The sequence below is a fragment of the Arachis ipaensis genome, chromosome B6, assembly GCF_059453495.1.
Source record: "Arachis ipaensis isolate K30076 ecotype BB chromosome B6, ASM5945349v1, whole genome shotgun sequence".
Classification (NCBI taxonomy): domain Eukaryota; kingdom Viridiplantae; phylum Streptophyta; class Magnoliopsida; order Fabales; family Fabaceae; genus Arachis; species Arachis ipaensis.
This window is the reverse complement of record NC_142441.1, coordinates 69345734-69416011: the sequence shown is the minus strand read 5'-3', so window position 1 is coordinate 69416011 and position 70278 is coordinate 69345734. Positions and strand designations below refer to the sequence as shown.

Sequence of the window (70278 nt, the reverse complement as noted above, 5' to 3'; positions counted from 1 at the left end):
CAGTGATCAATTATGTATGTTAAGAAAATTATATTTTGATTTCACAATAGTTGCAATATTTACTCTGGTGTCTCTAAGTTTCAATATTGTCCAAAGTTAGTAAGAGTCTTACTTGTTCGGACGATTGGCCCATGAGAAAGGAGTCGAGCCCACTATTCTCCAGTCACCCATCTTAAGAAGATATATAGTCTCATTATGTTCGGTATAGGAAATTACGTTACATTACCTGCAGTAGTGGTATTTTCCAACATATACTTGTACTATTTAATAATGAATCGGATGTAAAGTAGTTAAGAAATTATTGAAATTTAACAATAATTGTTATTTCATTATAAAAACAAATTAAAAATACGTATTCCAGGCTAAATATAGCAAAATATATTTTATTCTTGAACCATATTATTTAATATGCAGTCTGATACTCTTAAGATATTATGGAGAAAATGAATTTCGAAGTTAACTTCTAAATCGGTTATTATTTTTGTTTTGTAGTTTTGTAAGAAGTAGTATAAGCTAATCGTTTTAAAAACCGAACCGGACTGGGTTGGTTCAACCCGGTTAAAGGAGAACTGGTGAGCCAAGCGATCCGAGTAAGCGTAAAGAAAGCAATTGGCAAAGAACCGGTTATTGTACCGGCCAAACTGAAGTTAACCGGTAAATAGGTAAAATAAGTAGGTTTTTTTTATGGTTTTTAAAGGTGTAAAAAAGAAAAACAAACCCCCGGTAAGACAGCCCAACTGTCCCCTTTCTGTCAGAAGAAAATCATAAAACCCCTTTGTATCTCCATCCGAGTTTCACGCCGCAACCACCCCGTTCACTTCCTGCGCCGCTACCAACAACAGTAGTGTCACGTTCTTGGCTTCATAGTAACCCTCAAAGCACAATTTGAGCGTTACTATCTGCCGCCGTAGAATGTCCGCCGTAAAACGCCGGCGCCATAAAAAATATGGTGCTGCTTCATTTGTTTTTCGTGTTTTTTGGGTTAATGTTGGAGTATTTATGTTAATGGATGCTGGTACGGTGTTAAATTTTTTATAATTATTATGTTGATTTTAAGAGATTACACAAAAAAAATGATGCCGATAAGTACTACACGAAATTTATTTTATTTGACAATATGTAGCTGATAAGATTTTTTAAAGGATTTAAATTTAAATTTTTGATGACCGAAGTTATAATTTTTAAGATGTAATTTTTAGATAGTTTATTTAGTTGAAAATTTATTGAATGTACAAAATTAAAAAGGACTTCTTCATTTTTTATAATTGTATGTCATATGTTAATAAACTTTTTGAATCCCAGTTAAAGTATGAATAGACTAATAAACCGTTGAGTTGGTCACTCTATGGATTCATTTGGTGGTTCGATTTTTGCAACCTTTTATAAAATACATATTAAAATATGCTCATACATTGCGAATAAACTGAACGATAAAGTGTGTGTTTGGGTTAGAGTTGGTTAAACTGAAAATTGAAAGAAATTAATTCTGTAAAATTAATTTCGAAGATAAGTGAGTTTGTACCCACATAATTTATGTTTGGCAATTCTATATTAAAATTAATTTGATAAAATGAAATTGTTTGGATAATGTTGGTTAAAATCACTTTTAGATCGATAGTTAGTAAATTACTGAAAAATTATAATATTATTTTTAAGTATATTTAATCTTTTTTTATAGTTCTTTTAGTATTTTTTTTATATGATATTTTTTATAAAGATATGCTTTAGTTTGTTATAATTTTTTGAATAAAAGTTAATACTTATTTATTAACTTAAAAATAACATATAAAGTAATATATTTTTGCAGTTTGTATGAATACTATGAATAATCCTAATTTGTGCACTGTTTTGGATTCTAGTTTTTTACTAATTGTGTTTTTATTATTATTTAGGATAAATTTTTTACTTAATTTATCAATTTCAGTAGAAACAATAATACATATTATAACAAGTTAGAATAATAAACAATGAACAAGAAATATAATAATAGATTTTACAATGTGAAGAAAAAAAGAAATAGTATAATTTTTGGAGTAGTCTCAGTATTCTTTTATTTAAATGTATTTAGGACCGTCAAATTTTATTACTTGTGATTCTATTTTTTATGTAAAATTAATTTCTTATTTACGTTATCATTTTTAATAAGATCACTAATTCATATTATAATAGAATTACAATAACAAGAATTAATTGAGAATCAAAATATATAAAAATACTACAAATTGAAGCAAAAAATAATTATTTTATATAACTTAATACCAATATGAAAATTCTTTTGAAAAAAACCAATAATGATCACGAAAGGTGACCTCATGTTGAAGTGAACGCATATTTTTTGCTTCCAATACACGCACTTTTAAGCTACAAAATGAAATCTGCGTTTAGAAGAAAGGGTGTGTTTGGGAAACTCGTTGGAAGAGAAGAAGCACGTTTCGACTTCTTGAAAGCGTCAACTTTTGGTTTGGCAAATTTTTTTTTCATGAAAGCAGAAGTGATTTTGATACCGAAACAAACGTTTACAAGAAGCAACTATTTTTAGCTTCCGTGTTTTCCTAACGAGCTTTTAGCCATGGATACTTACCGTTTATTTATCTTTTACCAACTTTATCCTTCATGTATGTTATTATATTATTTATAAAATTCTTGTTATTTCTATTTATATTAGCTATATTTTTCTATTATTTATTGTTTTTATTTTTTTTTAACTTTTTGTTTGATATTATACACTTTTATCATTGTGATTCTTGTTTATTATGTTTGTTATTATCTTTTTATAATATGATTTATTGATTCTATTAGATAAAGTAAATTAAACAAAAAACTAACTATAGATAATAATAATAGTAAAAAATTATAGCATATTAAAAAAAAATACCAAGAATACTAAAAATATAATAAATAAATAGATCATAAAAAATTTTCAGATTTGTTTCAATAACTATAAAGTAAAAATTTAATTTTTTAATTATCTTTAGTATTCTCTGATATAATTGTAATTCTCATATACTATGTTTTAGTGTAATTTTTTACAATATAGATTATGATTCTATCAAAAAAAATAAATTAAATAAAAAATTAATCATAGATAATAATAAAATTATAAACGTTGGATTCCAAAGTAATACTAGGAATAAGATTTTTGAAGGTACTAGAATAAGAATACGACGTAAAAAATACTACAGTAACATTCTTAGTTAATACGTAAAAAAAATATAAAATATTTGATTAAATATTCTTTTTTATATATATATATATATATATATCTAAAATTTATATTGATTTATTTTGATTTAAAAATATATTTTATATATTTTTATATGTTATTTTTATTTTAGTAAGTAAATATTCTTTAAAAACCTTGATGTAAACAAAATTCTTTGTTCATAACAATAAGATCCTAATATTGGAAAAAATCTACGGTTAAAGAAGGAAATTAGTAAATTGCGTCCGATTTTATCTTAACCGAAAAAATTAATTATGTATAGAGGTTTTCGTGTGGGTGACGAGAATGGGGTTGGTTTACTGACACACGCAACTTTACTCGGTGTTCAGTTCAGGTCGTATCAGCGTCCATCATATGCCTGCAGCAATACTGTCACCGAGGTGAGAGAGAGACACCAGATAAGTGGAAGCAGCTCACCTCGGGAAATACATTTTCGCTTTTTTAAATAATTTGTTTTATCGTTGTGTTTCTCTGTAGAATTAAATATTTTTTACATGAAACCAAAGGATATTACTTCTGCTAAGACGTATAGTAACTAGTAATTAATACACATAGATAATGAGTAAAAAAATTAACTTACATAGTTAAGTTATTAATAAAATATTATTTTTTTTATTTGAAGTAGATAATAGTAAAATATACAAACTTTTGTTAACAAATATTTTTGGGCAAAATTATAATATAAAAATTGGATGATTTCTGAAGGATATTACACGAAAATCTAATTTTAGTATTAGCTTGTTTAAAAATTATTAATTAGGCAACAAAAGAGTGACTCATGAAATAATTATGTTAAGTCCAATATGGTAAACGATGAGGTCCAGTTTCGAAAATAGTTATTTAAAGGAACTTCGAAAATGATTTCATTAATTAACTTAGATCTTGCAGCCAAATTTTCGTTCCATAATAACATCATTGGAATTAACTTGCTAATTAAATATTTCAAAATGGAACGACAGTACGGTAAGTTAAATAAGAAACCGGCTCTGGTGTTATACTTTCCACCGGTTACCATCAAATATTGTTTTTCACGGGGCCTGGGTATATATCCATCGTGTGCGTCAGGGATACAGAATGAGCAATCCTCTTTCAGTGTGAGTGAAACCCACCCGTAAAATTTTCCACAGTCATTACCCATGAACACCGGCAAGTACAGGCTCTATGCTGTGCGCAAGGGACGTATTCCTGGAATCTACACAAATTGGGAGGACTGTAAAAAACAAGTTAATGGCTTTCCAGATGCAGAGTTTAAAGGTTTCCGCCTGCTGAGAGACGCCGAACATTGGTTGGGAGTTGTTGATCCAGCATTGACACTACCCACACCTCCGGAGGTAGATTCTGTAGTTCATCCTCACACGGGACCGTTTGAGCAACCGGTCTCTTTATCCAAACACTTCTACAACATGCATGTGGGCTCAGGAGTGGGTGAGTCATCGCAGAAAGCAGTTGTTCCGTGTTCTCAGATTCCAGAAGGTTTTGGTGCGACTGTTGGTACGATTACGCCAGTGGTTTCTCTTTTCTTATTATTTTTTCCCGTGTATCCTGGCATTGAGTAACTTTTGCTGTTTGTAATTGTCACCCGTGTTCAGGACCGAACATTGTTCCGGAGAATTGTATTACTCAGTTTGCAGTGTTTGAGGACTTGGAGGTCTATCTCATTCGTCTCTGCTGCCAGCTGAGGCTTGATTATCCGGTGTTTAACCGGCGTGAATTTTTCTCCGACAATGGTGAGTTACTTCATGGCTACTGGGTGACACTGCGATCACAACAACGAGATGTTAGCTGGATCGTGGAGGGTGGTTTCTCATCGGACGAGCAGACCGCAAGACAGGACGCCTCATTCAAAATGTTGGGTAAGGTGCTGTCTTTAGTGGGGAAGGAAATTCACGACTACAACTATAGGATCGTTGCCGCCTTGAGAGTGCGGGTTGAGGAACTGGAAAGGCAACTACGAGTATGTGTTCAACAGCGAATCCGGGATCTGGAACACGAGAACCGAAAGCTTAGGTCTGATCTTCAGAAGTATAACGACTTATTCGAGACTTGAATAGAGGGCTCACCTTGTTTGCAATTATCTACGCTTACAGTTTAGCAGCTTATTGTTAAGTCCTTCTCCGTAACTGATGTTTATATTTAGTAGTCATTCCAGTTTACGTTTCCGTTCTGTTAACTGCAACGGTGACTCTTGTAAGTTGGAGATAGGTAATGTTGTTGTTGGGGTTTAGGGTTGGTTTCCAATCATTTTCAACGAGGGTTAATGAACTACTTATGCAATTGTTCAGTTTAATCAGATATTGTCGTCGGGTTTGTCACTTAATATTACGCAAAGTTATTTTATTTAACTTTACGCTGCTAAACGTTGGCATGCTGTACTAACAAATATGGACCCAAGTATTAGACCTCTAATAATGAATTTAATTTACTAACCCAGGAACTCCACAGTGGAAGCAACTACTACAACACCACAAAATTTTGAGTACTAGCAGACCTTGATATGGTTTCTTGTTTAAATTAATATAATTTCTTTTCGTCCCATACAGTCGGGTATAGTCTGCTACGACTGCCATAGGATATCACTAAGACATCTGATCATTCTGATGGGAAGGAAGGTGATGTTTCTCCTGTGTAGTCACACAGACGTGAATAGGCCTGCGGATCCAGTGGACAAAGGTTGAAGTCTGGTTGGGTAAAGGGAGGGAGACTCCATACATTGAATTTGAAGTTAGGGTCAGCTATGAGTGAATTTTTGCTTGTGCTGTATTGTTCCAGAAGAGGGCCACAGATATGACGTCCTTCGGCCCATTACGCTCCATTGTTCCCAAAAAAACCCACGAATAAGATACCCAAACATGGGGTTGGCTATGCGGTATGAGTAGAATTGGGCCCTTCTTGATGACGTTAGGTAAATACAATTAGCATTGCCTTCATTTTTTATTAGTCACACGTGTCTCCTGTTTACAAACTGCGATGTTATTGGGATTCTTCTTAAGCACACTTCTTACCTTACCCACTGTACTCTCACTCTATTGTGCAGTTGCTTGTACTGTTCCTGATGGAGTTACAGAAAGAGAAGAGCGTTGAGGAGGCGGTGAAGCGTCGAAAGAGAGGAACCAAGGATGAATCTCTGGAGCCTGTAACCACCGTGGACGATGCAGTCAGTGGTGTAGCTGATCATACACAGGTATGACAATGTTGTTCTTTTTCTGCAATGCTAAGGTTTCTTTTTACTTTTCGCTTCTTATCACCCGTCTAAGCATCACTTACACATGGGTAAAGTGACGTGCTTCCCTTCTGTCAACGTTGTGCAGAAAGCATCAACTGGAGATAACATGATTTTGGGGATCCTGACGACGCAGGCGAACCAAATACAAGCCTTAACGGCAGTTGTGGCACAGCACGGTCGAGTGCTGGAACTTCTAGCATCTTTGAATGTACCGGCTTCTTGTGACAAGAAACCTAAGATGGATCTGAATCTAAACTTGCATCCCTCAGGCGTGGATATTTACGGTAAAAATGGAACACTTCAGGAGCCGGTGAAAGTGGTGGCGAATGCCGGAACTCTCTCAGGTGAAGCTCCGACACGCCAACAGTGTCCTCCACCAGAACAAGTGGACGTTGCCCGGGGTTTATCGGGCCAAACGCCTACAAGGATGTCGAGGGTCAACAAGGGAAAAGCCGGCACACGCCAACCAGCATCAGAACTCAACTTACAGGTTTTTATTTCTCAAAATGATTTTCGATTCGTGTTATTTTAACCTTTTTTTAAAAGAAATTTTTCGTCGTATTAGAATACATATGTATATGTAATTTCGTTCATCGCAGAGAAAGCTTTCATTTAAAGATGAAGGGAATTCCTCAGAAGACCTCATAAGAAACATAAGGTCAACAGGTCCTGGCTCTCCATGGACATTTTACACACACCGGAGCGCGGACATTAAGTCGGAGGAGACTCCAAAGGTACATGAAACACTGCATGGAAACCCTGGATGAACATTGATTTGATTCTTTATGTTCTTCTTGTTTAGTTTTCATCATTGATGTCGAAATGAAGAAATATTTTGGGTCTGGGATAATTTTTTTTTTGTCTACTTCCTTTGGCCAAGTTTTTGGCCTCTTTAACCTTTTTCTTGGGCCAGCATATATGCCAAATTTGGAATTTGAAATTTTTTGGTTAAGTTTTTTGCACAACATTTGCAAGTCCAGTATGGTTACCATTGCGGTTTCAGGGGCCACTAATAGATCTTGGGCCCTAGGTGGATTCAGTTAGGCCCAATAGCCTTGTCATAATCTGATTGGAATGCATTTGTTATTAATCACTATTGTATGGATCCCTTTATTTTTTTTTCCGCTTGGGTTGTTTACCGCGGAAACCGTCAACTGTTTATGTATTCCTATGCAAATGAAATATTCTTTCGTAGCATGTTTGGGTTTCTTAATGGTATATTCTTGTTGGGCCACAATACTAACATACTTATGAAAATTTATTTCCTAAAATCCAACACCGTGATCGCGAGGCAGTGCCTGGACCTCTCATTCTGGCCCCCGCCAGGGATGCAGTTTGTCGGCCACGAACTCGCTGTTGCAGCCTACATCTTCGGCAACGGGCTATCACCGAGGTAAGCCGTTACATAATTAGGGTTGTCTTCTTTAGAAGTGCACAATTTTTTTTAGCATCAGAAACTAGTTTCCCTACTGACCACGGTTTTCTCCTCGTTATGTCGACCTGTCAGCGAAATCCTGGTGGAAAATGAACATTGCATCGGGAATAGGGAAGCCCTCTTGACATTACGCCCTGGAGAGGAGGTCGTTGACGACGTAAGCAACTCCAACTCATTAATTTCATCGCAACATAATTTCGTTGTTTCAGATTACATTCGCTAATTGTTTGCGGCTAAATTGACCCACACGTAGGTTATCAACCTTGTCGTAGCAATGGTTTCCTCAAATAAGGCTGAGAAACGACGGTGGTGGCTACCAACCACCTTTGCGGTGATTTTCTTAACCGGTTACATTTTGTTTTTGCAAAATGATCTGTGGTTTTTTTTGGCAGTAAAACTCATTCATGAGCTTCCGTCCCCCAAATGATAATTGTTGCAGCAAATTGCTAGTAACCCAGGCCACCACTGCAAGGCAACTCTTGATTACATCGTAGCAAAGTACACGGGGTTCGCCGACAATTTATTGAAGGTGATACTTGTTAGACCTAAGAAATTTATTAGCCGTTTAGGAAGAAGTAATAGTTGCAATCTGACTGCCTCTGGTCCCTCTTGGTGCAGATTTATGTTCCGCTCCACATGCGAGGCCATTGGTATTTGATGATTGTTGACATGTGGGATGAAAATTTGATTTATCTAGATTCATTAAAGTCTAGTGTGGACCGACAGGCTCGAATAGATAAAATGCTGGAAGTCGTGAGTTACTCTGACATATTATTCTAGTCTAATTTCCTTCTCCTTTTCCAATTTTTTTTATATCAACTTAGTTATAGACTTTGTTCTATTGATACAAGGACATGACTGCCCCTTCAACAATAAGCAAAATTGGTTCCCCTTTTCTTCATAATTTTTAAGACTCATACCACCCATGCTTATAACAATATATATGTCACAAATCACTGTAGGCTCGGTTACTTGAGCTGTTGTTGTCGGAGACGTCTTCATACTTCGGCAAGACGACTGTGCCGAAGTCTATCTCCAAGTTTAGGATCCAGGAGCCACAGATTTCTCAACAGGCAGCCGACTCGTATGCTGTGAACTCTATATCACTTTCGTATCTGCCGTGGTTAATTTACTCTTTATAACCATAATTTCTGCGTTCGCAGCAACGACTGCGGAGTTTGGGTTGCAGAGTGGATGATCCAGTACGATTTATGGGCATCTTATGACCTTCAGGTTGGATAATTAAAGACTTTACCAAATTGCTTTCTTTGATGTAAAAGATGTGGGTTTTAGTACATGTGGTTGTAATGAATGTATGTGTTACCATTATGTGTATGCCTTACAGGTGATCAATGAACACACCAGAATGACCATTGCTGTTGATCTAGTTATGGGTGAGCACAACCCAATCTCCGAAGAAGTTCAACAAAAAGCGGTTCAATTCTGGGACACGAATATGATATGCTCTTACTTGAAAGGAGCTAGACCAAGAAAGAGGACCCGTAGTCCTGTGGGGCCACTAAGTCCCTAGGTTATATGTGGCTGAAAGTATAAACTTTTTTGGGTTGTTGAATGCAGTATGGAATGCTTTAATGGATCTTTGGTAATAGGAATTGGTCTTGGTTAGACACTTTTGTAGGTAGTGAATTTTTTTACTTAGAGTGACAGAACCACAATCTGGGTACAACCAACCTTGTCGTGTGACCGCACCTATTGGGGTAACATTAGTTGGAGTTAAATGCGTCAACAGAGATCTGCTTTGCTTTAATTTTTTTTTTGTGCCCATACATGCGCCTGATGAAATTTTTTGGATTGTAATTGTTGGTCACTATTGTACTCAGAAGTCAAAGTAATCGTATAGGATGATGTGAATGTTCCTCTGTAGATACAAATTGTATATGAAATGCTACTCCATATTCAGTAAGTACACTTGTTCCTGCCGATGGAAAGTAGTCCAAGTGATTGAACCAACCTCCCGAGGAATAACTAGTTTTAATATTACATTTGTTAACAACCCATGCACATGGAAAACATGAGCGAGTGAAATATTTAGTCTATGGTACCATAGACTCAATTCTAACCACTTATAAAGACTGTAATCAGAAGTCGCGATTGAATGTTCACTAGCTAGTTTCCTTGATTAAAGCCTTTAAAAATTTTAACTTACCACCGCTAGCACGAAAACTCAAATAGAACATGCCTGCATTTTTTTGCTCTTCAATAGAACAAGGCTGGTTAAAAACAGTTGAAAGTAATTTATGATAACGCTATACTGTCAAGTAACAACAATGGCATACTAAATGGAGGTGGATCTGCCAGCAAATGGAAGACTATCAAAAGTTATGTTACGCGTTACTGTTACTAGTCATACTATTGGATTCAGTAATCTCATGTTAATCCTCAATGATATATCAAAGAGTCTTAATTAATTTACGCCTACCCATTACTAATTCGTGTATTCACTTCGTTACTCTCATGTTAATCTTTCAATGGTCTCCTCAGATGCTAGTTGCACTTCATGCTACCATCAAAACAAGGCTATTAGACACACTTCATGTAACGAACGTACACAAATAGCAAATACTTCCCTGCAAGAATTTTCCACCCTAAACATATAACAAGTGATCCACATCTCATTAATCAGTGCTTGAATTTACATTTCATTGGCACTTAAGTAGCCATTCTTTTTACCCAGCAAATAATAAACTCAAGCATATATAAGAACTAACACTTAAAATAACAAAGACCATAAACCACTTCTATTATCACACGAAACAGAATTCTCTAAGGAACACCGAATTGGACAACTATTTATGCTGCGGAGCTCGAACCCAATCTTGAACTGAGATAAGTTATTTCAGTCATCAGCTGCATAGGTAAAAGTAAACATAATTACTCAATTCTGGTTTGAACATCTATTTTAACGTGCCATTAGAACATGAGTGCAGAAGTCAGTTATTTGAGTACGACTAGGAAACAAAAACCACATACCTGTGCTATTACTTCGTCGGTGTTACTTATCGTGTTCGGCTCCCATTCCATAGTCTCCTTATGTCCAGCTGCAGCAGAAATTTCATGTTGTGAGGTAATCTTCGAACCTGATGCCTCCAGCCAAATCGGTGCACACAAATTATTGGGACCGGTAACACCTTTCTTCCCTTGTTCGAATCGGATCTGCACGCCAAACAGCTGAATGAGGCCATCGTAAGGAAACAAAAACACCTAATTTTTTAAAAGGAAAACTATGCTTGCTACAATCAACATGGGTATGCGGTGTTCTCACCCATTCCGTCGGTGAAGACTCCTCCGACCCTAAAGTTGTAGCCTGAAAATCTTTGCTCTCTTCAGATTTGGAAACAAAGGACCGGTCGGCGTTGCAGTGTCGTTTTGTGTGACCCGTTTTGCGGCAACGGGTGCAGCGCCTCTTCCGTCCGCCCTGCCTCCTCACACGAGGGGCACCCTTAGTCTTCGCAACAACAGGGTCGTGTAAGTCAACCATATCAAGAGCTTTCTTCTGACCCCCATTTTCAGGGCCTCTATCCAGTTCTTGACACAGCGCATGGAGACCTTTAAGCGCCTGTGTGAAAGACAAAGGGCTCCTGGCTCCAACATAAAGCATCCACTGTGCGGCTGCATGAAGTGCACCATGGCGCAACAAGAAACCAATTTCACTACCAACTTCCGTGATCTCAGCATACTTATCCAACGACTTTGCATCCTTTCGCCACCTCTTCAGAACCAGGCTATCAGGAATTCGAGTCAAGTGCTCATGCTTCATTACAAAAAACATATGCCTACAAGGTATTCCCTTTTGCTTCCAAAAATTGCATGCGCACTCCATTTTCCTTGAAACCCTATCGTACAGGACAATCACCTCTCTACCTGGGTCACCGTATTCCTCCAACGTGTACACCATTGTAGTTGAACGTCTTATCTTAGCTACAAAATTAACTGCACCGACACCCACTATTTCCTTCTTCGCATCAACGAATATCTCCCGTGTGTATGCATCTGCAGCATACCTTTCAAGAGGATCCAAACAAGTTGTCATTACTGGCATCCCATGGAGTGATCTAAATTGTGCAACTAATTCGTTATTTCGGTACTCTCGCACGACCAACTCCAAATTTTTAACCATATCAAGGAGACTGTGCCTAGACTTAAGAAAATTCTTCACGTATGCGTTAATGCCTTCGCACCGGGATGTTGTCCGAAACCCTGCACAGAACTTGTCCTGTAAATACGCATTAGCCCACATCATCCTCTTCTGAAAAGTTTCTTTGGCCCAAAAACTGTTCTGCAACCCATACTCTTCAATGGCATCATCCCACTCAGCCTCAAATTCATCTATTTCCATTTCTGAATACAGCCACCGGGTGAAACATTGTCGTAGTCCCTCTTCCTTCACATTAGCGGTTACATTCTTCTCCATATGCCAAGCACACAATCGATGCGTTGCCTCCGGAAAAACAGACTTGATTGCAGCTTTCATTGAATCACAGCCATCCGTGACGACAACCGACGGCTTCTTGTTACACATGACTTCCAACAAATTTTCCAGCAACCACTTATAAGACCCAACGCTTTCATCTAACACCACGCCAAACCCAAATATTGTCGTCTGCTTATGGTTATTCACACCAGAAAATATCACCAGCGGCCTCTGATATTTATTTTTCTTGTAGGTCGAATCAAAGGCTAGAACATCCCCAAAGTATTGGTAATCAACTCTACTGCCACCATCCGCCCAAAACATATTGGCTAGCATATTATCCTTAGTAAGATTATACCTAGCCATCGACATCGGATCAGCCCCCGCTTTCCCCTCCAAGTATACAACAGCGGCGTTAGCGTCCCCATCAATAATCTTTGCACGCTTAGCCTTGTTAATATAATTGTAAGCATCCTTCTTAGTGAAGCCCATTAGAGAATAGCCACCAGACTGTCCAGCCATATACCCCAAAATCTTAGACGTCGGAACACCATGAGCCTGCATACCAGATATTTGTGCCTTAGCGGAACAATTTATTTCTCTAAAATTCGTCATCATATGAACCATATATGTCGGAGTTAAATCGTGGTTATGATCCAATACTATTTTTCTCACCCTCCATATACCACTGACCACATCAAGGTAGATTGACAACTTTGCCTCACAATTTGTCCGCGTTTCCGGTTTATGACTTCTCTGCCTATCTAGCCTATCATAGTGACGACGTTCTCTCAGGCCCGCTCTATTACAAAAAAATCTACGACGAATAACCCTTCCACTGTCATCTTTTCCCGAGTCACCCTTTCGAATACCAAAACCAAAACATTTGCCTAACATCCTGTAAAATTCATATGCTGCTTCATCGCTACGGAATGCCTTGTTCATTATATCTTCCTTACTCAACTGCAATACATCTCGATACTCATCGGCTTCTTCATCCGACAATTCATATCCACTCTCAGCCATTCAAAATTCTCAGTAAATTTTGGAGTTCACTAAATTCAACAACGAATACCCTGGAAGATTATTTCCATCAAGATAAATAATAAAAGTAACTGCTCAGTAACACAGCAACAACAAATCTCGTCACCATTGTGATTCATTAATTACGAAAATACAATACTGCAGTGGCATAATAGGATATTTCATAAACAATTACTCATCAACATGCAGCAAAAATATCTGACATCACAAACTACTCATCAACTTAGTCTAAACAATTTTACAATCAACCATTCAGCAACAATAACAACTTCTTTTTATTTCTAAAAATTATTCTCAACCATCATTACTTCAGAAAAATAATTTACATCACAAATTATATGAATTAGCAACAAATTCCCCATAAAACTTACAAATAAAGAAAACTTGGTATCAACTGCATATACTTATTTTTCATCACATCCTCAAAAATAAGTAGAAGATGAAAACTTACAATTTCGATGGCCAAAAAGAGGACTCTGATTCTTGAATTTCGTCTTCTCTTTTCTGTCTTCCTCTATTCAGATCTTATTGTTGGGATTGGATGAACTGGTGAAAGTTGAAACCTGAAAGAAGGGTTTAAGGAAGCGCTGTCTTGAGGCAACGGGGTTTCAACGGTAACAAGCATTATCTTCAATGTACAAAATTAAACTGTTCTGTTAGAAAAACTTACCGGAGTAAATGGTTTGGACATAAATCAGCGCCGCTCTTGCTCGTATCCCTTTGTACCCTTCCATTTTTTCGCCCTATCACTGTCTATGCCCGTCACCCTTCCCCTTCCTGAAATCGTTACAGCGTGGGTTACCCTAGTTCTTCCAAGGTTCCAACACTTATTATTATTATTATTATTATTATTATTATTATTATTATTATTATTATTATTATTGTTGAGAGTAAGCCCAGAGAGCATCCCAATCTATTTTTCTTCAACGCATAACATAGCTTCAAAAAAAATTTTTGGGCTTCAAATCAAATTGGCCCAAACACTTAACCACCTTAATTAACATAATCTACTACCTAACTTATTAATCACTTTGACAAGTTAAAGCCTGTTGTTTCTCTGCTTCCGTCAGATTTGTTTTGTCTTGGGAAACATCTTTACACGCGTCTAATATCCATGCACTCCACCTAGTTTCAGCATGAAAAGAAAATTCTTCATTTCATCACCGTAGCACTGCCCTTATATTAGGACCACCCATGCAAGCAATTAGATTCGAAAATTTCTAAATATTGCAAATACTACAAATATTGATTATTCTGTTTGCCCCTTCGTAATTGAACTTTTTATGAAGAAAACAATACAATTAGTTTGCATTCTTATAATATACATGTAATTTCTTTGCATGTCTTCTTCAATAAATTCTACACCATACTATAATCTTTATTTAATACACCCTAACTAGTAAAACACATAAAAGAAAGAAAAATAATTATCTCTTTTATTTTTTAATTTATTAAAAAATTAATATATTTAAACAATGAAATTACTTAAATACATTAAGTTTTTAATAGATTTATACAATGAAAATTAGTTGTCAAGCTTAATTACCTAACCCATTATGTGGCAGGCCATTTTTGGTGGAGTCATTTTCATTCAAAATTTTATAGTAAATTGCAAACATTCCAGATTCCACCATATATAATAGTTTAAAAATAAATAAATAATTAAATATTCCACTAGGATTATGTGGATGATGATGGTGAGTGGTCACTGTTGTTCTAACAATTCCAAGAAGTCAAGGTTGTCTAAATCGTGGGACCCACTCCATTGTTTGTCCCAAAAGCATCAACAATCTCGTGAGTCTTTTCTATGATCATTATGCTCTCTATAATATAATCTCACGATATATATATATATATATATTTGTCTTTTTATTTAATTTTTAATTTAACATATTAAGAATTAATTTGTTGTAATACTGAGTTTTATTTAAAAATTTATTATTAACTAATAAATTACCGTATATATAAAATAGAATTCAAACTTTTAATACTTACTTAAATAGATTAATAAAATAATTATTAGACCAACCTAACTTAATTATAATCTAGCATTATATTATACTAAACTAAACTAACCTTATTTCATTCCCAAAATAATGTAGTAGTAATAATAATCTATCCCTTGTAGATTGCAATTTCATTTGTGTGTCTTTTTCACCATGAGGCCCACTATAAGACACCATAGTCTAAGATTATTGATGAATCATTTGGGATCAACCATCATAATCATATCATAATCCATAAACATTAAAGTCTCCATACACTTAAATATACCATTTAATCATCATCTCAAAACCACACTTTTCTTAAGATTATCATACATTTTTTATTTTTTCTTAAATTATAAACACACCCAAAATTAGAAAAAAAAATCATAAGGTACATGAGAACAAAAAAAAAACCTTTAGAACTTTTTTTTTTTTATTGTCCACGGTATCCCCCAACTCGATAGATCAAAAACTAATCCGTCGCGAATCTAAGCTCCATTTAAGGGTCTACATGCATAAGGCGAAATTCGAACCCCCGACACTTGTTTAATCGAATGAGTGAGCTGACCACTCGATCGACTAATAAACACACAGTTATTGTCATAAAGAATTATCCATTTTTTATTAGCTCCACAATCACACATAATTATCTTAGTATTATTAACATTCATAATTAATTTTTACATATTATTTAGTAATTTTTAATGGTATGTGGCATGTCTTTCTCGGTTGGTTAAGCACTTTACTTGGTTTATCAGAAAAAACGAATTAAGAAAGACAACAAATCTAGGGCATGGATCTCCACTGCAGAGCATTCCCAATACAAAATCCATACTACACATGTTGTCCCAATGTCTGGTCCCTTTCTTCTATGTGTCTCTCTCTGTCACAAAATACAAAATGGAAATAAAAAAATAAAAATAATACAGAATCTAACTGGTAAGGTGTAAACACATGCATGCCTTTTCTGGATTATTTTATCATTTGCATGGATATATGTAAGATATCAACTCTGCAATCAAATTTTTTGGTAGTTTAAAAAAAAATGATTTTGTATTTTAATTTTTTTTTTACCAAAGATAGAAGACTCGAATTCGCAACCTCTTAATTGAGTATGGAAAAACTATGTCATTTGAACTATTGGCGGTATTTTAATTTCTTGACAACCGAAGGATTTAGTATTTTAATTTCTACACACTTTAAGCATTAAAAAAAAATGCTACAAAATATAGTTTTATATTATTGCATTAATAAACACAATTATTTAACTTCTTAAAAATATAAAGTTACCAATTATTTTGGCTCTCTTGCTATCTGTTTTTTCATATAAATTTAATTTTAATATACTATTAATATAAAATAATTATATATATATATATATATTTAATTATGTAAATATTTATTTAAAAAATAAATATAATTGAATAATTACATAAAATATTTTATGCTATATGTGTATTAAAATTAACTTTTTTTTTACATTACGTCAAGAGATCCAAGAGATTAATAGTTGAATAACTATAGAATATATAGTATGTGTTTGGATTAATATTTATTAATATGTTTTTGTAGAATAAATTTTGATTGAAATTGGATTGAGGTTAATGTAATTTTTGTTTGAATATTTTTTGTCAAATATAATTTTTAAAAATAGATATTATTTGAATAATATTAGCTAAAATTACGTTAGAATATAAAATTATTAAAACGACTTATTTAAATGGTAAAAATTCAGGTGCAGTCAATTTTATATAAAATTGATAGTTGAGCGGTTAAATGATTTGACTGATTTAAATAAATTTTTAGGTGGAAACTCAAGTGCAGTCGACTTCACTCATAGCTGAGAGTCGTTAGATGAAAATTTAGTCAAATCAGTCAAATTATCTAATCGCTCTTAACTATCAACTTCACGTAAAAGTCGACTGCACCTGAATTTCCACCAAATTTTATCTAATAATTTTTAATTATCAACCTCATGTCGCTTTTTAATTTGATTATGGAGGCAAAGCTGGTGCTGGACTTGGATATGGGGAGGAGTGGTGCTTAGCATTGGTGTGGTGTCATGCACAATTCGGACCCAACGATTTCTTGAACTTAATTCAAAAAGCAAATTAACAGAGAAAACGGACCATCCGATTTCATGTAAATCGTCAAAAAAAATTTTGATCATGGAGAAATCGCAGGGTCCGATTTACTTTATGTGAATTTCAGATCCTCTCTCCATGCAAAACGGACCCTCCGATTTGCTTCCAAAAACTTAAAAACAAAGAACTCGGAGGGTCCGATTTCTTAACACCAAATCTGAGCAAAATGCTATCCCACAAATTGGTGTAGCACCTCCATCATCCATAACCCGACACAACACTTTTACCTCTTCTATAACAAAAAAAATCAACTACTTCATGTGAAGTTGACTGCAATTGAATTTTTACCGAATATGAATTAGATTTTAAAAATTTAGACTAGATGAAAATTTAAAGTTAATAAGAAGAGAAAAGCATAGTAACAAGAAAGAAGGGTTAATAAGAAGAAGCTTGTGCTGAAAGCACAACATCCCTTTCTGTGTGTCTCACATTCTCTCTCTTTCTGAGTAGATTCCTGAACACAAAAGCTAAGAAGCAAAGCATCTTCTCTTCCCGTACCTATACATAACATAACATAACAAATTCCCTTCCTTTGCTTTCCCTTGCAAGTTTCAAACTTTTTTTTCCTTGCTTAACAAGAACAACACTTCAAACAAACATTGCCACCTTTGTTTTGTTTTCACATTTTTTAATAATCAAGTCTTATAACTGTCGGTGTTTCTTTTATGTGCATAAATCAACCCCAAAGTTTGGAATATCTACGTAATCCAAATAATTATGCTTAATGCAGTCAAAAAATGTGTCAAGAGTTTCAACTTTTTAGTCATTGAATGGCCCCCAAGTTTCAACTAGATAACTCTTCCTTCTGTTTGTGAAAATGCATGAGAAACTCATGAGAAACTCTCTCTCTCTTTCTCTCTCTCTCTCTCCCCATTCTGTTGCTTCATCATTTCTTCATGATGTTTATGGTGCAGAGTCCTCTGCTTTCCGTTTTGGGTTCTCTCTCCTTTCCTTAAATTTTAGCATGAGGGGCTAAAAAATTGAACTTGAACCATAAGTCCATAACCCACTTCACAAGTTTCAAACTTTTTCACATTTTTGTGTTCTTTGGTTTATGAGAGTAATCAATTTTTTTGGTGTTACTTCAGTTTGTTCATTCATTCTTTGAAGTTCAGCCCTTTTTTTGTGTTTTGTAAACACTGTTTAACATATTGGAGGTGGAAAAACAGTGAGAAATCTGAGAGTCACAATAAGAAGAAGAAAGTAAAGTGACTCAAAATGAGTTTTCTGACAGGAACTTCCAAAGGGTCATGGCAGCCAATAATGACTGCAAAGACAAACACTCAGAGTTACTGGCTAAACTGGAGGGTCTTTCTTTGTACCATATGGATCCTTGTTACCTTAATCTTCTCATCATTTCTTATTTGGAAGTATGAGCATGTGAGGAAAAAACCAGCAAGGAACAATGGTAATGGTGGCAATGGTGAAAACCTTGAAGAAGAAGCAGAAGAAGAAGAAGAAGAAGAAAGAACTTCAGCAACTTTGTATGAGGATGAGACATGGAGGCCTTGCCTTAAAGGGGTTCACCCTGCATGGCTTCTGGCTTTTAGAGTTCTTGCATTCATTATTCTTTTGGTGCTTCTGATTGTCAATGCTGCTGTGGATGGAGGACGCATTTTCTACTATTACACTCAGTAAGTTCTCATTCCTTATTGATGAGTTTTGTCTTAGAAATTTTTGGTACTTTTTAGAGTTTTTGCATTTATTGTGCTTTTGGTACAATACATGATACTAAACACAAGTTTAGGAAGCATATTTAATCTTAAAAAACCTCAATCCATAGTGAACCTAGCTAGCAATCTCTGTTCTTTGAATTTGGCATGTCATTTTCCCATTTAGTGCTCTTGAAGTTAAGCCTTTATAATTTTGTGATCAATCATAGGAATATTTAAAGATTCTCAGAAGAAACAAAGTCATTGTCTTACCTAATTTATGATAACATCTTAAGCAACCAACATTTATGGCAAGGTGGTTTGTTCTTAGCACTTTCTGTATTAATTAATTATCTTACAAGCTTCTGCATTCCATTTTTTGGTGGATTCTTAAACAGGTGGACTTTTACATCAATCACCATTTATTTTGGGGTAAGTATGAAAGGCCTAATGTCACTCTTATCTATCTATCTATCATCATATTTGTACATGATTTCTTATGTATATTTGTCCTTTGTGTGCTTGAATTTGCAGCTTGGATCTTTGCTTTCCATTCATGGATGTTACCAGCATCATAAGAAAGCAACAGGTGATAAGGTTGATAATGTGGATGGAGATGCAGAGCAAGGATTCAATGGTGACCCTGCACTTCCACAAAGTTCTAATGCATTCGACCAAGATAAAATCTTAGCAGCCCCGAAGGAACATCTCGTTCGCCAACATGCGGGAACTTGGGGTTATATCTTTCAAATAATATTCCAGGTATACTTCAATATTCACTCATTCAACTACAAGAATGATTGTATGATACCCTTTTCTGAATAATTGGAAAAATGAAGAATTATAGCTCAGTTCTTAGTACATTTGCATTGATCTTGTTATTTTGTTTCTTCACTTGTGAACAGATGAATGCAGGTGCTGTATTGCTCACTGATTGTGTATTTTGGTTCCTAATTGTTCCATTTCTAACAATCAAAGATTACAACATAAATTTTGTAAGTATCACCTAGGAATTTTCTATGATATCTTCAATCACATTAGAGAACTTTAAAGCTAAACCATATACAAACTCTTCTGTGGCAGTTGATAATCAATATGCACACAATCAATGCTGTTTTCCTCATAGGTGATACTGCTTTGAATTCCCTGGTGAGTTTCTGCATTTGATTCCATTGAAATTGTTCACTCTCTTTGCATCTTACCCTTCTTCTAATTACCTTCACCTCTTCAGCCGTTCCCTTGGTTTCGAATTGGATACTTTTGCCTGTGGACAGTAACATATGTGATTTTCCAGTGGATGGTTCATGCTTGCATCTATCTCTGGTATGAGTCTTCATTGTTATTTTGGCCTCCACTTTTGTGAAAACATCTTATGCATCATAGTTTAACCTCTAACATGACTATTTTTCTCTTAAAAAAAACAGGTGGCCATATACATTCCTTGACTTGTCATCTCCATATGCTCCATTATGGTATGAATTTTATGCCAAGGAATATATTCTCTGCTAGATATGCACATTTTTGTAATGGGAAATTCCTCTTATTTTTCCCATTCCCACTGTTAAAACTATCATTTCATTGTCAAATAATCAAACTCGTGAATATTTGGTAAATTTGATTCATTAAACTCAACTGTTGAGTTTACTAGTAACGCCATAAACTCGATTTCGGACCTAAACTTACAAGAGTTTACGAATTAACTCGAGAGACAACTTTTTGTTTATAAAACTGTTGAATGTTGATAGAGCCAAGAGTTAACCAATTTTGCTGACCCATTTTTTTCTATGACTTGTGATTGATTGATAGGTACTTTGCTGTGGCATTGCTGCATATTCCTTGCTATGGTGTATTTGCTTTGATAATGAAGCTGAAACATTATGTGCTGTCAACGCGGTACCCTGATAAATATCTATGTTCTAGATAGCTAGAAAGATAAAGATAGATTACATGACTTTGGCATTAGGATTAAGCAAGCTTTGATTTTCTGAAGAATATTACTTTTTTCTTTTTTTCCATAGGAATAAGGAAGAGAAGGAATGTACAACCAAAAATAGTCACAATGTAGTGTATGAACTCATATTCATATAGTTAAATATATCAGTCTTTCTTTTGTGTAATTTTCTTTTTTTTTCTTTGGGATATAACTATATTTGTGAAGTAATAACTTTACAATTAAGAATGGTGATGCAAAAATGACCACCGAAAGTGAACATGTTATCACCATGTAGCACACAAAAAGTTTGTTTTATTATATATTAGCTTAACACACTTACCTATGGCAAAGTTGGATATGATGTGCAAGCAAAGAATTAAGACTTCAAGAAATAGTTTTTCTTTGTAATAAAAATTTTATTAATAAATTGACTTCATATGTACATATATATATTATATGCAAGATCATGCTAACAAGTTCCTTGATACCACAAACAAATTTTTTTTTAATAGAAACATTTTTCTTTCAAGTTTTTAACATTAGAAGAATAAAAATTTTCTATTTAACCAATGTTTTTAAGGTACTTTTTAGCTATTTCCTTTTTTTTTAATTCATACCATTTACTCTCACCAAATTTAATATTCAATATAAAATCTTAAGAACTTCTAGTGCTAAACTTTTGGTCATTTTATTTAAATACATTTTCCAAGAAATTATGGCCGCTCCAAACCAACCCTTGCAGCCCTACCTAAAAGTGAGGAATCACTTTCCAGTTTCCACCACTAAAATAAGATATGTAGGGTAAACTATCATGTGCTTATTCTTACTTTTCATAGTACTATGCTTGATCATCTTTTATCCAGATACCATTATGAATATTTTTAAAGAATCTACCGACAAGAGTAAAGAATTACTATCAGTGATTATAAATTTCATTTACATTATTAATGAATTTGAGGGGCAAAAAGTTTACTTATGACATTCACCAAAATTATCACTAAATGTTCATAATCATTTATACATTGACTTACCGCTGAATATCCACATCAATAATGTCTAAGATAACTTTTAACCAAATAATTGTCTGGTTCTAAGAATCTTTTCCAGCAGTGGGACTGGGAAGTTCATCATGAAAGAAGGTACATAACTAATTAAGCAATCATATCAATGAGAACAAATGCACGTACAAAATCTGATAAAGCTATATAATGAATAGAACAAATAAATGAATACAAGAACAGAACAGAACAGAACAGCGTAGACCTTTTTTCTTTTTCTCCAAAGAAAATAGCCTAAACACTACAAAAATTTTTGTTACAAAAGGAAATGATGACCCAAAATTGACTACACAGACAACTGTGATTATTGAACAAACATCGTTAAGAATAAGATGCAACAAAAATGTATAGTACAACTAATCAACAAGAGATATAGACATAGGGCATAAATTTTCATTATAAAGAATTGCTTGGCAATGAACCCATTAATATTATATTTTCGTCTTTATGCTCTCTGGTCTTCTCTGGCTTCTCCCTGGAAAATAACCCAGAGAGTAGTTTAGGTGATAACCCAGCAGAACTAAGTCCCCTCCCTAACAAGTCCAAGGTTCCACTTGAGTCACTAATTCCCTTCTGGCTTGGAATCTTAGTTAAGCTCTTTGTCTCGTTTGATCCGAGCTGTGTGCCGCAAGGACAGTTCGCATGCTTTCTGAAGCAACGCTTATGGAAAACAGATTGACAAGCTTTACACCTTTCGATATCATCTTCCTGCTCATAATTAAGCTCAGGTTAAGAGTGTTGTTTTGAGTAGATCAGAAGAATTCCATAAGAAAAATGTGATTCTATGAGAAGTGTCATATTCCTTTATCCTAATAATAATAGAAATAAAAATAAAATTTGGGCTCAAAAATATCTTATATCAAATGGAAGAATACCACTCGCTACTTGAAACCTAACAATTGTATAAGGAATCCCAATGGAAGTGCTGATAAAAATAATATAGAAGGAAATTTTAGAATAAATTAACTTCCAGATCCCTATGGTACCCACAACAAATTCTGTGACAATCTTAGGCTACATGCAGACAAACCTGAAATGGGAAAATGAGAGAAGATGGGTCACTACAATCTTGTCGGCCACTACAAGGGACTCCCACATCACAGCATATGAGACACTGGTCAGTAATGTGTTCCATGATTTTACTTGACACAGTTTCCACCATAACCGGAAGTGCTGCACAACAGTTGTTATACATCAGGAACATTTTATATAGGAAATGCAGCACACAAACTTCACAGTATACCATTGGTTTGATTTAAAATATATAATCAATAGGATAGTTCTATTATCTCATCATCTCATGTGACCAAAAGAGAGAAATGAAAATTCAGTGAAAAGTATAAAGCAATGTGCATTAATTTACAGCATAGGTGATTTAATTAATCTTAAATCCGGATGCTCTGACCAGATGGATCTCTCTTCATGCATGCATCAAAGCATGTGTAGGTGAAAAACTAGGGTTTAGATATAAATATATTGTAGTGAAACCACATTTATTCATCCGAAGAGATGAAACACAAATGGAAATGAAATAAAAATGAACTTCCCATTCCATTTAACGTACAAATAAGCAATGAACAAGAAATAGAAGCTTACCAGCAAAGACTCCTTTGGAAAGATCAATCAAATCCCTGAGAGAAAAGAAGTCATTGCTTTCAAGGAGATACCTCCGGCTTCCAAGTGCTCTGTTGATAGACCTCCGGAATGGGCAGCGAACAAATGGAAGCATGATTCCTATCTTTTTCCTGACACTCATAACACGACGCAAGGCTGGGACCTTCAACAAAAGGAAGGGATTCACGGCAGTGACACAAAGCATAGGCTGCAGAGAAATTTGTCAGTGAAAATTTAAGTGAATGGGAAGACTTATTTAAAAATATAGAGAGTTAAAATGGCTGGCATTCTGGCAAGGAAAAGAAAATCATATGAATCTATGAATCATATGTATCTAGGAATTGATTGTTACAGAATTAGGTAACAGTAACTCCTTGCTGAACAACACAAATATTACTTCGAATCCTCAATTTTTTTAATAAAAAATACTTCCAATCCCCTGGTTAGGGCATTTTTTTTTTTTTTACTACTTTGAACTTCCTAGGGATCCCATAAAGAGGTTTTTTTTTTTTTTGTTTGGGGGGGGGGGGGGGTTATAAAACCCCATAGAAAGAATTTCAACTTTACAAGTCAACAGCAGCCAATCACAGAGAAAGGATATGGACAATTAAGCTATGAAACACCATGAAATTTAATATGCACATGTACTAAGCCAATTAAATCTAATTCTGTACAGACATTAACAGCCATTAATCAAATTGGTTTTGCATTACTTTACAAGATTTGCACCAAATGCATATGATAATTCAAACTGATGGCCATTCAATATTCAATATATCAGTGTTTACTGTATACTTGGACAGGAATTAGGATAGGAAATTCTTGTTTTTTACACTGAAAATAGAGAAGAGAAACATTATACATATATTTGGACATTAACAAACATACAAACAAACAATATTTAAAAGGCAAGCTTTAGTTTTAGAGTTACCTGCTCATGTATAGAATCCAGATATGACTTTGCTAACTGAGAAACAGGATGATGCGAGAAATCCCAATGATGCAAAACCCTTGCAGGCAAGACTGCAGTCTCATTTGTGTGGCAAGAAGTGCAGAACAACTGACCAGTGTATTCACAAAGTCGGGGCCTCCCCCAGCCAAATGTCTGTACAAGATCCTGAATCAAGGTTTTCTCATTATCAAGATGCTTATGGCATCCAGCACAAGTGTAATGCTGTGCTTCTAACAACTGTCTCACAGATTTGTTTGGTGGAATTTCAACTATAAGTGATATGGTTTTCCCCAAAGTAGAAGAGTTCCCAATGATTCCTCCTGTGAAAGAAGACCGAGACACTAGTGCATTTGACACATGTGAAAGAGGATCTGAATCTTGAGGGGATAAAAACAAAGCCAATGCTCTTGGAAGACTTGAATAGAACCGGGTACGGAGAATAGATTGTAAACACTCTTGAATGAGAACACTTCTTTTAGCAATAATATCAGGAGATGCGCTTCTAAACATCTTAGACTCCTTTTCAATAGAAGACCAAGGCGAAGGTAAATTCCAGCCTTGCTCGCTGAATAAGGTTTTTAAGCTACGATAGAGGCCAAGGAAATCACGATATCGCCTTTCGACCTCCCACTGATCCCTACCACTCCACACTTTTATTTTATATACAGTGTATTCCTTAACCCCAACCAATCTTTCACTGAAAGAAACATCTCCTTTCTTCTGCCTTGCACCAACAACTTCAATTCTATCTATTCTTGCCGGGCGCTGACCTAGCATGTAAGCATTATCTATACTAGAAGTAGAAGCAGTCAGCCCACCATCTCTTGAAGGCATCGACAATTGTGATTCAATCATTCTATTATGCATGGAATGCCTACCCCCAGGAGAATCCATAGAGTCCAATAAAATTTCTTCCATTTCCTGAACAACCTCATCATAGAATTCATTCAACTCAAAGTCCTCTGTCTGCAATAGTTAGTAGAACATATTAAACCCAATAGAGAATCCATCCGAGCAGAATATTTAATGATTATTGACAAAATGCGCAAGTACACAACTCAAATGTGCAGCAGAAGTGAGGTGCTTCAAACCATTTGTCTGTGACAACATTTCAAACAACCTTTTCTGATAGAGATTAGAGATGGGGGGATGGGGGTAAAACATCCTTTCTCAAACAGTAAAATAGCAACTTTGTTGCAAAATAGGAATGACAATGCCATTTTCATCTAACATATACACTTATTCAAATAATCTAACACAATCAATAATTCCTGAATGTTATGCATGGTTAGTATATATCAGGTAAGGGATACAGCATAAAATGACAGTTTGAAACACATGGGTACTAGTTGCTCACCTTAGATTTTGCAGGAGTTTTTTCTAAATGCTCTGTTAATGTTGAAATACTCTCTAATGTTTGCCTCATTCCAACATTTGAATGATGTAAGATTCGTTCATGACTATCAAATGTGTTTCCATTCATATTCCCTATATGGTTGGATGGATTGGAAGAACTTTGATCAACTCTGCTATCAGGAAAGTGATCAAATCTGACCATAGAACTACCCAAGTCTGTGTTTTTGACATGTTGAGCAAGATTAGCCTCAGTTGTAATTTGACTAATTTCACTCTTGGTGTGTTTATTCCCCTTCTCCAGATTTCCACTATCAGTAGCATTTAGACCCTTGTGCTGAAGACCTCCTTCTGTGATAGGATCCAAATATACATCATATGACATGGTGATTGAAGATGTTTTCGGACAATTAACCAATGCATCAACACCTTGGACCTGTGGATTGACTGTGTTTGGAAAATCAGTTAAGGTATGCGTAGAACTATCCATTTCGTTATTCAATTTATTGGCACCTTGAACCTGCCACATTGCAGGAGTAATATCTATAACCTCTTTCACTGCTTCAGGCTCATCTTTGATTTCTTCAACTTTTTCACTCACAGCAACCATGTTCATTTCATCTTTACCCCTTTCCAAACCCACTGAGCTCGCAGAGTCAAAGTTCACTGCATCATTTCTAACTTCATTGTTCTTTTTTTGCTTCTCGCGGAAAAAAACAGACATCTCAGGACTTTGATCAAACCTATCATTATCTAGCAGAAAATCATCCAAGTCATTTGAGCCAAAGGCCACAGAGGAGTTTATAAGCAATGGATTCTCGTTCCGTGCTTCCAATTCCTCGCGATATTGCACACTCTTCGCCACAAAAGACTCATTCCTATTGCCATCACTGCTGTCGCTTCCATAGTTATACATTGAATCCTCACCCTCTGAATGCTCAAAATCGGACAACCCTCCCTCCTCAACCCTCTCATTCTCTCTTTCCTCCTTGTCTTCCAACCTCAATTGCACACCAAAATTATCGAATTGATCCAATCCCTCACCCTCACCACACAATCCACCCTCCAATTTTACCTCACTATTACTTACCATGCGCATTGAATCTTCTCCCTCCAAATCCGATAACCCATCATCCTGTGCTCTCTCCACATCATCCAATTGATCCATTCCACTTTCCGATCTCGCATCGCCATCACCAACCCCGCACTTCTCACTATCCTCAACCCTAGCGCTACCATTATTATCACAATTCCCAATCCTATCATTACTAAACCCTAACAACTCCGATGAATCAAGCACAGTCATAGCGAGCTCATCACTGCAATCTCCGTACAATTCCAATCCGCTAGAACCGTACCGGAGGCTCCGCCCGCAATCATCGTCGTGATTCGTCTCCGCCCTACCTCCTCCGCCGAGAGTGAAATTATCTAAACCGTTAGCGAAATCAGCGTCGGAGAAATCATTGAAGAGTGTAACGGCGCTGCCGCAGACGCTAGGAGTTCCCATGAGGGAAGCGGCACTGCAGTAACGGTCGAACTCCGATTCGCCACCGCAAGACGAGTACCGCGACAGAGGCGAGACGGAAGCGGCGGCAGCGGCATCGTCACCATCGGATTGAGTGATCCGCAGCAGCAGTGGTTGAAACAGATCCGACGATTCCGGCGTCCTCTCGCCCATCGATCATTTAGAAATGAATTTCCAAACGAAACGAAATCGTAGATACAGAAAAAAATATAACAAAATAAAAAAAATGAAGGAAATGGAAATAAGAGAGGGGAAGCTGAGAATAGTTACAGTAAGGAGAGTGAGATTCTCGAAGAAACCGTTGCGGATGATTCGATCGAGAACGAGAAGAGAGCACAGTGATACATTGAAGAGAACCGTACAGAAGAAGAAGAATGATGACAATGCACACAAAAACTCAAACTGTGAGAATCAGCTTTTTGTTTCTTAGTTTAAACCATTTTTTATTTCTTTTTAAATAAATATTATGTTTACGGGAAAAACTCAGGTGAAGTCGACTTCACGTGAAGTTTATCGACTTCACGTGAAGATCAACTTCATCTGAAGTTGATACTTGAGAGCTATTAGATAAAAATTTAGTCAAATTAATCAAATTATTTAACGGTTCTCAAATATAATTTCACGTGAAATCGACTGTACGTGAGTATCCAGCTATGTTTACTTTTTTTTTTTTCATCTTTTTATTTATGAACATCCTAATATCCTTATCAATTATGACTAACTAATTATTTTATCATAAAATTCTTTAAAGATGAATCAACTATTTCCATTTCTATGGAAATGAATGAATCATTTATTGAATTAAATAATTATCTTATATAGGCATTAATCTTTAAAAAATATGTATTTGTTATTTTTATTGTAAATCATTATTTTATTACGATAAATTTAAGGTTTGATTCTTATTTTGTATTTGATAAATCGATAAGACTATTTGTTTGTATTTGTAATTTTATCAAATAAATTAGACAATTTTTTATTTTAAATATTATAAATTTACTTACAGCACATCAATACAAACAATTTTAAGAGTTTTATCTATTATTTAATCTAATTAAATTTTAAATTTAAATATATTTATTATAAAATATATATGATGACTACTAAATTAAGACTTTGCATTCAAGACATAATATTATTTAAGTTGGAGAAATGTAATGAGGATGTAGAAAAGTAGTTTGGTTTCAGAACTACCAGTCCAACTGTCGAAGTATATAAAATAAAACAAAATGGGACATATATCAAGATGAGAGTATGTATGTTGTTTATTTATTTATTTTACCTGCTACCTACCAATCAAAATATGTTGGGAGTTGTCTGAAAATTTAACAAGGCACAAGCACATTGCCCAACTAAGATATATGATAAATCATGATTAATACTTTATCCCTTTCTTTGGCTTATTTACTTTTGACCAATATCATGCTTTCCTTTTATTTTTGTTTCTATTAAATTCTTAAGTTATGCCATCCCCATCTCAATACTATGGGACTTGTTTGGCTTTTACATATAATTTTTGTGTAGTTTTCTCTGAAATAGTCCCTTAATATATAAAGATCGAAATGATAGTGCAAAAATAATATTCATCTACATAACACATTCAAATATGATACTTATAAATAAAATCAAATCAAATAGAGTGACAATAGATAAAATGGTTAATTCAAATCTTAACAAGAAATAATTTAAAATTAACAATAAAATAGATGTGACATTAATCATAAAAGGCGTGACAGCAGATTTTTTTTTTTATTTTATATATATATATATATATATATATATATATATATATATATATATATATATATATATATGCATGTCCCAATAAAACAAAACATAAGAATAAATGATTTGAATTTCTTAAAAAATTTTAATTTTTATTTTTTCTTTATTTGTAAATCAGACAAAAAAGAGTCTGATTTTTAAATCAACTTTCACACTCTTTAAATTTAAATTTTATTTCATTAATATATTATAGTTATTTCAAATCATGAAATTGAATTTTAAATAAAAATAAATTCTTTTTTTAAAGGTTTGAATTATTTACTTTAGTCAAACAAACTTGTTAAGTTGACTTGACAAAAATATAAATGTTTTTAGTATGACTTCTATAAACTTCAATGTTAAGATTAAAATTAGTAATAATAATTAAAAAATAAAAAACCAATTGCATAAAAAAATTTCTCAGCAGAAATTCAAAAGCTACAAAAACTAATCATTTCTGTACCCAACAAAAAGTAAAAGAAACCCATAAAAAAAATTGAACAAGATTCCCCAACATTACATGTGAGTAAAGCTAAATTTATTATTTATATCATTCGCATAAACCCTAAACTTGACACTACTCCCATCACTCTCTCCTCACAAATAATCACACTCATTCTTAGACACAATTCTTGTCCTGTTTCAGTTTCACAACCATGCTAACAACATTAACACATCATGTTCTATGTCTCATTTTTATTATTACTACTCTTTTTCCATTAATAAGTTCAACCTACATGAATTCATGCAGATCATTTTGTGGCAACATAACCATAGATTACCCTTTTGCCCTCCGATACGGTTGCGGCCACCCCGGCTTCAAGGACCTCCTCCATTGTATCAACAATGTCCTCATGTTCCACATAAGCTCCGGATCCTATAGGGTCCTAGACATAGACTATGCATACCAAGCACTAACACTTCAAGAGCCTAACATGTCGACGTGCGATACCCTAGTGCTCGGCGGCCAGGGCAACGGCTTCACGGTCGAGCCGTGGCGTGCACCGTACATGAATCCGGCACCGGAGAACGTGTTTATGCTCATAGGTTGCTCGGCTATGTCACCATTGTTCCAAGGTTTTCCCGGGAAGCACTTGCCATGCAAAAATGTTTCAGGAATGGGCTGTGAGGAGTACTATGGGTGCCGGGCCTGGGATGGGCTGGGCCACAATAGATTGGGCTCAGGGTATTTTGGGTCAGGCCCACCAGCATGTTGTGCTGTACCATATGAGGCTATTAAGTCCATTAACCTTACAAAGCTTGAGTGTGAAGGGTATAGTAGTGCTTATAGTTTGGCACCAATAAGGCTTAATGGGCCTAGTAATTGGGCCTATGGGATCCGTGTGAAGTTTTGGGTGAAAGAAAGTGAAGAGTTCTGTGGCGCGTGTGAGGCAACCGGTGGCGCGTGTGGGTATGGCCTTGATGGAATTAAGCAAATTTGCATGTGTGGGAACTCCAATTCAACCTCCAATTGTGATTCAGGTTTGTTAGTTTAATTAAGGTGAAGACTCACATGCAGTTGTCTTTATGTGAAGTTGATAGTTAAGAATCGTTAAATAATAATTTAATCAAACATGTCAAATTATTTAACGATTCTAAATCAACAATTTCACATAAACAAAACTGCATGTGAGTTTTTGCCTTTAATTAATCCTTCCATTTTAAATTCCCATTTTGTTTTATTAATCAATGTCTTCAAACGATATACTAAAATATGATAATGGAACCACTTAGATAAAGATGTTAAAAATGTCTTTTTTTAAAAATGTTTTTTAAAAATTAAAATTTAACACATAATCAATTAAATTATATTATTTTTTATTAAAAAATAGATTGGACAAATCAGTTTAACAAAAAAATAATACAATTTAAGTGATTATATGTATTAAATTTTAATTATTAAAAAATATCTTTAAAAAAAGACATTTTATGCATCTTTATTTTTATGGAGCATCTCCATATGATAATGGTAGATATTACCACGAATAAATGGAGTGATTAGCAATTTGCACTTTGTTTTGTTGTAAATTAACAAGTGACGGTTTATGAAAATTTGCAGTTAGTTTGTCTTCTAAAACAAGGCCCATGATGGTAGAAATAATAGCAGGTACTTATTGTCATTTTTAGTTTGACTCATATTAGATTTTTTTTTTTAATTATAGAATCTCCGATATTATATCATAAAATTGCTTATCCTATAAATTTAAATTCGAAAAAAAAATTATATAAATAATTATATTTTTAAGGTAAATATTTCTATAAAAATGTCATCACATAAAAATGACATTGTAAATAGTTAGATGGTTTAGCATGTTTGATTGAGTCATTTAATATAGTTTGCAATATCATCATATAAAAATGTCTTCACGTAAATTTTCACCTATTTCTAATACTTACAAGTTACAACTAAATTTAGTTGCTTCATTGATCGAGTTGAGTTAGGACTAAGCAACAATCATCTCTTAAAAAATAACAATTAATGATGAAGGAAAAGTGGAAAACATTTTTTTGTACGACAAATCTACATAGGAACATTGCTATTTCTAGCATTCACCTATGGGACCTTAATAATTTAATGAAATTTTGTATGAACAACCTCACTACTCCAATTTAATGAGTTTGCTATGTGTAACTCCTATTGCAGGGTTATTGACCTACATGCTGGCACGGACCACGACTAATAAATACTAAGATTATATCATTTATATATTGCATGTGAGAATGTGATGTTTGATGTTTAATTTGTACCACATATTATATTCCACGTTGTAAGTAAATGTCATTTTTGCCAAAGAAAGTACATATATACCAACACGAGAAACATGTGGGATTTAATTTTCATTCACAATCATTCATTTTGCATAGTACTTCAATACCTTGTTCAGATGTTCTAACTTATAATATTTTATTGACCATGCAAACCACACTCATATATTATATTGGAAACATTTCAAGTGCACCGGAGAGTACCGGTGCACCAGTTGTTTTAACCGTTGATTTCAATTAATATATATTATATATATTTTTTATAATTCAAATCAACGGTTAAAACAATTGGAACACCAATACTCTCGGTGCACTTGAAAATGTTTCCTATTATATTTACCATATGTACTAAAACAAAAATAATTTATATTTGTGGAGGATATCAATTATGATCCTCTAATTTAAGGCCTTGTCAAATTTATTCAAATATCTCATATTAATACAAAAAATGAGTTAACTTAGAATTATCTATTATTTGTAGAAACTAGAGAGCAATGTAATATGGCTTTTTCACTTGATCTTATTCTTGAAAATCTGACATAATTTGTATAAAAACAGCAGAACATTTGTTTTTCCAGTGCTGCCTCCTTTTGTTCTTGTAAAAATAAAACAATAAAAAGATAAAATGGAAAACTTCAAATCCCCCTATACATTCCTAAAACCCTTTTTCTTTTTTGGCAATAGTACTGAAGGATACATAATTTTACATCCGAGATTACATTAAATTATTAATGTACATCAAAGCCAGTCCATGCATCAAAATGATTCGAGCTTTTATTCAGTGACAGCATCCTCTTTTATTTTCTGCAATAGTTGAACACAGGAAGCAAAAGAAGATCAACCAAATGTGTGTGTGTGTGTGTGAGAGAGATACTCAAAACTCAAAAAGTAGTATATACAAGATCCAATTTTAAGTCTAACTCACATTTGAGATGTCCTTCCACAAATCAAGAGTCTTTAGAGCCTTTCCTGATTGTTGTGAGTCGCGCGCTACAGACACCCCTTCTGCTAGGTTCCTTACGCGGCCGCTGACTAGCAGAGCGGCTGCTGCATTGAGAATCTATAGCCATTTTTTTAATTACAAAGTTCAAAATATCTTGTAAGAGACAAGTGCAATCATAGTTCATAGAATTCGACACAAATTTCAAAATATTAGGCATGGTAGCAATATGAATTCTAGTCCAACAAAAAATGTTCTGTGCTTGAGTGTTTACAATTCAGAGGAAGGGGAATATAATGAAATAATCTGGCTCAAAATTGAAGGTCAATGGGTCAAAATTAAGATGGATGATGGGAACAAACACCATATGAACTTGATTTCATAAATTCCTGTATCAAGGCCAGGGGCCAGCACTTTCCTATCACTAGAATAGAGGTATTATCTGAAAAACAAAAGGTACTCACAATAGCATCAGCAATAGGCCCTGGCTCTCCGCCTAAAACGCGCCTCAGAACCTCTGCATTGTATTCGGGGCCACCACCTTTTAAGCCTTCAAGAGTGCACCGAGGAATGCCAAACTCCACTGGCCCCACAAAAAAAAAATATAGCTGATGTAACGAGTGCATTGAGGTAAACATATGCAAAAGATCCTTTATACAACTCAATTAGTAGCACATGAGCTATATCAATTTACTTCATTCCAGAAACAAATCTGGAAAACAATAGAAGTATCATAATCTTACAGGGATCAAATGAGAACTTATCAATTCTCTCTGGTGTAACATCAAGAACTATACCAGGGCCTGCATGAAATTCATACAAGATGAAAGTACTGCTCAATTCAGATTCAAATAAATAAATCTTCTGATGAAAAAAACTCCTGATTCAAAGCATGCAGGAGATCTTACCAAGAGGACTCATCTCATCCAAACCTTCAGAGTGAACCACTAAAGCTCTTTTCATGCCAAATCTATGAAGTGCTTTAGCCATTTTGTAGACCTATTTAATAAAAATGAAGTTGTAGACCTATTTAATAAAAATGAGGATGACTCTAAGCAATTAAAGAAGTGTAATTTGAACAGAAGAAAAACAATATGGATGCATTATACAAATAATTGAGTACAGAGAACCAACTCATACATATGCAATAACATGTAATTCGATTCAATTCATTTGAAGGATACTAATACAGAGATTGTTTAAAAAACGTATCAAAGCCTCAAAGGTTAGAGCTCCGCTGCCACACACTTTTATGGTATTAAAAAGACAAAATGACCTAAATGGGCTAATACTACAGGACGGGGTTGTAATTATTTACAAAGTTCCAATGTAGACCATAAAGAACCAAGTTGCTTTCACAACTATCAATGATTCATATGCTAATATTATGAGCAAACAGAATCTTTCTTGATTATGCATTCTCCCCTTACTATAAATTTATCTGTTGGAGAACTTGCAAAGATTACACTGCAGATGGAATAGAAAGTCATTTTTTCAGTGAAATAACACCAATGAATTCTACGCAAATAAACTTACCAAATCTTCTGTGTATACCCCAACAACTGCAAAAGGTGCTTGCGCTGGATTTAACAGGGGCCCCAATATGTTGAATACAGTTTTTACCTTCAGCTTTTTTCTAATAGGCCTGACAATCTGCATTGCTGGGTGATATTTTGGAGACATCATAAACCCAATTCCTGCTTCATTCACACATTTTCTTATCCCCTAATTTGCAAGGATAGGAAAATGAATCACTGAATGCATTCATCAATAATAATTTCTATAAGATAAATCCTATTATTTAAACAAAAATACACAGATAGAGCCTAGAAGACTAGAATAGTCACTTTCTTATGAAGATGTCAAGACTCGCGATATACATCAATGCATTCCAATAGTTTTACATTATGGCTTAGCTTAAGTAGCTTCCTTTTCCTATGAACGCGAAATAAGCAGCAAATTTTTCACTATTATGTTCTACAGTTAACCAGTGATATACTGCAATCTTTTAGAAAAACCATATTTCATTAATTATGCAAAGTTAACAAAGTAAGTATGCCTTCAGATAACAAACAAGGCTAATATGAACCATAAGTAACAGTATAACACATTCACAACTCAAGAAAACTAACTGAGATGTTCGTTTTTTTCACTAACCTCAGGACCTAGGTCAATGACAACCCCCAATGCTTCCAATACATCAGCACTTCCACATTCAGAAGAGCTCGATCGGCTTCCTTGCTGCAACAAGTCACACAATATCCAAAACAAGCATCAATACAGAAACAATTTCAATTCAAATATTCAATCACATCAACATATATTCACCCTAAAACACCTTTGCAACTTTGGCACCGCAGGCTGCAGCAAGTATCGAAGCCGCAGTCGAAATGTTAACAGTGTTGGCACCATCCCCTCCAGTTCCAACAATATCAACCACATCAAGCAAACCTTCCACCTTGGTAGCATGATTGATCATAGCCCTTGCTAACCCCACAATCTATCCACAAAATAATCGAAACAATGATCAAACAAAAGGAAACAACTCAGCATTTGCTCAAAAGCTCATAATTCCAATGTCAATGAACAAATTAAAAGCAGATCCCTTTATATGCAGAATCTGAAAACAAGAGCAACAAAAAAGAAGTTACTTCTTCAAAAGTCTCGCCTTTAGCTCTCAAGAGAACAAGAACAGCGCTAATCAAAGCCTCATCAGCTTCATTCAAGAGGAAGTGAAGAGAAGCTTCAGCTTCAGTTTCCGATAAATCAACTCCATTAATCAACGATTCAATTAGCTGCGCAAAACACACAAGAATTAGAATCAACTTAGAAATGAAGGAATTGAATCAATTAGGAAGTAAGTAGAATGAAAAATGGTTGATAACCTGGGTAATGGAGGAAATGGAGGAAGGTGAACGTGCATTGTTGTTAGAAACGGCGACGTATGCATTTGAAGAAGAAGCGGTGCAGGCGATGGAAAAGGTGGTTGCTTTCGGGTTGTTAAGGGAAAACGAGGTTGGAAGGCGGTGATGAATTGAAGGTGTGGTGAGGGAAGAAGAAGAGAGAGCATGCGGCTGCGTGAGTGTGAGTGTGTGCGCCATTGATGTGTGTGCTTCTTGGGTCAAACTTTGTTTAAAGAATGAAGAATGGGTTTTGAGACTTTTTAGATTGAAATCCAAAGTCTTAGAGTGTGTTAGAAAATGAGATCCAATCTAAATTAACCAACTTGGATTTGTTCGAGTGGTTAGCTCACTTGTCCGCTTAAATAAGTGTTGGGGTTCGAATCCTGCCTTGTGTATACAGCAATTCATTAGCCAGCGACAAACCCTTAAATAGAGCTCTGATCTGTGACGGATTAATTTTTATCCTGTCAGACTGGGAGAAGACAACCCAAAAAAAAATCCAATCTTAATTCAAATTGGTATAGTTTTGGGTTTTTACTTCTTTTGTTTTTTTTTTTCCATTTTGATTTGAATAATTGAATTGTTTTTAAACATTTTTTGTTTTTTTTTTTTCAAAGTGTCCTCAAACAAGACTGAGAAAAGATTAATCTGTCGCGAATTTGAGTTCTATTCAAGAGTTTGTTATTAGCTAATAGATCACTGTATGCAAGCGAGATTTGAATATCTTATACTTACTTAACTGGAGAATGAGTTGGCCACTCGACCATCCCAAATTGGTTAAATATTTTTTATGTTTAAAACATTTCTTTCAATGTCTTAAAAATTCGATGTATTTAGACATATAAATTTAATAATTTATACATAAACATGCTATATTAAATAAGAGTGTTGTATTTTTATTAATTAAATATTTTAGTATTTTCATTTGTTATATTTTATATTAATAATTTAAATTTAAAAGGATAATTTGCTAATTAAGTTAACTATTCTTTTAGTAAAATTATAAAAAAAATTCAAAACTTGTTAATTTATTTGTTGCTTCTAATAGTTGGTCAATTTTTGAGAAAATATGTGCTTACTACTTTCTTTGAAATGTATTAAGATTTATCCAATACATAACTTTCTTTCCTTCTAATTAAATTAGTGATCATTCTTTACTTCCTTTGGCATATTAGAATATCAATGTATTTAAACATATCTTTTTTATTATATTACATTACAAATTAATGTATTTTGGACAAATTATCCTATTTCCTTCCAAATTAACAAATTAATTATATTTTTTCCTTTTGAGTATATTAGAAAAAGAAATGTTAAGAGATTAACATTTTTATCAATATTAGTTGATATTTGACTAACACTTTATTTTTATACTATTAGAATTTAAAATGTTGACTAAATATTGATAAAAAAAATTCTGTTGATAATATAGCATTAAAAATCCTATGCATTTTGGCATGTATATTGTTAACTTTTCTGGATATAGAAAAGAATCCTATGTATTTAAACATATATATCTTTACTTTTATATTTAAAAATCAATGCATTTAAATATATATTTAAATCTATGTTATACATCTTCATAGCTGTGATTGGATCAAATAAATTTTGAAAATCAAAACCAATTCGATAGAAATGGAAATAAATCTCATTCAAATTACAACAATTCTGATTAAAACACTGCTACTAGTTACCCACCTTCTAATTTAATTTTATTATGGAGAAGGTAATGGTGTAGGACAGCAATATGGAGAAGTAGCATGTTTTACAGGCGTGTGGTATCAGGGAACTACAAATCGGACGATGCGAGTGCTCCCAGAGAAATCAGACGGTTTGATTTTCGTTTCATTAAAAAAAAAAAACTTTTCATACAACACGGACGGTCCGATTTGTTTCTTCCAAAATTCAAAATTTCTCCCTTGCAAATCGGACCATCCAATTTGACCATGATATTTTCTTTCCAAAACAACTCTCCCCCTTGCAAATCGGACCATCCAATTTGACCATAATATTTTCTTTCCAAAACAACTCACATGGTCCGACTTGTTTATATCACAAGTCAAAAAAGGCTACTCCCACATTTTAGTCTAGTACCACTATACCCCCATAACACAGCACATCACATACATGCCTCCAATAACAAAAAAAAAAAAAAAATGAGCCCTAGTTACCCCATCCTTTACCTAGTCATTGCAAAATATAATAAGCTATAGCCATTCCCATTATTGAAAGATTACAAATTTTGAAAATTTTATGTTACATAAAAAATAATAAAAATTTGAATATAAGAACTCTTGTATATTACCACAATTAAATATGCATTAATCCATCTACAACAATGCAAAACATATCCCATGTACACAAAAAAATCAATAATTAAATTAATTACTCATATAAAATACATATTAAAATATAAAATATATAATAAAAATATATAAAACAATATTAGTGACCGATTTTTAGGTACCCATCAAACTTTTATCTATCATTCTGCATTCACTCATATGACTAGACAAGTTCTGAAACCACCATCCCATATTTAATGCTAAGATTGCATTACAAACCTCTTGGTTGCACACTTGCACTTTATGTTCATACAAAGACAAAAACACTTTCTCTCCTTCCTTATTCTATTCCATACTATGCAACAAAACATTGTGTACTATTTGTGTGAGTATTGAATTCAGAGCTGAGCAGAGTTATTGGCTATGGCTCCAGCATCATTGAGGAGGGGAACAAGTTGGTTTGCTCGGTGTTTCTCCAAAACAGCTGCAAAGAACAGGAGTCATAAATGTTTTTTGACAAATATAAGGTAAATTTGAACAGTGATTTGGTTGAGCAAAAACAGAAGGAAAAAAGGACATACAATCACAACCACCAATGTGTTTCCCTCCAATGAACACATTAGGCACAGTATTCTGTCCTGTCCACTCAGCTAGAGCTGCTTGAATGTGACCACCATCTCCTTCAAATAGGTAAACAAAATTCTCTCAGCAAAATTATAATAACCCTTTGGACAGAATTGGATACATTAGGCTGCGTTTGTTTATTGTCTTTTAAATACATGGACACAAACACAAATACACAAAGAGACATATACACAAAGATACACAAATTTTTTATTGTGTTTGGTAATACTAAACAAGACACACAATATAAACTAAATATCAATTTTACCCTTGTATCATCATCAATGGAATAAGGACAAGAATAAATTACTAAGGATAAAAGAGTAAATATTTGTGTCTCATCAATATGTCTCCGTGTCTTATCTTTTTTGAAGGACACAAAATACATGTATTTTATGTATGTTTGTGTGTCACCGTATCCTTCAAAAATCCGTGTCTCAGCAAACAAACGATGGACGTGTACCACCGTGTCTATGTATTAGTGTCTGTGTCTCATCAAACAAACGCAGCATTAGAGAACAATATTCAAGACACTGATATTGAGTTCCATTTTCATTTTTCAATATTTTTTATTTTTAATGTTTTCAAAACTGAAAAGTGAAAGCAACAAAATATGTTCTTACTATTTTGAATTTTAAATATATTATGTATATCCGCTACCAAATCAACTATCATATATTTGTGTATAAATACACGTATTATTTCACAAACTTTGGTTATTTTTTTTGTACACATTGTATTATTGTTTTAATTTTTTCCTTCACAAAATTATAAAAAGCTGAAATCAATCATGCCTAAAAAATTGCTTAAATTTTCTGTTTCCATTATTGAAACATGGAAATGAAAATTAGATAATGCCACAATGATAAGGCAAATATCACAATTAAGAGAAGAAGCAAATCAAAGCTACCTTCCTCATCCAATTCAATGACTTTGAAAGATGCTGATAGCTGTGTGAGAAGATCTTTGACCCTCTTGCAGTATCCACAATAAGTCTTACTGCCATTACACAAATTAACAATGGAACCTTGTTCATATACACATAATTGCCTTGCCAATCAATAATGCCAACTATATAATGCTACAACTCATATTCTAATGAATTTTAAAAGATACTACTTCATGAACATCAAAATAGTAACCAAATCAATCACCACGTATTTGTAACATTTTTCTAGTTGTAAAAACTCAAATGCAGTTTAACTTCAGCTAATGTTGATATCAAAAAGAATACGGATGCTTTTTTTACCACCAAGTAGAGATGAATACTATATGGTAGCTACAGGAAATTCTTTAGCACTGAATCGAAGTATTCGGGAGGAACAGATTGTCCCAGCGCGATATCGTCAAAAATTTCTGACTATTGCATGGGAAGAGGTTCATCTCCGAAGTATTTTCCCCTTTTAATATTTTTCTATTGGAGCTTCGCTCATTCCTTTTATCGAGCATAATGATGCGAATCGAGCATTAATGAGTTCAAATATGCAACGTCAAGCAGTTCCACTTTTTCGGTCCGAAAAGTGCATTGTAGGAACGGGATTGGAACGAAAAGTGCTAAATGACAATTTAATCAAACTTGTCAAATTATTTAACGACTTTCAACTATCAATTTCATGTAAACCCTAAAATTAACTATACCTAAGTTTTCACCTTTCATGTAAACCCTAAACCCTAAAATTAACTATAGCTGAGTTTTCACCTTTTCTGGTATATTTTCCATAATCCGCTATTAAAAAAATTAATTTTTTAAAGTAGCATAATTAAATTTTGTGTTCATGTATCAACCAAAACAAGTATCATGGTATTTCAATTTTAGTTTTAAAGCTCTACTCTACAGTCTACACTATTCATGATTACAAGTCACAACCTGCATAACAATCAAGGTTTGAAAAGTGTGATCATATGATTGGGTCGTTGACTCGATTAAAAAAAGTCAAAATCCAAAATTGAGAACGAGAGATACCTGAAAACAACAACAGGAGCTGAAGATGCAATCTGCTTAGCCTTATTCAACGCCATTTCAAGTTCCTCTTTGCTTATTTTCTGTGAACTCAAGAAAGACCCCATTTTTTTACCCTTTTATCACAGAACAGAGGACAAAACCACAGGTGGAAAAGGTTGCAGCTTTCGGGAAAGGAAAGGGACACGTGTTACAAGCTCCCAAGAAGGGAATTAATGGTGGCAATGTCTGAGAAGCGCACGTGTTGGGGATTCTGCAGTTGATTGCCACCCCAACAATTGAAGGGTTGGTGCGATTTTCGGAAGAAATAAAAGGAAAATTGAAGTTAGAATTGAATGGAATTGGAGTAGCAGAAGAAATTAGGGTTTGATTTTGATTTTGCGTTTAGTAATGATCGGTGAGGGTTGTCGTCTTTGTCTTTTGGCTCTTTGATGAAACGACAATGTCGTCTATTTAAGGAAAAGGGATAAAGCTTAAAAGTCAAACATCAAATTTGGAAATTACTTTTTTTGAAAGGTCGATTTTATTTTATGAGAAAAGAACAAATAGATCCTTAACCTTTTGTCCTGCGGATATTTTTGTCTTGCGGACATTTTTGTCCCGTGGATGTTTTTGTCCCTAACCATTGAAAAATACTTTTAAGTTCCTGACCTTCACAAAACTTGGACGGATCAGACCCTGACGGAGGCATTTGGACGGAGGGACTGATCCGTCCAAGTTTTGTGAACGTCAGAGACTTAAAAGTATTTTTCAATGGTTAAGGACAAAAATGTCCGTAAGACAAAAGATTAGGGACCTATTTGTCATTTTCTCATATTTTATTTTTATTGAAAAAATAGTTCTATTGAGTCTTTAAAATTTAAATAAATTTGTTATGATACTGTTTTATATGAAGTATTGATATTTTTAAAATAATAAATTGTTTAAGCTTTTTTTTAAGTTTTCTAAATTTTAAAAATTATTAAAAGATACTCTATCACTCTAATTAATTATGTATTATCTCATATTTTACTAAATTTATTTTATCTCAAAAAAAATCATTTTATTCTACTATTTCTAGATATGCATTTTTTTTCCATTGCACAAATAAAGTTAATATATCAAATGAACCCATAAAAATATGTTTGATATACCACCATTTTAGAGACATAAAGAAAGAAATAAAAGGGAGAGAAAGTAAGTGATAAGATAAATAAAAAGATATGTTGGAAACTACTATAATTTAGAGATACTCTATAGTTATAAAAAGGTGAAAACTCAGGTACAGTCGACTTTACGTGAAGTTGATAGCTGAGAACCATTAGATGAAAATTTAGTCAAATCAGTCAAATCATTTAATAGCTTTTAGTTATCAACTTCACGTGAAGTCGACTGCACCTGAGTTTTCACCTTATAAAAATTCAGAATTTAATAATAAGTATAATTAAATAACATTTTTTAAATAAAAAATATAATAGATTTTACTATTTTTGTATCTTGTATGTTTGTATGACCTAAACTTTGTTACACATAAATAAGACTTGTCTTTAAATTAGACACAAATTTTTGTCTCAAGTTGAATTCACTTGGATGCAAAAATGGCTTCCAAATCTTGGTACAATGAACTAGGTTTTGACTTGAAATCAGATGAACTACCACTCTTTTTGGTTCCCCAAAAACCACTCCACCTACTAGTACCACTAGTGGAAGGATCATTCATTGCTCCACTTCTTTCTCTACCAAAACTAGATTTTGCAAATTCCCTCAACTGTTTAAGCCATGGTCTATCAGGTGTACCTGAACTCATGCTATCAGAGCTTCTATATCTGTCTCCCTCTCCGAAAACGTTGCCGCCGGTTCCTCGATTTTCGTGTCCATTTTGTGGCAACTCCTTCTCCAAAATCTTGATGCCCTTTTGAGGCATGAAGTACAAAAGAAAACCAATTGAAGCAATCTTCAATCCTTTGAAGAATGACTTTTCTTGAGGGTCAAGAAACCTTGTTTGTCTATATAATGCACACCATTCATTTGCAAGTTGAGCACAATACTCCACTAGGAACAACATAATCATGAAGATCCCAAGCTTTTTCTCAATTCCCAATGAGATATCCATCTTCAAGAGCACAAAGCAAGTAACAAAGAATGCAAACTCACATGAGAGTGAGATTATCTCAACTAGCTGAACCTTTTTCTTTATGAATGGCTTCTTTAGCAGCATAAAGAATAGCTGAAATGATGTCATTGAAAGAATAACAATAATTGGTGTCTTGGAACTTCCATTTAGCACAAATGCACCTGCCATTATTCCAAGGGTGACCCTCCTTATGGTTTCAAGAAACACATAGTAAATCCTGAGAATCCCAAAGAGCTTTTGGATGAAAGGCGCCTCGGCGTCTTCTGTTTCGTCGTCCGAGGCAATGATCCGGTCGCCTAGGCTTGGAAAGCGTCCGCCGGTTATTTGGGAAAGCATGTACTTTGGAGGGCCTCTTAGGTCCTCAAAGAGTGGTCCAAAGATGATTAGATTAAGAGATTTTGGTTGGTCCTTCCAACTCCATTGGCCTCTTTTACCTGGACCAAGAGTTACCCTAATAAGCTCTTGATACCAATGAAATTCCTCACCTTCTTGATGAACTTCCTTGTATTGAAGTAGTTTCCCAAATGTGATACCAATTGAGAGGAATAGGAACAAAAATAGAAGCACAATAGACACACAAACCAATAGTAGAATGCCAACTGCCATAGCTGAAGGACCTCCCCCTATAAAATCCACACATTCAAATGACAAAAATTACACCTGGTCATGACAGTTAGAATCTCGATTTAACTTCTTAAAGATATTACAACTTTAAATAAATCAACCGATTTTACAAAACTTTTACTAAGTCAAATGATTTTACCATTTAAATCTTGTTATAATTCTGTTATTTAGTTTACTTTTTCGATTTCACATGAAATCTCGATTTTCTCTACCTTGTTAACTGATACCTCTCTTGTTTTTTGTTCAAACTTCAAACTATGCAATTTGCTAAACAATACCCTAAGAACACAAGTTAAGGTTTCTAAATGACAAATAAATAACATTAAGATTACCACTAATAAGATCAGAAGAGGCCTTGCAAATAGCAGGTAGTGCAAGAACTACAAGGAATATCTCAAATCTTGGAAATATAAGTGCTCCATATGCCCTTGGCTTATCAGAGTTTCTCTTCCCATATTTCAGGATCATGAGGAGAAGAGCATGCAGAACCAGCAAACCACCACAGATCACAGCTAACCAAAACATGCTTCTATAAAAATCTATCCATCTATAAACAAAATAAAAGGGAAAGGAAAAAAAGAAAAACCAATTTGAAAGTTGATTATTGCATATATATGTAACATAATGTATAGACTATTAACATCCATAAAACTCACCCACTGTAATCCTCTGAATCCAAAATATATTCGGCTTCCGGCCTCACGTTTTCGCTCTACAGGTATGCATTTTCGTCTTTCATTAAAGGATACTAACCAATTTTCATTAATAAATTTCAGTAGCTTGATGAATAAGTTAACTTGGTCTTACCTCAAAAAATTGCTGGTACTCTAAAGAAGTAAGTGGTGATCCATACACTGATGAAGCTGCAATGCTCAAATTAAAGCTTTGGTGAATTGGTTTTGAAGCTTTGGTGAATGATGAATCAGAGCTTCCATAAGGACCAGAGGCTATAGTGAATAGGTTCAGTTGTCCAGGTTCCCATGGCACTGTAAAATAAGGTACAGTCCATCGGATATGCCTCGCGAATTCATAGAACTCGACCGGTAACTTGGCTGTTAACCATCTTGATAGTGCAAAGACTTGAATATGACACAAAATTCTCTGCATGATTTACAAAATTTGAGAATATATTGAAAGATATTGAAGTTAACTAAACAATTTCTAATAGTAAGTAAGGTTTTCAAGTTAGTTAAGTATCCTACAAAGAGATTCCTCGCCGGATCAACGATCAAGAAAGATGACTTGGTAAATGTACCAACAGATTGAAGGCTTGCTGTTGAGATAGTAAGCAGCCCTGCCACAAGTGCAGTCGCGATGAAAGAAGCAGTTGTAAATGCAGAAACCACTGATGAAATCACAGGCATAGTGTCTGCATCATTCATGAGTTGTATCAATGTCTAACAAAAATTATAGATAGCATCAATTTTTAAAAGAAAAGATTAGTAGTAATCATTAATCAATCATCTTACAGTGCCTAATTTGTAGAACATTGGAAGGTAGATTTTGATTTCCTGCTACATCACGAGTCGCATTCTCAGGAACACTGACATATACTAAATCATTATCTGCTTGTAACTCAACAATGTATGTGCTCCTTCTAAATTCATGGAAGCTAGAGAGACATGAAAAAAAGTTTGATTAATTAGGATCCATCATCAACTTTGCAATATAGAGAACAGAAAATGCATACCTTTTTACAAGGCCTCCAGAAACTGATATACAAGAAGTGTTGAAACCAAACACAGGCTTTGCAAATTCAACTAATATTTGGAGATTATGTTCTTTGGTCCTCATGCTATATGTACTCAACATCACAGCAGGCCTCTTAGAATCTGAATTCAATCACATGAAAGAAATATTAGCACTTGAATCTAGATTTCTAGATAGTGTTTTTTTTCTTGGTGGATAATATCTACCATAAAGGAAAGTAACTGGTGAAGTTGGAGAAAATTGAGTCATTTCTCTGCTTATTATAGACTCCGAATTGAAATCGACCGAGATAATTGCAGTATGGGAGATATTACCAACCTGAAATCATAGTATGTCAAAGAAAAAAAAACAGAATATAATGTATAATTATGAAGAGATGAAACTAGATTAAGCAAAAGCTATATTCGACCAACCGAGTATCCGAATCTTCTGTTTCCAAGACTCTCTTCATTGATTGGAAGAAGTGAACCCTGACTAATGCTGAGAGATTTCATGATTTCTGAAGATGAATTAAGAACTGGTGCTGAGAAGTACAAATATACTTTTAGTTTGTCATTGTCATTAGTTGCTTGAACTGTTCTTGTTTCACTGTTAAGTTGAAGTAGCTTCTCTGGTATATGAGTCCTGAGGTTCACATAAACCTTTCTTCTATCTGTAGATCATGTTAAAAAATTTGCAGGATTCACTATAGTTCTTGTCATTTCAAAATTAGAATTTTTGTTTAATAAACTATATATATATATAAATACTCACCAAAATGTACAAAGACACTTGAATTTTGCTTTCTTATAAAGCTGTTACCAGCCATGTCTTTGCAGAAATCTCTGTCCATTACAAGGATTGCGCGGCCGAATTGCGCAGTCGAGTTCAAACTAACAAGAAGAGAGTACATGAGGTTTGGTTTCAAAGTTGTAAGGGAAGATGGTATAACCTGGCCAGCACCATAGACAAGAAGCTGCAAAACAATTATAACAGAACTTTGTTAAAGATTCATTATTCAACATAGAATCTATGTCACTTATTCATTATTTTTTGTTCCTGTTTTGGTTAGAACAATTGGAATTAGTTAACCATGAAATGAAATCACCAACTAACTTACATTGCAAGCATTCACAGACTTGCATCCAAAACCTCCTCCACCCATACAAGGTTCACTGAAAGATATATTCACTGTTACATTTAAAGAACTTGTGAAATTTGTTGAAGTTGTAATATATGCAGTTGGAGGAACTGTATCTGAAAAAAGAAAATAAAAAATTAAATTAGTGATAAGTAAAATTAAATTCAGAACAAATTAAAAGCATAAAGATAGAGAATGGTTCTTCACCAATAGCCCAATTATAAGTAGCACATCCAAGTCCTTGATTCCCATTATTATTGTTGCACACTTCAAATGTATGATTTCCATCCTTCAAGCTTGAGTATGTAACTCTTTCTCCATTTTTACAATCTGATGCAATCCCATCATCCACCTGCATACATGGTATATATATATATATATAATCATCAAATTTGCATTATCCCATGCTAGATCTCACTCTACTTTTAGCTACAGAAGTACCTTTATACGATTTGATTCAATTTGATTCTAGTACCATAGGTGGAAACTCAGGTGCAGTCAACTTCACGTGAAGTCGATAACTAAGAGCCGTTAAATAATTTGACTAATTTGACTAAATATTCATCTAACAGTTTTCAGCTATCAACTTCACGTAAAGTCGACTGTACATGATTTTCACCAAAATGAAATTCTACTATTTTTTCTATAATGCAAACACTAACAAATGAGTTACTACTACAAAAAGAAAGAGACAAACCTTGCAACTGAGGCTGCAGTTTGATGAACATGTTCCACCATTACCAGAATCAACAACTTCAAATGAAAATGCTGCTGAGCTCAAATGAGAGAATGCATGAGGTGCCTTCAAGAACTTCAAAGAGAAATGATCTGAACCACCACCACCATCACATTTGGTTATTGAACACAGTAGTGATGAACAAACCAAACATAGTACCATACACAAGTTCAACACTTTATGCAAACCCATCTCAGAGAACACTCAAACTAACACAAAGTAGGAATTCTTCAAATTAATGGAGTGAAAAAGTGAACATTATGGTGAATTTGTGAAGTGAAAAAGTGTTGAAGGGTGTTTCTATTTCAAGGATAAGTGAACATTATGTATATATATATATATATATATCTTTGTTTATTAGTGACCATTGATTAATGAATAATGCATTATAAGGATAAGTAGTGAATGAACAATGTGACACAATTGTTTTACACTTCGTGACCTTTGAGGTTGTAATTAATATAACAGAACCACGTGTAACAATCACACGATAGAGAAACTGTCACGGGTATATATTAGTTCTTGTCATCTATAGAATCATAGAACCTGCATTTAATTATGAGTCCCGCTAGGGAGACAATAGACTACTTGTTGTGTACAGGCTATTGAGTTACAAAATAAACATCTCTCACCAAGGATCGAACTCTTAACTTTTGGGATCTAGCGCTCTAATACCATGTCATGATACCACTCATCCCAAAAATTTCAACTGATGAAAAAAGATAACACTAATGGTTATATCTCTAATACTCCCTAAACCTCCATTGTACGCATTGTATAAATATTTGATTGCCTCCTCGTACTTTTTCTAAATTATATATGTAATTATATATGTATCTTTGTTCAGGATTTTTTAATTTTTCTGTTTTTCTTTTCTTCGACTCTTCTTATTTTTTGGTTTTGTAAAGATGCAATAAGTGCATTTGGTCTTGTTTGGAAGAGAATGAATCACATTAGTTGAAAAAAACTCACATACAATGATATTCATTTTACAGTTGAGATTAGTAAATTATCTAATTATTTTATGTAAAAACAACTATAAATAAATTCACCATCTCATTAAATTAGATGTTATTCAAACTATAAACTAATTTAGTAGTTTTTGTGGAACTAAGGTTTGTTTGGGTGGGCTTCTAAAAAAAGATCCTTTTTTTAGTTATCTTTTTTTTAAAAGATCTTATGAAAAAGTAAAAGTAATTTTATGTTTTGATATTTTATGCAAAAAGATCTTTTAAAAAAGTACTTTTTTGTTTATTTATTATATGAAAAATATCTTTTTTTAAGAAAAAAAATATTTTAAAAAAGACGTAAATTACAGCTTCTCAAAAAAGATCTTTTTTTTTCTAGTACTTTTACTTTTACTACTAAAAATTTGCTAAACACGCTAAAAAAATAAAAAAAAGATTTTTTTCATTGAAAAAAAATATTTTTTATCAAAATAATGGCGCCCAAACAAATACTAATTTTCATAAATTAGTTTATAATAATGGTAGTTGAAAGAACCAATTAGCACCATAAATGCAAGATAATAGAAGGATTAAATTAAACCATATATATCTATAGGCATGAATGGACTTAAGAAAATGAAAGGAAAAAATGAAAAAAGTGTTCTTGGTCCAATTCAATTGTATAAGAAGACAATAAAAAAGGGAATTAGAAAAGGTAAGGGGAGAACATAGATATTATTGCTTATTATCATTATTTCAGAGAGTGACAAAATCATGAGAATGATTTGTCATATCAAAACAAAATGGCTGCGAACCACAACCTTAGAAACGTTATCCAATCACCTTATATTATTGCTCTTTCTTATTGGCCATTTGCATTTAAATAGAATAATTACTACACATCCAAATTTATCTGTTTTTAGTCTAACATAATAAAATCAGTTATAATTAGTATTATTTTAAGTCTTATTGTTTAACTCAATTAAATTTGATTTATAAAAAATTTTAAATATGTAGCGTTACTCTTAAAAATAATAAAAAAAAATTAACATGCAAAACATAATCCGTGAAGGATTAACTAATTGCTGTCTAACAACTAGTACTTTTTTAGTTAATTTCAAGTCTTAAATTAGTGAGACAAACACACTAGTCTCTAATTTATTGAAAAAAAATTTAGTAATTGAGTATAAATTTATCACTAAATTATTAAAAACTAATTCTATAAAAAAATAAACTAAAAAAATCGTTAATTAACAATAAATTTTATTACAATAAATTTATCGCTAAATTTAAGCTAACTTTGTGGACAAAATAAAATACTAAATTGTTGCTAATTTTCCTGTTTTATGAGATTTAAAATGAGTACCTAAAAAAATAGCACGATCTCAAGTATTAACAAAGAGAGTTTTAGGTAGTTTGTTAGAAGGGTTTGTTTGATTCATTCAGATTCGTCTAGTAATGTTCATGGATTGGATTCGATCTGCATATTTATAATGTTTATCTGAATCCGATCTGAAAATTGCGGATATAAATTCAATCCGCAAGGCTATCGAAGATCCGATCAACATACTAATAGGATTGGATGTGTAAGTATCCGCATATCTGCAAAAATAAAGAAATAAATAAGTAAATATTCTTTTTATGTTTTATTTCAACTAATAATTATCATATATGTTGTATTATTTTGATTTATTATTTAAGAAAAATATGTTTAATATTTTTTTAATAGTAAACATATTTAAAAGAATAAAAAAATGAATTTAATTAATATTTTTTTAATAAAAATAAGCTTTTAAAAATATTTTTATATTTTGCGAATATATCCGATATTAGATCCGATCTATAAATATGCGGATTGAATCGGATTCAAACTTAAAAACTGTGAATATTAAATCCGATCCGATCCGATCTGCGTTCACCCCTAGATTCGTCCGTTTAACAAAAAGTAACTAACTTGTCATATATTTATTAAAAAATTAACGTAACACTTTATTATATTTATATTATGTTAGTATTATTCTTTATTAGTGGCCTGGGTCTGCTTTTGAGAGCGTGAAGAGCTTGCATGATCTTTAATTCTTTACAAGAAGAGACATAAACATGTGGAGAATCTGTTTTGTTCTTTAAAAGTAAATTAATTATATTTGATCACATTTCTGAACGATGATTTGGCAGTTATATTAATTTAATAAAATATACTTTTTTCTCCCAACATCCTAAGTGTACGATAAATTAATTATGTTATCTATCTATTAAAATTAGTCATTAAAATATAAATATATATTAAAAATAAATTAAACTACACATATTTATACATAAATATATTAATAATTAATTTTAATAACTAATTTTAATATACGAATAATATTTTTATAATTAATATATCTATCATATATACATGCCTATCTTGGCAAAATTAAAGTCCATGCCACATAACATTATATGCTTGTGCTCTCATAAATTTAATTTAAGATCTAGAGTTTCTGAGATCTTATTCCGTAACCACAAATATAGGAGTATCATTAATTATTTTTCATCCTCTTGCTAGCATATTTTGGTTTTCCATTATATATATAATAAAAATTAAACTAATATGTATTTTAAGAACATGTATTAAAGTTATTAATTAAAAAAATATAAGACTAAAATTTTTAGTACGTTAATTGTATATTTATTAAAATTAAAAATTTTACAAATAATAATTTTAATGTATCTCTTTAAAATACATATTAAATAATTAAATCCATATAATAATGAATAAGATATATATGGACACAATGAATGCATTGGTATGTGTCAAAACTAAAATAATACTTAAAAACTATTGTTCAGAAAAATAAGATATAAAGTACCCCAAACTTTAGATAAGAACTACCACACAATATATTATCATTCTAAACCATGAATACTTGTAATTGTCAAAATTTCATTATCGTTATCAGCATGAAGATCACTCTTGTTCCCTTAACCATCAGAATTTCTTGCATGTAATAATAATAATAATAATAATAATAATAATAATAATAATAATAATAATAATAATAATAATTAATATTATTATTATTATTATTATTATTATTATTATTATTATTGAACTAATTAAGTAAGCTTAACTCATCTTAAAAATTAGTTCAAGAGGTGATAAAATTTTTTATTTATAAATTTTTTAGAGGTTATATTTTTAAGAGACGTAGGTTTTGTTTTATATGTATTATAATTATATAGAAAAACAATAAACCAAGTTGATTATAGATTATCTTAGATTTTTTTTTCACTTTGTTAAAATTGATCTTTCTCTATATATTTATTTGTAATTTTTTTATTGATTATTGTTACTTTACTCTTTTTTAAAATTGATCTACTTTTGAGATTCATATAATAATATATATACTTGATATTATTCTTGTGTTTTGTACAATAGAATACTAAAAACATACATAAACTAATTATGTATGTTAAAAATTTACATGAAAATATGTTATCCATAATATCTTATATATAGGATATGCTTGTGTGATGTTAATTTAGTCATCCATCAACATTTCTTTTATCAGATTTTAATCATGGGTTGCTGCTGGCTTATTAGAGAAATAGTGAAGCTAATTAATAAGTTTCTATTTGATCTTTAATTTAATTTTGTCAAAAATCATGTGACATTATTAGCCAAAGCTAAGGAAGAAATAGAATGAAAAGCAACATAAGAACATTAGCCAAGCAAATAGATTAGAGTATGAATTAAAATTTGATACATATTTGATCTATCTGTATTATTAGACATTTGTATAAAGTTCAGTACACTAGAGCCTAAAATAAATTAAATTAAATTAAATTATATCATACTAATATTATTTTTCTATTATAACTAGAATAACTTCTTAAAATTTATGCCAATGAGTAATAGTTTAAATAGTATAGTCTTTTCATACTCACCTCGTGGGTTCGAGTCTTCTTATCTTTGATAAAAAAAATTTCTTAAAAATTATCCAATCAAGGGCCCAAAATAAATATAGTGAACTTTAATTTATTTGTGTGTTATTGCACTTGACAAATATTTTTGTCTTAATTTGATAGATAATGAAGTAATTACTGGATCATCTGAAAAGTGTTTGCATAAGGAAAATTATGATGAGAAAGAAACAAATATTATTAATCATCAAGAACTCAAGGATGACCTTCTACGCAGACACAGTGGCTACATTACTAATCTGAAACATGAATTCTCCAAAAACAAGAAGAAAGAAAGGCTACCCAATGAAGCAAAGCAAATCTTACTTGCATGGTGGGATATTCACTTCAAATGGCCATATCCAACGGTAATATATATAATCAAACCATCTTTTTTAATGGGTGAAAACTCAGGTGCAGTCGACTTCACGTGAAATTGATAGTCGAGAGCCGTTAAATAATTTGATTGATTTGACTAAATTTTTATCTACCGACTCTCAGCTATCAACTTAATTCACATGAAGTCGACCGGACCTGAGTTTTCACCTTTTTAATTACTTCCACATTATCATTAACTAATGAAAAAGTAAAGGTAAACAGTTATTAACCAACTAACTTTAAACAACTGCAATTAATAATGATTGATCTTGTATTTTTTAAAAAAAATTAAATAATTATTAATTAATGACAATTTAAAATTAAGATGATCAATTAATGACAAATTAGCTGGTAGTGTCAATATTGGTTATCTAGCAGAGTTCATTATTTTCTATCATATTTTATCGTAAGATGAGTTTTTTTTTTATATAATTTTAATGAGATACTATTCAATTTGGTCTATGAACTTGCATGCGAGTTTTAATTTAGTCCCTAAAATTTTAATTGCTCTATTTAATTCCTAAACTTTAAGAATGTGACAGATTTTAGTTCCTAAGATAATTTTCGATGCATAGAGATTAATAAAACGCTTATATAGACTACCCCATTAGACTCTAAATGACATTACTTTTGTTTTGGCACTTGAATAATTCAAAAATAAATTTTTGGAGTGTCCATTAAATATAATTTAAATTATGCAAATGTTTATCAAATTTGATACTTATAAGAATAAAAATAACAAAGTTGCACGATATTTTATATTTAAATAAAATATATGATAAAATTTATTTTATGTATTAAATATGTGTACAATTAAACTTATTTTATAATAATGTATTAATTAAAGAGTAATTTATCCTCCAATTTTTAATAGATACATATGAAAGTAAATTGCCTTATTGCTAAACCAATTTGGGTTGGTCGAGTGGTCAGCTCACTCGTCCGCTTAAGCAAGTGTTAAACCCTTAAATGGAGATTCGATCCGCGACGGATTAATCCTTGGCCTGTCGGATTGGGGAAGATCGTGGGCAACCAAAAAAAAAATTGCCTTATTGCTTTATTTTAACTAGCAAGCCTCATAATTTTTGTAAAAGATAGAATTGAATAACAACTTTTAGATGGATCTAATTGATGCAGCATGCAGATAAGGTTGCCCTAACTAAATGGACCGGTCTTGATACGAAGCAGATAAACAACTGGTTTATAAACCAAAGGAAGCGGCATTGGAAACAAACAGAGAAAATGGAAACCACTGTAATTTTGGATGGTATATATGGCCCTATTTGTATCACTGATTAATAGGGATCTGCCCCCTATTAATTTGCCTACTATATAGAATAATAATTTAGAATAAGTCATTTTATATGAATAAATATGATTTGAAATGGATTTAATTTGTAAATTAAGAAGATAATTTTTTTTTAATGTTATATAGTTTTAATTTTATGCCTAATATATTTTTTATTTTATTTTTTAATGTTAGCTTTATCTCTAATATTTAAAATACGTTCTAGGGACCACTTCGATAAAAACATTAAAAATATTTTTTTTAAAGACGTTTATATGTATCATGATATTATTGGACATCTTTATTAAATCGGTTAATAATTTATTTTTTAATAAACCAGAACAAAATCGGTTTATTATAATAACAATAATAAATCCAATTGTTCGCACTATAATTATTAGATCCGATTTAATCCGATTGATTTACACAATCTAAACCGAATCATGTTTAAATTTTTTTATAAAGAGACAAATATATTCCTGATTTTTGTTTAAAAAAAAAGAAACATGATCCAGTATCAGTTATATATGTAAATTGATCGGTTCGACCGAATTTTATAACAATTAGATTTATTGTTATTGTTATAAAAAAATTGGTTTTATTCTAGTTTTTTAAAAAATTAAAAAATAACCAATTCATTAATTTGTTAAATAATAATGCAACACATAAATATCTTTACAAAAAGACGTTTTACGTGTCTTTATAGAAGATATCCTCCATAAATTTGTTATATATCTTCTAGAAAATTATCATTATGGTAAACAAATTTCTCTATTTTCCACTACTTATATATCCCTTATCTCACACACACACGTTAAAATAATTACATATTTTATATTAAAGGAATAAAATATAAATAATACACACACATATTAAAACAATTATATATTTTATATTAAAGGAATAAAATATAAATAATATAAAATATTATTTTTATTCTTTAATAATAATATTATATTTATTTATTTTTATAATTTAATTTTAATATTTTAACATTATAAAATATTTTATATAATTATCTTACTATATTCATTTTTTTAAATAATAATTTATACGTTTAATATATAACATAAATAGCAATACATAATTGAATACATTGTATCAAAGTTAAATTCATATTTTATTATAATTTTATATATTATTTAATTATTATTGAATCAAATGATTTAATCAATAATTCTCCGATTTGATTGAACTATTAATTCAATGACTCAATAATTTAACTGAATCAATTATCAATTCAATTCTAATAACTATAATTTCGTTCCTTGATTTTTGTTAGTCGGTGTACTTTTTTTGTGTATTTTTAATAGATTTTGTCCTATTCTTTTTTTTTTCTCTCTCTAATTTAAGAGATTTATTTTGGTTGATTTGAAGTATAAATTAAGCATATGTCTTTTTTCTCCCTTCTATATACTTATTTTTTCTATTTTAGAATAATGATAATAATAATTAGATTTTAGACATTTTAATTACAAAAGTTTTGATATCATAATATAAAATCAAGTAGAATCAAATGAGTGATTATTTATTTGATTCTATTTTCATAAATAAAAATAGATAAAAAGGTAAACTAATAAAATTCTATAAGTAGAGTTTAAATGAGAGAAGGTTGGTTGGAGAAAATAAAGTAGAAGGATCATGTTTAAAGAAGACTAACAAGAGGTTAGGTAAAAAAAAAAATATCCTGGTGCATAAGCAATCAATAAGATCTGAAAAAAAGGTTACACTCAAAAGACTCAACTTTATCCAAAATAATTGTGTTAAAAGAAATCTTTTATCATGTATGAAGTTTTTTTTTTTGGTTTCCCACGGTATCTCCCAACCCGACAGGTTAAGGACTAATCCGTCGCAGATCTGATTCGAACCTCCGACACTTGTTTAAGCGGACGAGTGAGCTGACCACTTGACCAACCCAAATTGGTTAAGGACTAATCCGTCGCGGATCTGAGCTCCATTTAAGGGTCTGCCGCTGGCCAATGGGTTGCTGCATGCACAAGGCGGGATTCGAACCCCCAACACTTGTTTAAGCGGACGAGTGAGCTGACCACTTGACCAACCCAAGTTGGTTATATATGAAGTTATGGAGATGGTGAATAGTATAAGTATCAATAAAGCCTTTAACGGTAGAATTCGTAATAAGTTCTCTTTAATTTTTTTGGCCCTTAGCCCAAAAATTAAAAAAAAAATCTTATCTGTCCTAATCTAAAAACCAAAAAAAAAAAAAAAAAAAAAAAAAAAAAAAAAAAAACAAGACATGCTCCGCTCAATCCTACTGAACACCACTTCATATACAAACATAAAACATAACTAAAAATAAAGTGGATTCTATATATAAAGCTATGTGGTTGATGTACGGATACCTATTAGCAATTTGTATTAGATTTATGTGGTATTATTTATTCTCGAATTAAAAAAAGAAGAAGAAGATGGAAGGTTTTTCTATTTGTATTAGGGTATTAGCGTGACTCTTATAAAAAGGTTTTGTTTTTCTCTATTTTGATATTACAGTTTTTTTTATCTTCTTTTTTCTTTGGAACTTATCTTTGCCACCACAAACCCAAATCTTATTATTTTGTCTGTAATTCTTTTAAACTCTCATAAAATTTAAAACTTTGTCTTCACACATGAACACAATATTTTTTGCCTCTCTCTGACAAAAATTCAACTTAATTACTGATATACAAGCTTTTTTTTTATTATTGTCTCAGTCCTATTTTTTTTAAATATTCTTTTGGGTATTAGGATTTTGAGATAGTTGTGGATCTTGATATAAGAAAAAAAAAGAAAATTTACTATTCGAAATATTTTTTATTTTAATTTTTTAAATAAATTTGAAAAAGATTTTGGTCTTTTTAAAAATAATTTTAGTATTAAAATAATTTTTTTTATATTTTTAGTATTAAAATAATTTTTTGTTACCAATTTAAGTATATTATAGCTTATGTTATGATTTTACTTTTTTTTAATCTATTCTTCTCAAGTTGAGATCAGCCTGTTACATTCAATTCTACTCGATCCTAACACTACTTCACAAACAAACATAAAACGTAACTGAATAGAGTGCGTTCTATATATAAAACTAACCCAGCTTAGCCTCGAGACCGACAAAGAGTAATATAGGGATATTCACCTATTATTTATCGACTACGCCTTTCGGCCTGATTTTAGGCCCTGACTCACCCTGTGGACGAACCTTGCGGAGAAATCTTTGGGTTTTTGAGGCATTGAATTGTCACCAATGTTTGCATTATTCAAGCTGACATTCTCGCTACCGCTTCGCCTACTACTACTCGTGTGGATCCTTTCTTCTAAGGTGAAACACTCCCTTACTGATTTATTTTCACATCATTATATGGTTGACGTAGGGATAATTATCAGAAATTTACATTAAATCTATCCCTAACTCATTGAGTTATGTTGTCTTCTCACTCAAACCACTGGACAAGTAGAATCAACTAGGATTTTTATATACTTATACGGTTGGCTTTGAGTTTAGGGTTGATAATGGCACTGCAGAAAAAGATAATTAATACCAGGATGATATTTTTTTTTTTTAGTTTATTTTTGGTAAATTTTGAAATTTTTTTGTTGGTAATTGGGTTTTAATAATAAATTCTTTTTTTTTTGTGAAAATACAGAGCTTAACACAATAAAGTGGAGTAAACAGAAATAGTAGAAACTATAATCCAAAAGTAAAGTACGTACAACCATATCATGAAGAATAATTCCTATGTCATTTTCGGCATAGTCATCAACAACTAAAGGGATCCCCACCTTTCTACTCGTTAGAGCTCAATAACTCTTTAGTGAAAAAAATGTGTATGTTGGGTTAAATGTCTAGTCAATAATTAATACAAAATGGAGAAGTGTGAGCTAGTAGAATATTAGTGGTGAATTTTAAATTGTGGGTATATTGACCAAAGTTTTAACTTTGTAGTTGCTAGAACTATTTGAAATATTTATCCTACCCTCTTAATTTGACTGATATGTCAAGAGTGGTTTAGTGTTTTATTTGAATTTGGGTTAAATATTTTCTCGAAACAAACTTGCTCTTTAAAAATCATTTTAGTTGGAGTTTGTTGTAACTTTAAGATCACATATTCAAGTCGTAGAAACAATCACTAATAAGATTAGATTGCGTATATTATGCCCTGTAGATATGATTCTTCTTCAAATTTTATGTTAATATAGAATACTAGTATATCAGATTATTTTTTTATTATAAAAGAGTAAAATACTTTAAAAGTATGTCACAGCTTAAAATGAGTCATAACTGGCGCTCAGAAAAAATAGTTCCCCATCAAGCCTAACTGATTCGAAAATGAGATAAATAAGAAGGTTACACATATTTTTGATAAATTTACAAATTTTTTTGATGAATAATTACATATTTTTAACAAAAATAAAATAAATAAATATGAATAAATTCTGCCTGTGACATATGGAGCAGATGACGCCCAAGAACTCAACAAGAAATAGATATCCATTGCAGATCATTACTCTTAAATAGAAATACTCACATAATCAAATATTTATTTCTGAAAAATATTAAAAAAAAAACAGAGTGAGTTTTGCAACTCAGTGACTAGACAGTACATCTATAATTCTCATGAGACCATATAAACATTATTATAAAAATAATTTTATTTAGAAAATAATAATTTATATGAATGAGTGAATCAATAAGAAATTTCTCGTACAGAATAAAATCAAATAATCCACACTTGGGCGGCTCCACCTTTAAGGGTAGCCCTTTCCTCTCGTGTGTCTGTACGGAATAACAGATCCAACGTGTGGCCTACACGTTAGGCTAGCAACGCCCCTGCTAGCTGAGGTCTGAGCCAGATGCATCTAGGTTAACGTCATAACCGCCGCTAACTACGGTTTTCTAATACGAGCCTCCCAAACCAATTCAAACATATAATTTCAAATATAACAAATTATTCGATCTTTCAAGCACGAGGTATCAAATCAAATCAAATAATACTTTCTCATACAAATCTTATTCAATTATATTTTCTCAATCTTAAGGCATTTCAAATATATTTTACAATTTCAAAATAAGTGAATACCAACAAATACTTCAATGTTTCAAAAATACATATTCGAGTAAAATCAAATGCTTTAAAATAATATAAAACTTCTTCAAACATACATATAGACTCATAAAAACATATAGTCTCATGTGCACATTAAAATGAGCTTAACAAGGATAAATATTTAGTTCTAATAAATCGATCATTCAAATTAATTTAAAATCTTTTGATAAAAATCTTTGTAAGTATAACTATAAATTCAAACACCGTATATTAAAATAATTATAGCTAAGCCAAATAATTATAAATGTAAAGCATACTCACAACATGGTCCTAAGAGACCGAAGAGGCCGAACTCGGGTGCCAAATTAAAAGGGTACGAAAGAGCGCAGAACTTGAACTGGGACAGTGCAGCAACTTCAATTCTTACGATAGCAACAATGGCCACAACACCAGCCAAATGTAGTAGATTCAAATCGAATAAAAGACAAATACAAATATAGTTCTAAAAATTCAAAACAGAATAGAGGTAAAAAATAAATCAGAATAAGAGCAAGACAGAGAAACGAAATGGCAGCAGAGACAAGGTGAAAATGGAATAGATCAAGGGAAGAAGCTAGACCAGAACAGTGGCAAGACAGTGTTGCCGGCAAGTTTGGAAGTTGTAGCATGTTTTCCGGCAACAGTAAAAGCTACACTGGTGAAACAAAACAGCGGTGGCATTAGATCCTCTCCTCCGGCAGTGGCATCAGTAACTCCGACAAAAACAGGGAGGCTAGGGGTCAGCCACGGTGGAGCAAGTTAGGGGATGAAGTAGCTCCAGGTGCACCAGCGGTGAGCTCCAGTGACGGCAACGGCAGAAACCTCCATCGTCACCTCCTCTCACGAATGCCATCCTCCTTCCCTCTATCTTGTAGCTCTCTCACCCTCTCTTTGTTCTTTGCGCTTTCCGCTACAACGACAAGGTCTCCCTCCAACGGCGATTTCTTCAGCGGCGACGATGCCGCGCCTCCTCCCTCTCCTCGTCGCGTTTTCTCTCTCAATGTCTCTCTTTCTGGTTCGTTCTTCATCCCTCCCTCTCCTTTTTGGGTTTGTGCTTGTCATTACCTCTTCTCTGATTTGAACCTCTCTCGCTCTCTCTCGATGTCAACAACGACAGTGGCTCCAGCCCTGCTGGCCCTCTTCCTTTTCTTTTTCTTCCTTTCTTCTCTTCCTTCTTTCTCTCATTCGCTCTCTTTACTTCTCTTCTCTGATTTGGGGAGAGAGTGTTGGTAATTTAAGAAGTTAGGGTTTGGTTTAGGAAAAAAGAGGAATAAGGGTATTGTAGGAATTTTACAAAGCATATACAAAATTTTGTGAGATTGACATGGACTAAATTATTGGGAATAAATAGTATGACCACAATCCAATCAATTATGTGTCAAATAATTTATTATTGTTATTATATTAAAATGTTAATATAATAAGATCTTTGATTAAATTTAGATATTTATCATTGTGATAATGATAATAATATTGAGAGATGAATCTATTATAATTTAATCTAAATTGTTCTTGGTCATAGGATTATTAAAAAGGACATTATAATCCGAAAAGATATATATATATATATATATTAATAGATCTCATTTATTAAATTATATATATAGATGGTGCATATAGAGATATCACCGTTGAACTAACTCATTTTGAGAATTTCTAATAGTTATAATTATCACATATTTGTCAATAGGATATTCTCAAAATAAACATAGTAATAGAGTTTATTTGACTTGAGACTATTATAGTAATTGAGAATGTATTAAATACTTTGATTCCGGACAACTAATACCCTAGGGTGCTAGTTGAATGGACATTGAATATGATTTGAATACTTGTAGAATTAATGATTAATCAATAAAGAATCTGTCAACTCTCGGTAAAGAGTTTGAGCTCTATGATTATGATAATTGAGATGAATAAAACCTTGGCCAAGGAGATTGAATGAATGAAAAAATGAGTTTCTTAGGTTATTATAATAATGGTAACAAGTTAGAATTTGACAATTAAACCATATTTTAAAGGTTAACCAAGAGCGAGAAAGATGAAAAGAATTATACTTTGTTTTTCTGAGGTTCTTAGTAAAAATAGATTACTTCATACTATTGGGTTGTTGAGGAGTGTTGCTAGACGCAAACCTTAATTAGTAAATTTAGTATGTCTAATTTACTACCCTCTTAGTATTGAATAGGGGTGGCAAACGGGCCTAAACCCGTCGGGTCGGCCCGCGTAACCCGCCGCTGAAAAATTGGGACCGCCAAATAGCAAAAGCCAGCCTAACCCGCACCGCTTAAACCGCGGGCTTTGGCAGGGCGAGCTTCCCCGCCGGACTTAATATTTTTTTGACAAGGGGTATTTTTACAATTTTTTTTTGCCAAAACCCAACTTCCCACAACCCAACTTACAAGAGAATGAAGATGAAAATTGAGTATTTTGGATTATGTTTATTTTGTTTTAGAGACAATATTTATAATTATGTTTTCGATTATGTTTATTTTGCTTTGGGAACAATATTTATAATTATGTTTTGGATGAAAACTTGGTTTATAATTATGTTTATTAGATATTTATAATTACAAATGTAACACCCTCACTATCAGAAGTCACGCTTCGGGCTGCGCTACTCTGATAGCAAGAAGTATTAGGACTACTTTACATACTAAATAATAAAATAGGAACCTGTGACTCGACACTGTATCGCTGAATTCTTCGAAAACCAGAAATAAATACTTTATCTTAAGAAAAATACAAACAGACATAGATTCATATACAAGACTCCTTACCTAATAACTCAATATATTATACATATAAAACATACAATTCCTATCCCTCTTACAAACTTGTAATAACAAGGACGAAGGAAGAAAATAATCAAATTAATACAGCAACATATATAAACCAAACGCAGTATAACTCCCTATAACGCTTCCTCATCTGGTTCCTGAAAAGGTAAAGCTGTAGGGGGTGAGAACCTAACCACACGGTCTCACCATGGAATTTCAAAGTTGTCATAAGAAGATATTTAATAAGAAAACTGTTCTCAAGCTCAGTGATTATCATTGCCTTATGAATCTTTTAAAACCATAGGAAATCGTTCAAAACTTTTTTAAAGAAACAATGTTTAATCTTTTAGAAATCCAAAACCTTTCCTTTCTTATAAGAAAATCTCAATCAGAAACCAACCACGCAATCAAACAACACCATCATTAATTCAGCACTAAAGTTCATTCTCAAATGTAGCACGCCAGGACAAACACAGGCAAGACAGACAAGGAAAGCACAAGTAGGTAGCAGTTACAGTAAATAATTCAAGTAGTAGTTAAGTACAGTCTAGCAATTAGGCAAACCAAAACAAGTTCAAACCCAAGCAAAGCATACAAATGCATATAATACATACCTGTCCTATGGCTGATGAGTCTCATCTGTCGGTTATATAGCCAACCCGACATGTCTGGTAGCTAACCCGGAAATCGTCCTCTTGAAAACTGGTGAGCGGTACAGTACCACGATCCTCACCTGGTGGGCGATAAACCACCTCGATCCCCACCATCTGCGGGCGGTAAACCACCTCGATCCCCACAGACGTTTTCAATTGGAAAACAGCACACACGTGGGCAGTAAATAACCACGATCCCCACAAAATAATTTTCATATCAAATTCATCCTCTTTATCTTTCAATTCATTCAACAATTATTATCATTCATCAGTCCATATCTCATTTCCAAATTCATTCAAAATCATATTTCAAAGAATATCCTCATCATCCTTCTTTCCATTCCGTTCACTAACAATCCCAATCCAAAACACAATTCTTCCTTTGATAAATAAATTAATCTTAAACCATATAATGTTTAAAACGAAACCTTTTAAAATAACTACTTCAAACGAAACTCCTAATTTTATAAAATTTTGGCAACATCTCCTCTAAAATTCGGACTCTGCCACCCTTTTCGGGTCCCATCCAAACATTTCTCAAACTTTTTCTCAACCATTTTCAAATCTCAAACAATTTTCCAGAGTTGAACCAGTTCCAATATCAATTTATTTTCAAATCAAACCAATTCCAACAATAAAACTCTTTTTAAAATCAAATCAACTCAAATATTAAATTATTTATAAAATCAGACTAACTCAAAATCAAACCGCTCCCAAAATCAACTCATTTTCATATCTCAAATTATTTCCAAAAATCGATTCATTTATATTACCAAGTAAACTCTAAAACCAAGAAAATTCACCTTTCATAATAATCAAGTAAATAACATTTCAAACCGATTTTTACCAACAACCATACATCATTCACGCAATCAAGCACTCAATAATCCAATCCAACAAACCATCACATCCACAAGACAAATATAATCACAGAAGTATATCTTTTTGCGTCAATATCTATTTATCACAACTCTGTAATGTAAAATAGATTTAAAAAAAATCCCTACCTCGACAAGCCGAAACCCGAAAACCAAACGCGTCAACTGAACTCTTTTATCTCAGCCTGAAATAAAAAGCAGCCACAACTACAGCAACTCTAAACTGTGAAAAAAACCGGAGGAGCTTGCCAAAGATGAGGCCATTACGGCTCGCCTTTAGGTGTCCTCCTCGGGATAGCGTCATTTAAAGAACGAGGGTCAGCGGAAGGTAAAAAAAAAAAAACCGGAAAAAAAATCTGGAAAATAAAACTGTGAAAAAAAACCGGAGGAGCTTGCCAAAGATGAGGCCATTACGGCTTGCCTTTCGGTGTCCTCCTCGGGATAGCGTCATTTAAAGAACGAGGATCAGCAGAACGTAAAAAAAAAAAAAAAAAAAAAAAAAAAAAAAAAAAAAAAAAAAAAAAAAAAAACTGGAAAAAAATATGGAAAAAAACTGTGAAAAAAACCGGAGGAGCTTGCCAAAGATGAGGCCATTACGGCTCGCCTTTAGGTGTCCTCCTCGGGATAGCGTAATTTAAAGAACGAGGGTCAGCAGAACGTAAAATAAAAAAAAAAACAAAAAAACCGGAAAAAAATCCGGAAAATAAATTGTGAAAAAAACCGGAGGAGCTTGCCAAAGATGAGGCCATTACGGCTCACCTTTAGGTGTCCTCCTCGGGATAACGTCATTTAAAGAACGAGGGTCAGCAGAACGTTTAAAAAAAAAATCTGGAAAAAGACTGTGAAAAAAACCGGAGGAGCTTGCCAAAGATGAGGCCATTACGGCTCGCCTTTAGGTGTCCTCCTCGGGATAGCGTCATTTAAAGAACGAGGGTCAGCAGAACGTAAAAAAAAAACAAAAAAAAACAAAAAAAAAAACCAGAAAAAAAATCTGGAAAAAAACTGTGAAAAAAAACCGGAGGAGCTTGCCAAAGATGAGGCCATTAAGGCTCACCTTTAGGTGTCCTCCTCGGGATAGCGTCATTTAAAGAACGAGGGTCAGCGGAAGGTAAAAAAAAAAAAAAAATAGGAAAAAAAAATCTGGAAAAAAACTGTGAAAAAAACCGGAGGAGCTTGCCAAAGATGAGGCCATTACGGCTCGTCTTTCGGTGTCCTCCTCGGGATAGCGTCATTTAAAGAACGAGGGTCAGCAGAACGTAAAAAAAAAAAAAAAAAAAAACCCGGAAAAAAAAAAACTGTGAAAAAAACCGGAGGAGCTTGCCAAAGATGAGGCCATTAAGGCTCACCTTTAGGTGTCCTCCTCGGGATAGCGTCATTTAAAGAACGAGGGTCAGCAGAACGTTAAAAAAAAAAAAAAAAAAAAAAAAAAAAAAAAAACCGGAAAAAAATCTGGACAAAAACTGTGAAAAAAACCGGAGGAGCTTGCCAAAGATGAGGCCATTACGGCTCGCCTTTAGGTGTCCTCCTCGGGATAGCGTAATTTATAGAACTAGGGTCAGCAGAACGTAAAATAAAAAAAAACAAAAAAAAAAACAAAAAAACCGGAAAAAAATCTGGAAAATAAACTGTGAAAAAAACCGGAGGAGCTTGCCAAAGATGAGGCCATTACGGCTCGCCTTTAGGTGTCCTCCTCGGGATAGCGTAAATTAAAGAACGAGGGTCAGCAGAACGTAAAATAAAAAAAATACAAAAAAAAAACAAAAAAACCGGAAAAAAAATCTGGAAAATAAACTGTGAAAAAAACCGGAGGAGCTTGCCAAAGATGAGGCCATTACGGCTCACCTTTAGGTGTCCTCCTCGGGATAACGTCATTTAAAGAACGAGGGTCAGCAGAACGTTAAAAAAAAAAAAAAAAATCTGGAAAAAAACTGTGAAAAAAACCGGAGGAGCTTGCCAAAGATGAGGCCATTACGGCTCGCCTTTCGGTGTCCTCCTCGGGATAGCGTCATTTAAAGAACGAGGGTCAGCAGAACGTTAAAAAAAAAAAAAAAAAAAAAAAAAAAACTGTGAAAAGAACCGGATGAGCTTGCCAAAGATGAGGCTATTACGGCTCACCTTTAGGTGTCCTCCTCGGGATAACGTCATTTAAAGAACGAGGGTCAGCAGAACGTAAAAAAAAAAAAAAAAAAAACCGAAAAAAAAATCTGGAAAAAAAACTGTGAAAAAAACCGGAGGAGCTTGCCAAAGATGAGGCTATTACGGCTCCCCTTTAGGTGTCCTCCTCGGGATAGCGTCATTTAAAGAACGAGGGTCAGCAGAACGTAAAAAAAAAAAAAAAAAAAAAAAAAAAAAAAAAAAAAAAAATCTGGAAAAAAACTGTGAAAAAAACCGGAGGAGCTTGCCAAAGATGAGGCCATTACGGCTCGCCTTTAGGTGTCCTCCTCGGGATAGCGTCATTTAAAGAACGAGGGTCAGCGGAAGGTAAAAAAAAAAAAACCGGAAAAAAAATCTGGAAAATAAAACTGTGAAAAAAAACCGGAGGAGCTTGCCAAAGATGAGGCCATTACGGCTCGCCTTTCGGGGTCCTCCTCGGGATAGCGTCATTTAAAGAACGAGGGTCAGCAGAAGGTAAAAAAAAAAAAAAAAAAACTGGAAAAAAATATGGAAAAAAACTGTGAAAAAAACCGGAGGAGCTTGCCAAAGATGAGGCCATTACGGCTCGCCTTTAGGTGTCCTCCTCGGGATAGCGTAATTTAAAGAACGAGGGTCAGCAGAACGTAAAATAAAAAAAAAACAAAAAAACCGGAAAAAAATCCGGAAAATAAATTGTGAAAAAAATCGGAGGAGCTTGCCAAAGATGAGGCCATTACGGCTCACCTTTAGGTGTCCTCCTCGGGATAACGTCATTTAAAGAACGAGGGTCAGCAGAACGTTTAAAAAAAAATCGGGAAAAAGACTGTGAATAAAACCGGAGGAGCTTGCCAAAGATGAGGCCATTACGGCTCGCCTTTAGGTGTCCTCCTCGGGATAGCGTCATTTAAAGAACGAGGGTCAGCAGAACGTAAAAAAAAAAACAAAAAAAACAAAAAAAAAAACCAGAAAAAAAATCTGGAAAAAAACTGTGAAAAAAAACCGGAGGAGCTTGCCAAAGATGAGGCCATTAAGGCTCACCTTTAGGTGTCCTCCTCGGGATAGCGTCATTTAAAGAACGAGGGTCAGCGGAAGGTAAAAAAAAAAAAAAAAATAGGAAAAAAAAATCTGGAAAAAAACTGTGAAAAAAACCGGAGGAGCTTGCCAAAGATGAGGCCATTACGGCTCGCCTTTCGGTGTCCTCCTCGGGATAGCGTCATTTAAAGAACGAGGGTCAGCAGAACGTAAAAAAAAAAAAAAAAAAACCCGGAAAAAAAAAAAACTGTGAAAAAAACCGGAGGAGCTTGCCAAAGATGAGGCCATTAAGGCTCACCATTAGGTGTCCTCCTCGGGATAGCGTCATTTAAAGAACGAGGGTCAGCAGAACGTTAAAAAAAAAAAAAAAAAAAAAAAAAAAAAAAAAAACCGAAAAAAAAATCTGGAATAAAACTGTGAAAAAAACCGGAGCTTGCCAAAGATGAGGCCATTATGGCTCGCCTTTAGGTGTCCTCCTCGGGATAGCGTCATTTAAAGAACGAGGGTCAGCGGAAGGTTAAAAAAAAAAAAAAAAAAAAAAAACCGGAAAAAAAAATCTGGAAAAAAACTGTGAAAAAAAACCGGAGGAGCTTGCCAAAGATGAGGCTATTAAGGCTCACCTTTAGGTGTCCTCCTCGGGATAGCGTCATTTAAAGAACGAGGGTCAGCAGAAGGTAAAAAAAAAAAAAAAAAACCGGAAAAAAAAAACTGAAAAAAAACAGGAAAAAAAATCTAGAAAAAAACTGTGAAAAAAACCGGAGGAGCTTGCCAAAGATGAGACCATTACGGCTCGCCTTTCGGTGTCCTCCTCGGGATAGCGTCATTTAAAGAACGAGGGTCAGCAGAACGTAAATAAAAAAAAAAAAAACCGAAAAAAAAATCTGGAAAAAAAACTGTGAAAAAAAACCGGAGGAGCTTGCCAAAGATGAGGCTATTACGGCTCACCTTTAGGTGTCCTCCTCGGGATAGCGTCATTTAAAGAACGAGGGTCAGCAGAACGTAAAAAAAAAAAAAAAAAAAAAAAAAAAAAAAAAAAAAAAAAAAAAAAAAATCTGGAAAAAAACTGTGAAAAAAACCGGAGGAGCTTGCCAAAGATGAGGCCATTACGGCTCGCCTTTAGGTGTCCTCCTCGGGATAGCGTCATTTAAAGAACGAGGGTCAGCAGAACGTAAAAAAAAAAAAAAAAAAAAAACCGAAAAAAAAATCTGGAAAAAAAACTGTGAAAAAAAACCGGAGGAGCTTGCCAAAGATGAGGCTATTACGGCTCCCCTTTAGGTGTCCTCCTCGGGATAGCGTCATTTAAAGAACGAGGGTCAGCGGAAGGTAAAAAAAAAAAAAAAACCGGAAAAAAAATCTGGAAAATAAAACTGTGAAAAAAACCGGAGGAGCTTGCCAAAGATGAGGCCATTACGGCTCGCCTTTCGGTGTCCTCCTCGGGATAGCGTCATTTAAAGAACGAGGCTCAGCAGAACGTAAAAAAAAAAAAAAAAAAAAAAAAAAAAAAAAAAAAAAAAAACCGAAAAAAAAAATATGGAAAAAAAACTGTGAAAAAAACCGGAGGAGCTTGCCAAAGATGAGGCCATTACGGCTCGCCTTTAGGTGTCCTCCTCGGGATAGCGTAATTTAAAGAACGAGGGTCAGCAGAACGTAAAATAAAAAAAAACAAAAAAAAAAAACAAAAAAACCGGAAAAAAATCTGGAAAATAAACTGTGAAAAAAACCGGAGGAGCTTGCCAAAGATGAGGCCATTACGGCTCGCCTTTAGGTGTCCTCCTCGGGATAGCGTAAATTAAAGAACGAGGGTCAGCAGAACGTAAAATAAAAAAAATACAAAAAAAAAAACAAAAAAACCGGAAAAAAAATCTGGAAAATAAACTGTGAAAAAAACCGGAGGAGCTTGCCAAAGATGAGGCCATTACGGCTCACCTTTAGGTGTCCTCCTCGGGATAACGTCATTTAAAGAACGAGGGTCAGCAGAACGTTAAAAAAAAAAAAAAAAATAGGAAAAAAAAATCTGGAAAAAAAAAAACTGTGAAAAAAACCAGAGGAGCTTGCCAAAGATGAGGCCATTAAGGCTCACCTTTAGGTGTCCTCCTCGGGATAGCGTCATTTAAAGAACGAGGGTCAGCAGAACGTTAAAAAAAAAAAAAAAAAAAAAAAAAAAAAAAAACCGGAAAAAAATCTGGACAAAAACTGTGAAAAAAACCGGAGGAGCTTGCCAAAGATGAGGCCATTACGGCTCGCCTTTAGGTGTCCTCCTCGGGATAGCGTAATTTATAGAACGAGGGTCAGCAGAACGTAAAATAAAAAAAAACAAAAAAAAAACAAAAAAAAAAACAAAAAAACCGGAAAAAAATCTGGAAAATAAACTGTGAAAAAAACCGGAGGAGCTTGCCAAAGATGAGGCCATTACGGCTCGCCTTTAGGTGTCCTCCTCGGGATAGCGTAAATTAAAGAACGAGGGTCAGCAGAACGTAAAATAAAAAAAATACAAAAAAAAAACAAAAAAACCGGAAAAAAAATCTGGAAAATAAACTTTGAAAAAAACCGGAGGAGCTTGCCAAAGATGAGGCCATTACGGCTCACCTTTAGGTGTCCTCCTCGGGATAACGTCATTTAAAGAACGAGGGTCAGCAGAACGTTAAAAAAAAAAAAAAAAAAAATCTGGAAAAAAACTGTGAAAAAAACCGGAGGAGCTTGCCAAAGATGAGGCCATTACGGCTCGCCTTTCGGTGTCCTCCTCGGGATAGCGTCATTTAAAGAACGAGGGTCAGCAGAACGTTAAAAAAAAAAAAAAAAAAAAAAAAAAAAAAAAAAACTGTGAAAAAAACCGAAAAAAAAATCTGGAAAAAAAACTGTGAAAAAAACCGGAGGAGCTTGCCAAAGATGAGGCTATTACGGCTCACCTTTAGGTGTCCTCCTCGGGATAACGTCATTTAAAGAACGAGGGTCAGCAGAACGTAAAAAAAAAAAAAAAAAACCGAAAAAAAAATCTGGAAAAAAAACTGTGAAAAAAACCGGAGGAGCTTGCCAAAGATGAGGCTATTACGGCTCCCCTTTAGGTGTCCTCCTCGGGATAGCGTCATTTAAAGAACGAGGGTCAGCAGAACGTAAAAAAAAAAAAAAAAAAAAAAAAAAAAAAAAAAAAAAAAAAAAAAAATCTGGAAAAAAACTGTGAAAAAAACCGGAGGAGCTTGCCAAAGATGAGGCCATTACGGCTCGCCTTTAGGTGTCCTCCTCGGGATAGCGTCATTTAAAGAACGAGGGTCAGCGGAAGGTAAAAAAAAAAAAAACCGGAAAAAAAATCTGGAAAATAAAACTGTGAAAAAAAACCGGAGGAGCTTGCCAAAGATGAGGCCATTACGGCTCGCCTTTCGGGGTCCTCCTCGGGATAGCGTCATTTAAAGAACGAGGGTCAGCAGAAGGTAAAAAAAAAAAAAAAAAAAAAAAAAAAAAAAAAAAACTGGAAAAAAATATGGAAAAAAACTGTGAAAAAAACCGGAGGAGCTTGCCAAAGATGAGGCCATTACGGCTCGCCTTTAGGTGTCCTCCTCGGGATAGCGTAATTTAAAGAACGAGGGTCAGCAGAACGTAAAATAAAAAAAAAAACAAAAAAACCGGAAAAAAATCCGGAAAATAAATTGTGAAAAAAATCGGAGGAGCTTGCCAAAGATGAGGCCATTACGGCTCACCTTTAGGTGTCCTCCTCGGGATAACGTCATTTAAAGAACGAGGGTCAGCAGAACGTTTAAAAAAAAAATCTGGAAAAAGACTGTGAAAAAAACCGGAGGAGCTTGCCAAAGATGAGGCCATTACGGCTCGCCTTTAGGTGTCCTCCTCGGGATAGCGTCATTTAAAGAACGAGGGTCAGCAGAACGTAAAAAAAAAACAAAAAAAAACAAAAAAAAAAAACCAGAAAAAAAATCTGGAAAAAAACTGTGAAAAAAAACCGGAGGAGCTTGCCAAAGATGAGGCCATTAAGGCTCACCTTTAGGTGTCCTCCTCGGGATAGCGTCATTTAAAGAACGAGGGTCAGCGGAAG

General features: G+C 33.3%; 9 protein-coding genes and 1 long non-coding RNA gene across 10 annotated transcripts; 4 read left to right on the top strand and 6 right to left on the bottom strand.

Annotated features, from left to right (window-relative positions):
- The first annotated feature begins 4359 nt into the window (after window positions 1–4359).
- LOC148561214 (uncharacterized) lies at window positions 4360–5270 on the top strand. The gene is made up of 2 exons (XM_088489391.1): window positions 4360–4714; window positions 4813–5270. The coding sequence occupies exons 1-2, from the start codon at window positions 4360–4362 to the stop codon at window positions 5268–5270; spliced, it is 813 nt and encodes a 270-aa protein (XP_088345517.1).
- A 1005-nt stretch (window positions 5271–6275) lies between these two features.
- On the top strand, window positions 6276–9412 carry LOC110264903 (uncharacterized). The gene is made up of 11 exons (XM_088489746.1): window positions 6276–6404; window positions 6532–6936; window positions 7046–7180; window positions 7742–7839; window positions 7954–8038; window positions 8135–8212; window positions 8321–8410; window positions 8500–8634; window positions 8844–8965; window positions 9045–9114; window positions 9227–9412. The coding sequence occupies exons 1-11, from the start codon at window positions 6276–6278 to the stop codon at window positions 9410–9412; spliced, it is 1533 nt and encodes a 510-aa protein (XP_088345872.1).
- A 1280-nt stretch (window positions 9413–10692) lies between these two features.
- On the bottom strand, window positions 10693–13339 carry LOC107613619 (protein FAR1-RELATED SEQUENCE 5-like). The gene is made up of 3 exons (XM_088491867.1): window positions 11165–13339; window positions 10873–11055; window positions 10693–10749 (listed from the first exon to the last, which is right to left on the bottom strand). Exons 1-3 carry the CDS (start codon window positions 13337–13339, stop codon window positions 10693–10695), a joined length of 2415 nt encoding a protein of 804 aa, XP_088347993.1.
- Window positions 13340–17810: 4471 nt separating this feature from the next.
- Window positions 17811–21258, top strand: LOC148561213 (uncharacterized). Its single transcript, XM_088492019.1, has 8 exons — window positions 17811–19123; window positions 19540–19573; window positions 19676–19903; window positions 20047–20136; window positions 20225–20290; window positions 20373–20464; window positions 20566–20613; window positions 20948–21258. Exons 1-8 carry the CDS (start codon window positions 18708–18710, stop codon window positions 21063–21065), a joined length of 1092 nt encoding a protein of 363 aa, XP_088348145.1. The 5' UTR covers window positions 17811–18707; the 3' UTR covers window positions 21066–21258.
- Window positions 21259–22258: 1000 nt separating this feature from the next.
- LOC148561212 (uncharacterized) lies at window positions 22259–28014 on the bottom strand. Its single transcript, XM_088491541.1, has 5 exons — window positions 26056–28014; window positions 24678–25664; window positions 23729–23954; window positions 23163–23305; window positions 22259–22840 (listed from the first exon to the last, which is right to left on the bottom strand). Exons 1-5 carry the CDS (start codon window positions 27727–27729, stop codon window positions 22529–22531), a joined length of 3342 nt encoding a protein of 1113 aa, XP_088347667.1. The 5' UTR covers window positions 27730–28014; the 3' UTR covers window positions 22259–22528.
- A 1922-nt stretch (window positions 28015–29936) lies between these two features.
- On the top strand, window positions 29937–32158 carry LOC148561211 (uncharacterized). The gene is made up of 3 exons (XM_088491846.1): window positions 29937–30822; window positions 31400–31447; window positions 31985–32158. Exons 1-3 carry the CDS (start codon window positions 29997–29999, stop codon window positions 32029–32031), a joined length of 921 nt encoding a protein of 306 aa, XP_088347972.1. The 5' UTR covers window positions 29937–29996; the 3' UTR covers window positions 32032–32158.
- A 462-nt stretch (window positions 32159–32620) lies between these two features.
- LOC148561210 (anthranilate phosphoribosyltransferase, chloroplastic-like) lies at window positions 32621–36209 on the bottom strand. Its single transcript, XM_088489983.1, has 10 exons — window positions 35932–36209; window positions 35698–35841; window positions 35385–35546; window positions 35204–35287; window positions 34583–34771; window positions 33955–34045; window positions 33790–33849; window positions 33511–33629; window positions 33032–33166; window positions 32621–32910 (listed from the first exon to the last, which is right to left on the bottom strand). Exons 1-10 carry the CDS (start codon window positions 36145–36147, stop codon window positions 32881–32883), a joined length of 1230 nt encoding a protein of 409 aa, XP_088346109.1. The 5' UTR covers window positions 36148–36209; the 3' UTR covers window positions 32621–32880.
- A 2129-nt stretch (window positions 36210–38338) lies between these two features.
- Window positions 38339–41268, bottom strand: LOC148561209 (glutaredoxin-C1-like). The gene is made up of 4 exons (XM_088489984.1): window positions 40822–41268; window positions 39769–39857; window positions 38816–38914; window positions 38339–38718 (listed from the first exon to the last, which is right to left on the bottom strand). The coding sequence occupies exons 1-4, from the start codon at window positions 40923–40925 to the stop codon at window positions 38633–38635; spliced, it is 378 nt and encodes a 125-aa protein (XP_088346110.1). The 5' UTR covers window positions 40926–41268; the 3' UTR covers window positions 38339–38632.
- A 982-nt stretch (window positions 41269–42250) lies between these two features.
- On the bottom strand, window positions 42251–47439 carry LOC148561208 (uncharacterized). The gene is made up of 13 exons (XM_088489982.1): window positions 47083–47439; window positions 46593–46737; window positions 46365–46501; window positions 46019–46220; window positions 45679–45917; window positions 45472–45583; window positions 45246–45387; window positions 45025–45167; window positions 44758–44924; window positions 44363–44656; window positions 44212–44267; window positions 43888–44102; window positions 42251–43554 (listed from the first exon to the last, which is right to left on the bottom strand). The coding sequence occupies exons 1-13, from the start codon at window positions 47311–47313 to the stop codon at window positions 42380–42382; spliced, it is 3258 nt and encodes a 1085-aa protein (XP_088346108.1). The 5' UTR covers window positions 47314–47439; the 3' UTR covers window positions 42251–42379.
- Window positions 47440–61458: 14019 nt separating this feature from the next.
- LOC148561207 (uncharacterized) lies at window positions 61459–63283 on the bottom strand. Its single transcript, XR_015885780.1, has 2 exons — window positions 62155–63283; window positions 61459–61698 (listed from the first exon to the last, which is right to left on the bottom strand). It is a non-coding gene; the product is annotated as an uncharacterized LOC148561207 (long non-coding RNA).
- Between the last annotated feature and the right edge of the window lie 6995 nt (window positions 63284–70278).

Coding starts and splice junctions, on each gene's coding strand:
- LOC148561214 (XM_088489391.1), top strand. CDS start 4,360: ATGAACACCGGCAAGTACAGGCTCTATGCTGTGCGCAAGGGACGTATT. Junction 4,715..4,812: donor AGGTTTTGGTGCGACTGTTG/GTACGATTACGC, acceptor ACCCGTGTTCAG/GACCGAACATTGTTCCGGAG.
- LOC110264903 (XM_088489746.1), top strand. CDS start 6,276: ATGGAGTTACAGAAAGAGAAGAGCGTTGAGGAGGCGGTGAAGCGTCGA. Junction 8,411..8,499: donor TCGCCGACAATTTATTGAAG/GTGATACTTGTT, acceptor CTCTTGGTGCAG/ATTTATGTTCCGCTCCACAT. Junction 8,966..9,044: donor TCTCAACAGGCAGCCGACTC/GTATGCTGTGAA, acceptor CTGCGTTCGCAG/CAACGACTGCGGAGTTTGGG.
- LOC107613619 (XM_088491867.1), bottom strand. CDS start 13,339: ATGGCTGAGAGTGGATATGAATTGTCGGATGAAGAAGCCGATGAGTAT. Junction 11,056..11,164: donor AGTCTTCACCGACGGAATGG/GTGAGAACACCG, acceptor TTTGGCGTGCAG/ATCCGATTCGAACAAGGGAA. Junction 10,750..10,872: donor CCGACGAAGTAATAGCACAG/GTATGTGGTTTT, acceptor TTACCTATGCAG/CTGATGACTGAAATAACTTA.
- LOC148561213 (XM_088492019.1), top strand. CDS start 18,708: ATGAGTTTTCTGACAGGAACTTCCAAAGGGTCATGGCAGCCAATAATG. Junction 20,137..20,224: donor AAGATTACAACATAAATTTT/GTAAGTATCACC, acceptor CTTCTGTGGCAG/TTGATAATCAATATGCACAC. Junction 20,614..20,947: donor TCTCCATATGCTCCATTATG/GTATGAATTTTA, acceptor ATTGATTGATAG/GTACTTTGCTGTGGCATTGC.
- LOC148561212 (XM_088491541.1), bottom strand. CDS start 27,729: ATGGGCGAGAGGACGCCGGAATCGTCGGATCTGTTTCAACCACTGCTG. Junction 25,665..26,055: donor AAACTCCTGCAAAATCTAAG/GTGAGCAACTAG, acceptor TAACTATTGCAG/ACAGAGGACTTTGAGTTGAA. Junction 22,841..23,162: donor CTCTCATTTTCCCATTTCAG/GTTTGTCTGCAT, acceptor AATTATGAGCAG/GAAGATGATATCGAAAGGTG.
- LOC148561211 (XM_088491846.1), top strand. CDS start 29,997: ATGCTAACAACATTAACACATCATGTTCTATGTCTCATTTTTATTATT. Junction 30,823..31,399: donor AACCTCCAATTGTGATTCAG/GTTTGTTAGTTT, acceptor GAAAATTTGCAG/TTAGTTTGTCTTCTAAAACA. Junction 31,448..31,984: donor GATGGTAGAAATAATAGCAG/GTACTTATTGTC, acceptor CTCCTATTGCAG/GGTTATTGACCTACATGCTG.
- LOC148561210 (XM_088489983.1), bottom strand. CDS start 36,147: ATGGCGCACACACTCACACTCACGCAGCCGCATGCTCTCTCTTCTTCT. Junction 33,850..33,954: donor GGATGAGATGAGTCCTCTTG/GTAAGATCTCCT, acceptor AATTTCATGCAG/GCCCTGGTATAGTTCTTGAT. Junction 33,167..33,510: donor GGCCTATTGCTGATGCTATT/GTGAGTACCTTT, acceptor AAATGGCTATAG/ATTCTCAATGCAGCAGCCGC.
- LOC148561209 (XM_088489984.1), bottom strand. CDS start 40,925: ATGGGGTCTTTCTTGAGTTCACAGAAAATAAGCAAAGAGGAACTTGAA. Junction 39,858..40,821: donor GCTCCTGTTGTTGTTTTCAG/GTATCTCTCGTT, acceptor GTGTAATGGCAG/TAAGACTTATTGTGGATACT. Junction 38,719..38,815: donor ACACATTGGTGGTTGTGATT/GTATGTCCTTTT, acceptor TGTTCTTTGCAG/CTGTTTTGGAGAAACACCGA.
- LOC148561208 (XM_088489982.1), bottom strand. CDS start 47,313: ATGGGTTTGCATAAAGTGTTGAACTTGTGTATGGTACTATGTTTGGTT. Junction 45,584..45,678: donor ACAGAAGATTCGGATACTCG/GTTGGTCGAATA, acceptor CTATGATTTCAG/GTTGGTAATATCTCCCATAC. Junction 44,657..44,757: donor ATCCGGCGAGGAATCTCTTT/GTAGGATACTTA, acceptor TAAATCATGCAG/AGAATTTTGTGTCATATTCA.